Source organism: Bos taurus, chromosome 3 (assembly GCF_002263795.3).
Source record: "Bos taurus isolate L1 Dominette 01449 registration number 42190680 breed Hereford chromosome 3, ARS-UCD2.0, whole genome shotgun sequence".
Taxonomy (NCBI): Eukaryota; Metazoa; Chordata; class Mammalia; order Artiodactyla; family Bovidae; genus Bos; species Bos taurus.
Genome location: NC_037330.1, coordinates 6,953,215 through 7,008,371, shown reverse-complemented (window position 1 = coordinate 7,008,371; position 55,157 = coordinate 6,953,215). Strand labels below are relative to the sequence as shown.

Genomic DNA, 55,157 nt, shown 5'->3' with positions numbered 1-55,157 from the left:
CCTTCCGTATTCCAAGGCCAAATTTGCCTGTTACTTCAGGTGTTTCTTGACTTCCTACTTTTGCATTCCAGTCCCCTATAATGAAAAGGACATCTTTTTTGGGTGTTAGTTCTAAAAGGTCTTGTAGGTCTTCATAGAACCATTCAACTTCAGCTTTTTCACATTACTGGTTGGGGCATAGACTTGGATTACTGTGATATTGAATGGTTTGCCTTGGAAACGAACAGAGATCATTCTGTCATTTTTGAGATTGCATCCAAGTACTGCATTTCAGACTCTTTTGTTGACCATGATGGCCACTCCATTTCTTCTAAGGGATTCCTGCCCACAGTAGTAGATATAATGGTCATCTGAGTCAAATTCACCCATTCCAGTCCATTTGAGTTCGCTGATTCCTAGAATGTTGACATTCACTCTTGCCATCTCTTGTTTGACCGCTTCCAATTTGCCTTGATTCATGGACCTGACATTCCAGGTTCCTATGCAATATTGCTCTATACAGCATCAGACCTTGCTTCTATCACCAGTCGCATCCACAGCTGGGTATTGTTTTTGCTTTGGCTCCATCCCTTCATTCTTTCTGGAGTTATTTCTCCACTGATCTCCAGTAGCATATTGGGCACCTACTGACCTGGGGAGTTCCTCTTTCAGTAGCCTATCATTTTGCCTTTTCATACTGTTCATGGGGTTCTCAAGGCAAGAATACTGAAGTGGTTTGCCATTCCCCTCTCCAGTGGACCACATTCTATCAGACCTGTCCACCATGACCTGGCCATCTTGGGTGGCCCCACAGGGCATAGCTTAGTTTCATTGAGTTAGACAAGGCTGTGGTCCTAGTGTTAGATTGACTAGTTTTCTGTGATTATGGTTTCAGTGTGTTTGCCTCTGATGCCCTCTTGCAACATCTACTGTGTTATTTGGGTTTCTCTTACCTTGGACGTGGGCAATCTTTCCTTGGACGTGGGTATCTCTTACCTTGGATGTGGAAAGAAATTCCCAAAGAAAGGCAATGCCAAAGAATGCTCAAACTACCGCACAGTTGCACTCATCTCACACGCTAGTAAAGTAATGCTGAAAATTCTCCAAGCCAGGCTTCAGCAATACATGAACCATGAACTTCCAGATGTTCAAGCTGGATTTAGAAAAGGCAGAGGAACCAGAGATCAAATTGCTAACATCCGCTGGATCATCGAAAAAGCAAGAGAGTTCCAGAAAAACATCTATTTCTGCTTTATTGACTATGCCAAAGCCTTTGACTGTGTGGATCATGATAAACCGTGGGAAATTCTGAAAGAGATGAGAATACTAGACCACCTGACCTGCCTCTTGAGAAACCTATATGCAGGTCAGGAAGCAACAGTTAGAACTGGACATGGAACAACAGACTGCTTCCAAATAGGAAAAGGAGTATGTCAAGGCTGTATATTATCATCCTGCTTATTTAACTTATATGCAGAGTACATCATGAGAAACGCTGGACTGGAAGAAACACAAGCTGGGATCAAGATTGCTGGGAGAAATATCAATAACCTCAGATATGCAGATGACACCACCCTTATGGCAGAAAGAGAAGAGGAACTCAAAAACCTCTTGATGAAAGTGAAAGTGGAGAGTGAAAAAGTTGGCTTAAAGCTCAACATTCAGAAAACGAAGATCGTGGCATCCGGTCCCATCACTTCATGGGAAATAGATGGGGAAACAGTGGAAACAGTGTCAGACTTTATGTTTTTGGGCTCCAAAATCACTGCAGATGGTGACTGCAGCCATAAAATTAAAAGGTACTTACTCCTTGGAAGAAAAGTTATGACCAACCTAGATAGCATATTGAAAAGCAGAGACATTACTTTGCCAACAAAGGTCCGTCTAGTCAAGGCTATGGTTTTTCCAGTGGTCATGTATGGATGTGAGAGTTGGACTGTGAAGAAAGCTGAGCGCCAAAGAATTGATGTGTTTGAACTGTGGTGTTGGAGAAGACTCTTGAGAGTCCCTTGGACTGCAAGGAGATCCAACCAGTCCATTCTGAAGGAGATCAGCCCTGGGTGTTCTTGGAAGGAATGATGCTAAAGCTGAAACTCCAGTACTTTGGCCACCTCATGCGAAGGGTTGACTCATTGGAAAAGACTCTGATGCTGGGAGGGATTGGGGACAGGAGGAGAAGGGGACGACAGAGGATGAGGTAGCTGGATGGCATCACCAACTCGATGGACATCGAGTTTGAGTGAACTCCGGGAGATGGTGATAGACAGGGAGGCCTGGCATGCTGCGATTCATGGGGTCGCAGAGTCGGACATGACTGAGTGACTGAACTGAACTGAATTGACTTGTTAGGATTGAGATAGTTGTGCAGTGAAGTGAAAGTCACTCAGTCGTGTCCCAACCCAGGGGTCCCAACCCAGGGATTGAACCCAGGACTCCTGCGTTGCAGGCAGATTCTTTACCAGCTGAGCTACAAGGGAAGCCCAAGAATATTAGTTGGTAGCCTATCCCTTCTCCAACAGGTCTTCCTGGCCCAGGAAATCAACAAGGGTCTCCTACATTGCAGGTGGATTCTTTACCAACTGAGCTATCAGGGAAGAGATGGGTGTAGATATTAATAGAATAGAATCTATCTTTTCCCACTAGACACCAATTAGATTTCTTTGCCAATATCTCATCAATGTGTTTCATGTTATAATACGGTTCCAGATTAACCAAGGGGCGGGGGAAGAAATAAAGAAACTTCAAACTGCTAACTCTCACTCTGCATCCATTTCTCTCCCAAAGAATAAATATGATATAAAATTATATTAAAAGATATAACATTAAAATATATAGTACCCATATACAGACATGGTAATTTAGCAAGGATCAGCAGCTTAATATCAGATATGAACCCATGAGATAAAAAGTTTAATGAAATTTGCTCAAACTGTAAGAACCAGGATAATAATTCATAAGTAAAGTCTTAAAATTTTAGAGGAAAACTGTTAGCACTTGAAGCAATAATAATGCAGCTCAGTGGAATTAGTAATTAAGGCAATTTGTAATACTAAGTAAAACAGTGACAAGTGATGGTTTATCTCTCTTTTATGATTTTCATTATTTCAGGATCAAGAATATAAACACAGTACTTTTGAATCTAGAGACAATTCTTAATTATATGTAACTGTTCATGAAATTTCTGGATCATCAAGGCCTTTGATTTTCCTTGGTTTAGCTGATTCTCTTTTCACTGCTTAACACTCCCACCAGAAATCTGCATCACATAAATGTCACTGTCTGCAAAGATGGCTCTTGTAAGAGTTGGAGCTGGGAGAGAAAGGGAGGAAAGGAAGATAGAGAAATGAATGGCCTGAGAGTGTTGAGAGGATACTAGAGGAAGACAAGAGTGGAAGCAGGAAGACCAGTCAGTAGGTTATTTCAATAATCTAGGCAAGAAGTGATGGAAGCTTAGACCAGGCTGGTAATTAGAAGTTGGCTTTTAAAAAAAGTGGTTGAGTATATTTTGAAGGGATTTGCTTGGTAGCTCAGTTGGTAAAGAATTCACCTGCAATGCAGGAGACCCTGGTTCAGTTCCTGGGTTGGGAAGATGCACTGGAGAAGGGATGGGCTACCCACTGCAGTGTCCTTGGGCTTCCCTTGTGGCTCAGCTGGTAAGGAATCCGCCTGCAATGCAGGAGACCTGGGTTCAATCCCTGGGTTGGGAGGATCCCCTGGAGAAGGAAATGGTCACCCACTCCAGGATTCTGGCCTGGAGCATTCCATGGGTATTTTGAAGATGGGAGAAAGATAAAAATCAAAGGATAACTCCAGGGTTTGGGAGCTGACTGGGGAGAAAGATCAGAACTACAGTTTTAAATATATAAAGCTTGAAATATTAGTAAAGTGTTGATTTGGCATTCCCAGGCCAAAATTTTTTTTCAAGACAATTAGTTGCTGGGGCCAGTTGACAAGAATGACATTGAGGCATACCCCCACCTCTTACTTGGCCTTTTCCTCAACAGCGTATATAATGCAGAACTGCCTCCTAAACATTATCTAAAATCCAGTCTCAAACCTAATTTCAAAATACACTCTACCCTCCATATTCACAGTTTCATAGTCAGGATTTTCAGTCTTCTCTGGGTTTGGTTGAATCTAAGAATGGGGAATCTGCAATATGGAGGATCCTCTGGGGTATAGAATTTTATGTAAGGTACTTGAGTATCCATGAATTTGGTATCTACCTGGAGCCAATTCCTCTGCCCTGCTCTGATCACTGCAGGACAACTATGTACCATTGCATTTAAACCTACTTTTGAATCTCGAGAAGTTTAGTGCCACCCTCCTTCTCAGTACATTTCACTGAAATTATTTTCTCTTTCAATTGCCACCTCTTCCCTTCCCTCTTGGGATGATGGTATCACACCACCTTAATGGGAAAGCTGGGGTCATCTGCATTTTTCAGTTTACTATATCACTTTCTCACAATCATTATCTCAACTTTCTCCAGTCTTAAATAATGAGCTTTTTCTTATGCTCTAAGCATAGTTCATCACTCGTGTTTATTTTTCTTTAATCTTATCTGTTTCCTTCACCAAACTCTGAGTTCTTTGCCCAGAAATTGTAGTAGTTCTTTATAAATATTTATTGAAGTCAGGAATAAATGAATGAATGGTTTCAAGCTGCCTGGCTTTTCTGCCTTTCTGGATTTGGGCTCACAGTCCTCTCTCTAGAATATTCTATCTCTCTTGGTCTTAAGACCAAGACTAGATTGATTTTCATTAATGCTTGAGGAATAAGTGTCTCTGTTATTTAGACCCACCTGTATTATTAAGCACCGACTTTTCATACAAATGTTGGTTGGAGACTTACATGATCTTCTATTTGTGACTTCTCCACTTTTGCTGCCTTCATCTCTAAGGGAAAATAATGATAATACCATGTTTTATAGCTTTCAAGCTCTTTTCAAGCATAGTACTGTGTTTTATCCTGACAAGAATGACAGTTGGAAAAGGCATACCTAACCATAGGCATAGCTGAGTTACTCTCTCTCCTTTTATATCCCTTTAGTTTATTCTTTTGGATTTTCGATCCCAAAGTAGTTTGAAGGAAAAACCATGTCTGTTAAGTTTTGCCATGCTTCCTTTGAGAAGATAACTGCAAAGGGTGATATAGGGTTGCAGATAGGAAGCAGTAATTCTGTACAGTTTTGAAGAGCTATTGTTTATCAAAGAGCCCTCATGATGTAACAGCTCATGATAAGTCCTCTATAAAGTTTAGTTTCCATATTTTCTCAAAAAAATCTCTCCTTTTTGATCACAGATTAGTTTTTTTCCCCAAGTCATTCTACCCCTCCTTGAGCTCTGTTGCTGCAGCTCCAGCATCAGTGAACCTGCCTAGCTCTCTGTGCCATTTGGCCAAGGACAGCGCTCCTGGGATCAGACCCAGTGGGTGAATCAGTTGTCCCTCTCAGCCACCTGTTTTACAACCTGGGGGGATAAAACAAAACAAAACAAAACAAAACAAAACAAAAAACTCTGTATCTCTGTTTTACTCTGAGTTTGGGAGACTATTTCTGCAATTTTTGTGACAAAGCTCTAGGGCCTCAGAGGCTGTAATTTCTCCATTGTAACAACAGAGGGCACCAATGCACCCTCTAAATTTAAGTTTCTCCCAGATCATGTGAGTCACCAGTAGCCTCCAGGACATTAAGATTTCAAACTTTTGGAGGTGACGGTATTCCCTGTCATAGCTGGCTCACAACGACTTTCCAAAAAGTATCTGCAGAATGAATCCTGCATCACATTATCCTCCTCCATCTGAGGGGCAGTAACCTTGACAGGAAAAGAAGTGTGATTCAGGTCCTTTAGATACCACAAGGGGACAGAATACATAGAGGAAATATTTAGAGGTAGAGTCAAGAAACAAAGTCATCTGTAGGAACTTTGCAGTCCACTGAGGAGGAGTCATGATGAGAAAGGTTCTAGTGGTCACTCTAAGTCCAAGTGTAGAATTATAAAAATAAGCAAATCTTACTGAGATCCCACCTACTGTGTGTCAACTACTCCATGAGATAATCTACATTTGTTATTTTATTTAATTATAGCAAGGCAGATGGATTTCCCTGCTGGCTCAGATGGTAAAGCAAGGCAGATATTTCATCCTGTCTTCAAATTAGCCAAAGAAACTATGTCTAAGAGAGTTCGGTTAGTTTACTTAGAGTTGCATAGACAGTTAAATGGTAGATTGAAATTAAGTCTGACTCTGAAGCCAGGGTGTGGTCTCCAGACCCACAGGAAAAGCACCAGTCAAAGGCCCTGGCTCAGCCTCCTTCTAGATATGCTTCTGACATTAGAGAGGATGTGGGTATTGAAAAGATGGTAAATGTCACGACAGACCACCAAAATGGTCCACCTACCTTAGGTATAGAACAAGGCAATGAGAACAGTCTCCTGAAATACCGGAAGAAATGGGTTCTATTACAGGAATACTTGGGTGGCCCAAAGTTTATGATAATCACTGTGCCTTAGCTAAAGCTGCTATAACAAATTATCTGAGACTGGGTGGCTTAAATAACAATTTATATTCTCATGATTCTGGGAGCTGGAAGTCTAAGATCAGGATACCAGCATAGTCTGGTTCTTAATGAAACTCTCTTCTTGGTTTACAAACTGCCAACTTCTTGTTGTGCCCTCACACAATGGAGAGCAGAAAGAGAAGGTAAAACCATTTGGTGTCATTTCCAGGGCTCCAAAGAGTTCTGGTAACACAGTCATTTATGTCTCAAGAATTCAGTGAGAGGCAAGGTGAGAGATAAGAAGTGATTTATTAGAACAGGACGCTTGTAAGGCTTAGAAGCAGACAGGCGAGAAATGCTTCGCCCCAAGAACTTACTACACTACAGCTTTATAATGAAAGGAAAAGCAGGGATGGGGAGAACTTCTTGTTCATTCTTGAGTAGATGTCATGCTTCTATCAGCAGCTTCTCCTCCAGGTTCAGCAGGGGGGTTTTCTTGTCCCTACATGGTCAAGTTAGGTCCACAAATTAGTGTTTTTCATGTGTTCAGAGAGCATAGCCTATAGATCATTAACTTACTGAGCTCATTGGGCAGGATGTGGGTCTCATGCCACCATTGTTTTATTGCTTGGGGGCACGTCTCACGCTTCTGTTGCATGGTTTTGTTGCTAAGCAAGCCTGCTTGCTTTGTGACTAAGCAAACCTGTTTTTTTGGATAATCTTTAATTCCGTCTAGTCAAGGCTATGGTTTTTCCTGTGGTCATGTATGGATGTGAGAGTTGGACTGTGAAGAAGGCTGAACACCGAAGAATTGATGTTTTTGAACTGTGGTGTTGGAGAAGACTCTTGAGAGTCCCTTGGCCTGCAAGGAGATCCAACCAGTCCATTCTGAAGGAGATCAGCCCTGGGATTTCTTTGGAGGGAATGATGCTAAAGCTGAAACTCCAGTACTTTGGCCACCTCATGCGAAGAGTTGACTCATTGGAAAAGACTCTGATGCTGGGAGGGATTGGGGACAGGAGGAGAAGGGGACGACAGAGGATGAGATGGCTGGATGGCATCACTGACTCGACGAACATGAGTTTGAGTGAACTCCGGGAGTTGGTGATGGACAGGGAGGCCTGGCGTGCTGCGAATCATGGGGTCGCAAAGAGTCAGTCACGACTGAGCGACTGAACTGAACTGAACCCATATTTTTTTCTACTTACAATCCCCTAGTGAGAGTCACTATTTAATCACCTCCTTTGTCCCTTTACTCTGTCCCTATCAAAAGCAAGCTTTCCTGCATTTCTTCTTAGTGAAAGTGAAGTCGCTCAGTCGTGTCCGACTCTTTGCGACCCCATGGACTGTAGCCTACTAGACTCCTCTGTCCATGGGATTTTCCAGGCAAGAGTACTGGGGTGGTTTGCCATTTTCTTCTCCAAGGGATCTTCCCGACGCAGGGATCGAACTCAGGTCTCCTGCATCCCAGGTAAGCAGATGCTTTACAGTCTGAGCCAGTAGGAAGCCTGCCCCCGCTAGGCCCGCCTCCTTCGGCCGGCAGGATTGGCTCTTCCCCTATTTCCGGCTTCTGGGACCTCCCTCCCCACCCCGCCCCAGGAGACGGTTTCCGGTGTCATGGCGGCGTGAGGTCCCGGCAGTCAGTGAGGCGGCTGCAGGCCCGTCCCTGCGGAGCCGCTGGTCCGGCAGGCGGGGATGTGACCGCAGGCCCTGCCGGCCTGCCCCGGGCGTCGAGTCAGCTCCGTGTCAGCCCCCTCAGTCCGCACCGATGGCGGGATCCGGCTGCGCGTGGGGCGCGGAGCCGCCGCGGTTTCTGGAAGCCTTCGGGCGGCTGTGGCAGGTACAGAGCCGCCTGGGTAGCGGCTCCTCGGCCTCGGTGTATCGGGTGCGCTGCTGCGGCACACCCGGCTCGCCCCCAGGAGCGCTGAAGCAGTTCCTACCGCCAGGAACCACCGGGGCTGCGGCCTCGGCCGCCGAGTATGGTTTCCGCAAAGAGAGGGCGGCGCTGGAGCAGTTGCAGGGTCACAGGAACATCGGTAATTGCCGCTGTCTCCCTTCTTGTTTTGCCCAGGTCCCAGTTTTAGCGTGCTGTCTCTCAGCCTGGCGTTCCGTCTTCCGTCTTTTAGGCTGGAGAAGTGGGTCTTGTCCTGTACTCATCACCGGGTACAAGGCCGTTTCCCATCCCCCTTTCACTCTGCAGTACGGGGAAGATTGTCTGCTTTGCTCGTAGTAGATGCTCAGTAAATTCTGTTTTGCTTCAGTTCTCATTAGAGAATGTTGCACAGAGAATTGTCTTCTCAAGTGAAAGGAGGTGTATCTTTAGTAGATTGTCATCTCTTGTACGGAAATTTTTGAATCTTTGCACACCAGTGAAAAATGGGAAATATTTCTCGTACTTTTGACGTCAATACTAATAACTCGTATAGGTTGTTCTTGATACATATTTGGTATGGGTTTGGGAGAAATGACTCCTAAATTTTACATAGGTGTTCGTATGGAAGTGTGAAAATTATACATGTGAACTTTATACTTTTAGCCAGGTAAGACCATGTTTCATCATTCAGATATTTAGAATGTAAGATATATAATGATTACTGGTGATTGATCTACGAAAACAGTTTTCATTCTTATTATACCAACAGAGAGCTTGTAATTAGTTATGGCTTTATAAATGTCTTACTTCCCGGCAGACATGATCCATATTTAATTTAAAGAGTGACCTCTTTAATACTACCATTTAAAGAAGAATGTCTTAATACTAGTGTTGCTTTTTTTTCCCTTTTCTTTTTCAAGGGTTGCCAAATGGTGTATATAACCTGGCTATTTAGGAGGGAATTTTTTTGGCCTAAGGACTTGATGAATCTCTACAAGATTGTTAAAATGTCATCTTGAATGTCTTAATCTCTCCTTTTAATATTTAGATAATAGAGCGCTATTCTGAATCAGGAAAGGATTTTCAGTTTCGATTTTCCGTGTTGTGACATTTAGGTTAAGAGTACTTAGTATTTGGATTTTTCTTCTGATCAGTTTTGCTTGGCACCCTAAGTGCATATTCACCCATCACTGAGTGCTTGGGAAACAGTTTGAATTATTGTGTCATATTTAATATCTTTTAGTAGTAATTTGCTGCTGAAGGTCATCTCATCTTATTTTGTTAAAATAACTGAGTTGCCCAAAAATCTTACTCACGAGAAAAATAAATCATAGCGGCTTGCTCATTAAAGTTACCCTTCTCTAGACTCCCCCCGATATTTATCTACTTTAATAGTCACTCATTCTGAGTCTGGTTTTTAAACTATTGTAATTAATTTCTTTTCTAGTGACTTTGTATGGAGTCTTCACAATCCACTTCTCTCCAAATGTGCCATCACGCTGTCTGTTGCTTGAACTCCTGGATGTCAGTGTTTCGGAATTGCTTTTATATTCCAGTCACCAGGGTTGTTCCATGTGGATGATACAGCACTGTGCCAGAGATGTTCTAGAGGCCCTTGCTTTTCTTCATCATGAGGGTTATGTCCATGCAGACCTCAAGCCACGTAACATATTGTGGAGTGCCGAGAATGAATGTTTTAAACTCATTGACTTTGGACTTAGCTTCAAAGAAGGCAATCAGGTAAGACATACTTTCTCTCCCGAGCCCCTCAATGGTCTAAAACAAATATTTTTAAATAACAGAGGTGATTTAGTAGAGACTTAACAGATATTTGGGGCTTCCCTGATGGCTCAGATGGTAAAGCACCTGCCTGCAATGCAGAAGACCCAGGTTCAATTCCTGGGTCAGGAAGATCCCCTGGAGAAGGGAATGGCTGCCCACTTCAGTATTCTTGTCTGGAGAATTCCATGCACAGAGGAGGCTGGCAGGCTGCAGTCCATGGGGTTGCAAAGAGGCAGACACGACTGAGTGTCTAATATGCGTGTTTGAGTCAGGTAGGGAGAGCTAATACAAGACGGCTCTGAAATTTTTAAAAGTACTTTACACAGAACACTGTTTTTCTTTGAGCGTTTGGTTAATTGTTGAATTACTGTTACTGATGTCTTCAGTCTTGGGACTCTAATGGAAGAACTCACATGACAGTTCTGGCAAATGGCCCATTCTCCATAGTTTATCTGCTCTTTGCAGAGTGTCCTTATTTTTCAGCAGTGCCTCATAGGCAAGAGAGTATCTAAAGAAACGAGCAGTTGTATGGAAAGTGTGCAGCTTGCCTTTGAGAACTATCCAGTTAATGAACGAAAGAATTATGATCGCCAAGGACTAAAAATTCTGGCATTTAGTGTGACATTGGCTTATCACACATTCTGAGAGGTAAATACACTGTAGAGATGGCTGGAAGGTGGGCAGTTTTTGATTGGTTATAATACTTACTCATTTTCTTTAGGATGTAAAGTATATTCAGACAGACGGGTATCGGGCTCCGGAAGCAGAACTGCAGAATTGCTTGGCCCAGGCTGGCCTGCAGAGTGATACAGAATGTACCTCAGCTGTTGATCTGTGGAGCCTAGGAATCATTTTACTGGAAATGTTCTCAGGAATGAAATTGAAACATACAGTCAGATCTCAGGAATGGAAGGTAAACTGAACCTGTGTTTTGCTTTCAGGTCCTTAATCCCAGTGTAAGAGTACTCAATTTATAATGATTTTCGTTGAGGTCTCTGATTGCTTTATCGCCTCCATATTCCCCTTACTACCTTTAATGCTACTTACTCCTCAGTCCCATAGCTACAGATGCGCTAGGGAGCATTGCATGCCCACCGTTTTTAGCTGAGGCCTGGCATGTTGTAAGTGCTTAATAAAGTGTTTGAATGAATGCCTTTTCCTGAGGAAGCAAAAGTGGTTTGTTTAGTAAAGTAATTGTATTACATTCTAAAATATTACTAATACAGTAGTATTCTGTGAGGATTGTTGGAATGGATATTGGTTATTTACATGTGAAAACCTGGGGGCACGAATATGTAAAACCAGTAGCTCAAGGTCATACAACTGGATGTTCTGCCCCTCGTAGTCAGAAGTTCAGTGTTCTGTCCACAGTTCCACGCTGCTTCCTATTTGTGCTCTATATGTGAACTGTCCTGAGAAAGTGACTGTTGCTTATAACATTGTTTGCTTGGGAACATGGGTTGTAAGTTCCAACTGACATAGGAATTTACTTTGTGCATATTTGTGAGTTAAGAATTTTTTCAAATGTATTGGGGCTTGAATGTTGTGGTGGTATCAGTCTCTTTTAGACTAGGTGTTTGAAAAGCAATACAGTGTTTAGGAATTACTGATTTTGATAAGAAGCAAGTATTTTTTTGAGCATATAATACTTAGTGTGTGGCTGCTACAGAGTTTTATTTCTCTTAAACCCCTAGTCATCTAGGTCTGTTGAAACAGTTCTTGGAAGGAATGCTTTAATAGGCTAGTAGTTGTACCTTACATTTGGCAAAAAAAAAATGCTGCTATTGGAGTAAAACCAGTATCACTCTTTGTCATTAGTACCTGCACACAGTCCAGTGTACTTTGGGGGTACTTTCTCTAGTGCTTATACAGATAAACACATCAATTTCCTGCATTAGGCTTGACTCACTTTGAATTCTTTGGACTTTTTCTGCTTAGGACAGGGCCAGTTAGAATTAGATCACATTCAGTGATCTAGTTAATTATTAACTTAGGCATTTAATTTTTTTTCTTTTTTGGTGAAATTTAGAGGCTGATGTGTATTAAAGCAGTCCCCACTATTTGCCCCCTAGATAAAAATATCATTCTGTATTTTATCACTTTCTGTGGAGGCACAATTACCAAATATGAGCTTAGGCTCTGAAGTTAAATCTCTAGGGTTTATATCTTCCCTTCACCTCTAAGTTACTTATTTAGGTTTACTAAACTGTGGTTTACTTTCAGTAAAATGATGATAAGAGTGTTGAAATGATATCTAATTCTTAGCATCGTGTGTGGCCTGTGGTAAGTATTGATATTTGGTGATGATGATAAATTGAGTGTTTTGACTCATGTACACACTTCCATAGTACTCCTGGAGAAAATGTAATGTTCCACAAGGATTTAAGGTATGAATAATGTGACAAGTGCAATTTTAAAATTCTGCCCTGGTTTCTCCTTGATAGTTGATTTTATTCCATCTGAAAACCAATTGAGGACTCATTATGAGGACACTCTGACTCACCTAGCACACGTTTATTTTCTCAGTTTGCGTTAAATTACGTTTCTGTGTGGTTGCTTGGTATTTGTTTCTTTATTCATTCACCTAGTAAATGTTCACACAGTGTTAGATACTGAGAATAGAGAAAAAATTCCTCTTCTCTAGAAGTTTTATAATAATGTATGCAATCTCCTTCGTAAAGATAATAATCTTTTAGAAGAGAGTGTTTTCTGTTATATTTAACTTACCAAACTGTTCAGTGCTGTGTGCCTAGTACTCAACAAATAAGGACTGAACTGGATAACCAAAGAAGGACTTTTCTGTCTTTTTAGGCAAATAGTTCTGCTATTATTGATCACATATTTGCCAGTAAAGCAGTGGTGAATGCCGCAATTCCAGCCTATCACCTAAGAGACCTTATCAAAAGGTACATTACATGTACTTTAAACTTGCTTTTTTTCCTGAAAGGATTTATATTATTTTCTGGTTTGCTTAGTCATGTACAGGTTTTGCTTCCTTAGAATTAAAAATCTTTAGATATTCTATACAGACTGGTTTCTAGTAAGAAACAAAGTAGTCAAGTCATTGTAGTAAATTTATTTTCAAAAGAGTGTTCTTTTTTTCATGGCTAGTACCAGGTATCAGGCTCTTACGCTGCTCAGTGGAAGATAGATGACGAGTCACTGTATGTTGGGCCTTCTGTAACGCTGCCAGTTCTGAAAATGGAGAATAGGTGTTTAAAGAGTCTTTACTAACTAAAGACCAAGTTTACTTTGGAACGCCAAAATAATGTTTCATGTAAAGTAATTATATATTATACTTTAAATAATTACCATTGAAAACTTTGGGGACAGATAGAGTGTTTCGCTTTCACCCATTCCCCTTAGTGGTAACATCTTAAAAATCTGAGTACAATGTCAAGACTGGGAAATGGATATTACAGTACATGGAACTCAGATCTCACCAGTTTTATGTGTACATATTTGTGTGTCTGTGTGTATGTTTTACAAATTACAGTAGTTTTAAGCAGCTGCTTGTAGCTGATACTAGATATTGCATGTTGCATTTTACATTGAAAAGAGGCAGTGTAAAATTACATTATAGATTCTAGGATAGAAGTCAAATTATATCATGGATTCTAAGATAGACTTAGAAGTCTCAGTTTTAGCATTGACTTTGTCATTTAGCTTGAGAGTTTTTTTTGTTTTTAATGATAACTTTATTCTTTTTCTTTCTGCAACTAATACTAGATTTGGAAGCTATAAAAAATTGTGATGAGTAATTATAAGCTCATTTTCTAGTGTTAGCACTTTGCTCTATTTCTTTTCAGTATTTTCCTTCGTATTTTGTTGTGTATGCATGCAAATCATTCAGACCTTTCTTTTTTTAGACTAAAACATAAATACTGAAAAAAAATGCATAGCTTAGTGAATACTTAGGAATATTTTTATATCTACCATTTAGGTTGAGAAATAGAACTTTACCAGCCACTCTAGAAGTCCTCTGTGTACTCCATCCCAATTGCAAGCCCCTTCTTCCTCCTTAAAGAACCGCTGCCCTGATTTCATGGTTATTACTTCCTTGTTTTTATTATAGTTCTGTTACCTAAGTGTGCATCCCTAAATACTATAGTTTAATGTTGCTCTTCTGTTAAGAACACTTTTAAGTTTCATTTACTTTAAAAGGTCCCTTTCCATCTCCTACCCTCCTTTTCCCTTGTTTATTTGTTGAACAGCCTGGATTGCTGACTCAGTATAGTTGTCCACAGTCTGAATTTTACAGATGGTGTTATTGTAGTATGGTTTAACATATTGCCCTATTTTCTGTAAATTGGTGGTTGTATATATGGTACTGTGTTTTTTTAGGTTAGCACATAAGGTGGCTATCTCCATTTGATGTGTTAACAGCTGTTAATACTCAATGCCTAGATCCATTACTTTGTTAGGAATTGTAGAACAGTGATGTTCTTAGTCTCCTCGTTTAGTTAACTAAAGATGAAATAAACTCTTGATTCTCTTAATTAGCTTGTTTTCATAATGAATTGGTTCCTTATCATCTTTCAAAGTGGATCATTTCCTTTTTGAAAGGTCAAAATATCAGTATTAACTAATGAATCTAAATATATTTGGTATAGTTCAGTCCGTTGCAGTTCTTATCCTAATTGAAACTGAAATTATCTCATCTTTGATGAATGTGAGGCTCTGCAGGTTAGCTTTGGCATACCTTGCTATCTTTAATAGCTTTATCACTATCTGGTATGAGAAGATGTTTCCAGTTCAAAGTATACATTTCCTGCTCCAGACTTAGAAGTAGCCATTTCTCCAAGAAGCCTGGTTTCTTTTAGTAGGAAGTAGTGTTTCCCGCAGTCTGGGATGTGAGGCCATCTGGTTGTGACGTCTGTCACCCTGTTCAGCTAAACTGGCTGACTGGGCAGGTGTCTCCTCCCTCCCGCACAGCTCCATGTACGGCCCTCCCGAAGCTGTGCGCTGGGTCGAAGTGGATGACCATCCCCGATAGAAGAGAACCAGTCTTTGGTCAAGGGTATATGAGTAGCTGTGCTCTCTGCTAGAACCTCCAAGTAAAAGGCACTCAATCGTGTCTGAGTCTTTGCGACCCCATGGACTGTACAGTCCGTGGAATTCTCCAGGCCAGAATATTGGAGTGGGTAGCCATTCCCTTCTCCAGGGGATCGTCCCAACCCAGGGATCGAACTCAGGTCTCCCACATTGCAGGTGGATTCTTTACCAGCTCAGCCACCAGGGAAGCCCAAACAAGCTCTCAAAACCATAGTCTGGGTATTAAGAATACACATTGCTGTTGGGGGGGTGATTGATTCTAGGCCTGTTAAGTGGGTGGAGTTCGCACTGACATTTCTCATTTAAGTTCAGTACCACAGCGTTTTTACTTCTGTTTTATACCTCTTTGCTTTTATGTCAAGAATTCTGGTTCTTAAGGACAAAGAGAATGCCAGATTAGAATATTTCGTTGTTACTCATTTGCTTTATTCCACATTACACTAAAACAGTCTCAATAATAGTGCTATAGTATGATTACTGAAAACAGTTGGTTTTGCATATGCTCTTCCTATTCTCCCATTTGAAAAATAGTTATAACCGTGTTGTCAGATTATACGGCTATTACATGCTATGCACTCTTTATTTTTCAAACACTCTGATTTAGTCTTAGTTCTGTGTGTAACTAGATATTTAATGTTCATCACTGGTCCTTGTATTCTAATCATTTTAGTGTACTTAAGCTTGTTCTTTTGATTGTAGGATTAATATTCTCTGAGTTCGTGCTTGTTAATAATAGTTAAACTGTGTTATTACACTTGAAAGTCTGTTTACTGAAGTCGCTCAGTCGTGTCCGACTCTCTGCGACCCCATGGACTGCAGCCTCCCAGGCTCCTCTGTCCATGGGATTTTCCAGGCAAGAGTACTGGAGTGGGGTGCCATTTCCTTCTCTAGGGGATCTTCCTGACTCAAGAATTGAATTGAACCCGGGTCTCCCGCATTGCAGCGGACACTTTACCCTCTAAGCCTCTGTTTATCTGAGTATAAAAATCCTTGGCAGACATTTTTCTTGAACATTTTAAACATATTACAGTTGATCCTTGAATAGCATGGGTTTGAACTACATGAGTCCATTTATACACAGATTTTGTTACTACATGATGTGCAGTTGGTTGAATCTGCGGTGCAGAACTGTGGATACAGAGAAACTGGATATGGAGGGCCAGCTCTAAGTTAAATGGATTTTCAGCTGGGGAAAGGGTGTACTCCTAACCTGAAGTTGTTCAGGGGTCAACTGTAGTCCATTTTCTTGTAGCAAATAGTGTTGCTGTTGAAAGCAGAGTGCTGATGACACTTTGTTTTTAAGTAATTTGGTCTTTTGGTGTAAATGCTGCGAGGATTTCATGTTTTTGTTAAAAGTCTAGTGATTTTACCAGAATAATAGATTTTGATTGCTTTGGGTCTGAATTCTCAGGAAATATGTAGTTTTAGATCTTTTTGTTTGTTCTATGAAAGTATTCTTAAGTTACAATTCTTAGTGTTTGTTCCATTACTTTGCTTTTTTTTTCCTTCAAACACTCCCATTCTATATGCATTATTAATAGATTTTCTCTGACTATTCAGTATTATCACTCTCTTGAATAGTTTTTTATTTGTTTTGTCATTTCTTTTTGATTTAACAATTTTTTCTCCTTTCTGGACATCATCTTTTGTTTTTATTCATCGTTATGTTACTTCTAGCTTAAGCTTAGTTTATGTAATGATTTTTTTCCTTTTATTCCTAATTCTTTTAGTTACCTGATTTTTGATATTTTCTAATTTTGATTTATGTTACTCTTTAATATCTTGTATCTGTAAAAAATGCCTTGGCCTCATTTTCAGATGGTTGGTTATGGTGTTCCTGTGTGTTGTGGTCATGTCTTTCTTGCATGCATTTGTTGTCTGAGGGCAGGTTATTTTGCAGTCTTCTTTCCTTGTCTAGTAACTTTGTTATAATACTTTGTGGCTCATTTTTATGCGAAATTCATTTTCCTAAATTTAGGAAGGTGTAGCTTTTCTAACTCGGAGAAGGCAATGGCACCCCACTCCAGTACTCTTGCCTGGAAAATCCCATGGATGGAGGAGCCTGGTGGGCTGCAGTCCATGGGGTCGCTAAGGGTCGGACACGACTGAGCGACTTCACTTTCACTTTTCACTTTCATGCATTGGAGAAGGAAATGGCAACCCACTCCAGTGTTCTTACCTGGAAAATCTCAGGGACGGGGGAGCCTGGTGGGCTGCAGTCCATGGAGTCACACGCAGTTGGACACGACTGAAGTGACTTAGCAGCAGCAGCCGTAGCTTTTCTAACTATACATAGCTCCTTCTTCTGTTGTTTTGTGTAGTGGTTTTTTTTTTTTTCCTTGCAGTCCTCTTGGCTCTTCCCTTTCCTTGCTTTTTCCTGATGTCTTTGTCTCTTTCTCTCTCAATTTTCATTTACCCCATCAATATGGGTTCTTGTCCCAAGATTTCTTTTCTCTGCAGGAAGGACTCTGCCTTAGACGGGAGCTTCAGCCGATTGGTTTTGAGAGATTATAATGCATTGGAGAAGGAAATGGCAACCCACTCCAGTATTCTTGCCTAGAGAATCCCAGGGACGGGGGAGCCTGGTGGGCTGCCGTCTATGGGGTCACACAGAGTCGGACATGACTGAAGCAACTTAGCAGCAGCAGCAGCAGCAGTGTCTAGATTACTTCAGCCCCCTCAAATCTTACAGAGGACCCCTTGTATTCATTTGTAATGTGCAACCCCTAGTTGAGTTTAAACTGCTTTTCTCAAATTGGTTTTTTGTGCTTTCTAGTGAATACCTGTTTTGGGGGATTATTTTTTCTCTGGGTCATCAGACTAACTGTTGTTTCTCAGAGAAAGAAACAAACAACGGAAGAAGTTCCGTCTTCATAGATGCCCATATGGTGCAAGTCTTACTGCTGTTGATGGTTTGTCCCTAGCCACTCGGATTTTGTTGTCTAGTGAGGATACTTACTTTTGTTAGAGATGTTGTCCATAGATTGTTTTTATTTTGCTATCAAGTTGCTTTATTATTAGGAGGCTTTAATAAGACAAAAGTCATCTCACCTCTTTTTTTTTTTTTAATTCAATTACCGTAAATCTATGTCTAGCTTTTTTTCAGTTAGTGTTACAGAATGTGGATCATTTTCCTATGTTGTTTATTAATCAAAAACATTTTACATTAAAATATAGTAGTATGTCTTAGGTATGTATAATAATTTACTGAGCTGTTTACTCATAAATGGCATTAATATTTTTTGTAGTTGAATGATTCAGAAAGTCATGCTAATATAATTAATGTTGTGGTGAATATTTAGACGTTTTTATTTTCTTTATTGGTTATATTTTCAAAAGATTTGATGTAAAGATACCTATTTTTGTGTTTTAGCATGCTTCATGATGATCCAAGCAGAAGAATTCCTGCTGAAATGGCATTGTGCAGCCCATTCTTTAGCATTCCTTTTGGTAAGTTGTATACATCTTTATTTTTTCTTGGTTATTTTATAATCAAATAAGATATCAGAACTAATTTATATTCCCAAGCTCCTTTGTCTAATATTCATCAGTTTATTGGGGGAGTTTGCATTTAACCATGTTGTAATGAATTTAACAGCCCCTCATATTGAAGATTTGGTGATGCTTCCTACGCCAGTGCTAAGACTGCTGAATGTGCTGGACGATGATTATCTTGAGAATGAAGAAGAATATGAAGGTCAGGGCTTCCTAAATTTTATTTTAATGTGTCTTTCCTGTGTAGAATAGACATACCGTTTCATAGCATTCTCATATTTTGCTAGTTTATATAGTGAGGATATTGAACTATATGATCTCTAAAGTACACTTACTTTTGACTCCTGCTGTATATTTAATGTGTCCCCCACCAGTTTCCTATGAGAAAGCTCTAAGCCCCAGTGTGATAGAGTTGGAGACTTTAGGAGGTAATAGGGTTAGATTAGGTCATGAAGCTGGGGCCCTTCTAATGGAACTGAGTGAGTGAGTGAAGTTGCTCAGTCGTGTCTGACTCTGTGACCCCTTGGACTGTAGCCGCCCAGGCTCCTCTGTCCATGGGATTCTCCAGGCAAGAATACTGGAGTGGGTTACTAGCAGCCTTTAAAACAGAATAGACAGGAGAGCAGTCTTTCTCTTTCTCCTCTTTCTGTCTTTGCCCATGTGGGTATCCAGCAGGAAGGCAGCTGTCCACACCCAGGCAGCAAATCTGCCTGCACCTTGATGTTTGAATTCCAGCCTTCAGAACTGTGAGAAACAAATGACTGTTGTTGAAGCCACTCAGTGTGTGGCATTTTGTTACAGCAGTCCCAGCAGACTGGAACAGTTCCTAAGGCTCTTTCAACTCTTTTACATCTGATAAACCTTTACTAAATAAAGAAAGAAGATTATCTTTCCCAGCAACTTCTTTCTTTCTGTCTGTGCTAATCTGCGCTACGCTTTCACTTCTTTTTAGCTCTTATTTATTTATTTTGCTTTTAACAATTCATTGACTCAAAACATATTTACTGAGTATGCACTTGCCACTGTGGATTTATTTCCTGTCTTTAGTGTAATAGGGGAGACAGTTCTATAAACAACTACAAGTATGTAAATGATTATTTATATAAATCTGAAGGTTATGGTAAAGTACTGAGCAGAGAGGAGGGCTATTTAACTCAGTCTGAGTGATGCATGAATAGACATCTCTACAGACATATAATATCTGAGTTCTGTTAGTAATTGAAGTTGCTTGACTAAAAGTTGAGGGGTTGAGCTAAAAGTAGCTCAGAGACACAGAGATGAGAGAAAATGTGGCATATTCAGAGAACAGTAAATTGTTTGGAATGGCTGTATCTTAGGATATTTAACAGTCAGTTAAAGCTAAAAAGGTAGCCAGAATACAGGTATCTAATAGACTTGTTTGATACGTTTGAGAATTTGGACTTTAATCCCAGAGATAGTAACACTGGAATGTAAATTACACAAAAGAACTTTGTATCAGGGGTAGAATAGTTACTGGCTTCTGATAAGTATTCAATAAATATTTGTCCATTGTAAAATGCAATAAAGAGCTGTTAAAATTTAAACTAGGAGAGTGTTATAGTCAAACTTGGGTTTAATAAGAGCATTCTGGAAGCAGAGTGGTGAATGGACTAAAAAGCAGGACCAAACTTAGAAATATCAATTGTGCGCATGCTAAGTCGCTTCAGTCTGACTCTTTGCAACTCTGTGGAGTGCAGCCCTCCAGGCTCCTCTGTCCATGGGATTCTCCAGGCAAGAATACTGGAGTGGGTAGCCATCTCCTCTTCCAGGGGATCTTCCCCAAAGATTGAAGCCAGGTCTCCTAGGTCTTCTGTGTCTCCTGCATTGGCGGGTGCATTCTTACCACTTCCCCCACTTGGGAAGTTCAGAAATAGCAGTTGCTTAGCACTGAACATTTTCTTTGTGGAAAATTAAACCATTACTGATGGAGCTAGTTTTACCACACTGTTTCTTGTAAGGGTAAATCATTTTATGTCCCTCAGCTTAATATAGTTACCTAACAAATGAAACAAACCTAATTTCTTTGAATCTGTGACAGTTGTAGGAATCTCCAATCTATACTTTTTAGGATGTCTTTTTATTTGAAATAATATTCTTACCCTCATTATTGTTTTGGAATTCCCAGGTAGCTCAGTTGTAAAGAATCCCCCTGTAATGCAGGAGTGAAGTGAAAGTCACTCAGTCATGTCTGACTCTTTGCAACCCCATGGACTGTATAGTCCATGGAATTCTCCAGGTCGGACTACTGGAGTGGGTGAAGTAAAGTGAAGTCACTCAGTCGTGTCTGACTCTTTGTGACCCTAGGGACTGTAGCCTACCAGGCTCCTCCATCCATGGGATTTTCCAGGCAAGAATACTGGAGTGGGTAGCCTTTCCCTTCTCCAGGGGATCTTCCCACCCCAGGGATCAAGCCCAGGTCTCCCGCATTGCAGGCAGATTCTTTACCAGCTGAGCCACAAGGGAAGCCCAAAAAAGGGTCACCGCGGCTGCATGGGCCAGGAAATGAACCTGGGCCTCCCTCATGACAGGTGAGAATTCTACCGCTGAACCACCCATGCGCAATTTGGGTTCAGTTCCTACGCTGGGAAGATTCCCTGGAGAAGGAAATGGCAACCCACTCCAGTATTCTTGCCTGGGAAGTCCCATGGACAGAGGAGCCTGGCGGGCTACAGTCCATGGGGTTGCAAAAGAGTTGGATACAGCTTAGCAGTTAAACAACAACAGCATTGTTTTAATTAGGTCATTTACAGTAGTTCTAAATAATCTCTTGACATCTATTTCAAATTATTAAGTCTTTTAAGTGTCTACCTACTGTATTTAAGTGTCTCCTGATCATTTTGATTGCTGTAAAATTCAAGTGTGAACTTTCTTGAGTAAACCTTAGGGTAGACTGTATCTGTTCTTTCCTGTGTATCTTGCTGTGTAACACCTTTTTTTGCTACTTCTAAATACATTAAGCATTTAAATGCTGACATGTTAATTTTAACATTTAATGGCATTTAAACATTTAAATGCTTCAGTTCAGTTCAGTCACTCAGTCGTGTCCGACTCTTTGCGACCCCATGAATCGCAGCAGGCCAGGCCTCCCTGTCCATCACCAACTCCCAGAGTTCACTCAGACTCAAGTCCATCGAGTCAGTGATGCCATCCAGCCATCTCATCCTCTGTCGTCCCCTTCTCCTCCTGCCCCCAATCCCTCCCAGCATCAGAGTCTTTGCCAGTGAGTCAACTCTTCGCATGAGGTGGCCAAAGTACTGGAGTTTCAGCTTCAGCATCATTCCTTCCAGAGAAATCCCGGGGCTGATCTCCTTCAGAATGGATTGGTTGGATCTCCTTGCAGTTCATGCTATTAAGTCTTAATATTTAAGAGTCTTACATGAACTAAAGTGCAACAGACTTTTTAGTAGCATTAAATACCTTTGTCAGTTCTGATTAGCAAGGTTAGCTTCAGATTACACTAGTTTTGGGTAAGCTTGCCTTGCTGGAAATCATGTGAGGACAGCTGTTTTGTAATCTTGATGGCAGCGGGGAAGAAGTTAGATTTGAACCTTCCACTGAGACCAAAATGAATTGCAAGTTTTGTATATATTAGAGTATTAAAACAAGGAAGTAGGAAGAGGGTGGGGAGGGAAGGAAAAAGGGCAGGCAGGCAGGAGAGAGTAAAGGAAAAAAAATTAGCTAAAAAATCATAGGAGATTAAAATACACATATTCTTGGAGTGGAGAAGGCACAGTGTGCACTAGTGTGCACAGAATTCAACATACTGATTCAGCAAATTTTACCGTGACGTGAACCGCCGTAGACAAAATATTTACAGTTCTTACCACAGAAAGAACCCCTGTAACGCAAGCCAATAGATAGTGGATAAAGGACACAATTTATATGAAAGAATGTACAATATATCTCACACACATATTTCATTCTCATTTGTTGAAATATTAATACTGTACTCTGATATCTTTGTCACTTGTCACATTGACAGTGAAGATGTGGGTAAGGTATAGGAAAACATATTCTCATATGTCACTGGAACCTATATGAAAAGCCAATTGGTAACTGTAGCAATTACAAATTCATATGAATTTTGACCTAGCAGTTCCATTTCCAAAAAGTTAATTTAGAAGTACACAAGTGAAATGAGATGTATATACAAGTTTATCTGTTACAGTATTGTTTATAATGGCAAGCAGTTTCAGAATAGTTTAATTATTCATCAGTAGGACACATTAGAGAATTTATAGAATGAAATATTAAATCACCATAAAAATAAATGAGAAAATTTTGTGTAATGATATTGAAAGGTCTAAAAATGTAGTTTTAAAAAAGATTGGAACTTTTTATTTAAAGCATATATGATTATGTTTGCTTGTGTAAGCTTATAAAGTTTATGGAAGGTTACAGAAGAAGCTAATAACGCTTATTGTCTTCAGGGAGGGGAACAGAATGACATTTTGGAAAGTTGCAAGAAGACTTTTCTTTTGGATTTCAAATTATTTGAATGTATTAACTAAAACATTTAAAATATTAAAAAATTATTAAATGCATTACATTTATATTATTCTTAACTTAAGCATAATTTTAAAAGTTACAGAAAATGATTTCATTACCTAGTTGTGTATTCTTGAATTTAAAATCTGAAAATAATGAATGCTCGCAAATTACATCAAAGTGATTACTTCTGTATTTGTTAATAACCAGATGTTGTAGAAGATGTAAAAGAAGAATGTCAAAAATATGGACCAGTGGTATCTCTGCTTGTTCCAAAAGAAAATCCTGGCAGAGGACAAGTAAGTGAATATTTTTCATAATTTGAAAATGATTCAGTGGTTATTAAAATCCTGTACAAAATGTTTTAATTTTAAAGAAAGATACATACAAAATGTTGCTAGGAATTAAGAATTTGCATTATCACGGTTTTTACTTTTTTGTACTTCTTTCTTTTTCCAAAAGTTCTATAATATGCATGTACTTTTTATCAGTTAAAAAAATTTTTTTAAGTTGTTAATCTACTTTTTAAGCCATTGTATACAGCCAGCTGAATCATATGCTAATTTAGGTCAGGGTCAGCTACAGAAATATTTGGCCCAGTTTTTTCTAATTAAGTACAGTAGGAGAACCATTTAGGTTAGGTTCTGATTGTAATAGAATTATCAGTGATAATTTAAACAAGGAAAATGTACTGGACTGAGAATCCTGAAAGCTGAGTTCAAGTTTCAACTTGGCTTGTTTTATGAGGAACCTTAGTTTTTTAATCTATAGAATGTATAGGCTAAAAGTATGATCACAGTTTCTGAAGAAAACTCTGTGATCCTAAATTAAGTCTTTCTTTTATCTGTAGGTTCCCGCCCCCCCCCCCCCCCCCCCCGAAAATAGAATATTGTTTGATTCTGTTTCTTAATCTTAACATCACTGACATTTGAGCTCGGTAATTCTTTGTTTGGGGAGCTGTCATGTATGTTACAGGATGTGTAACATCGTCCTTGGCCTCTGCTCACTGGATTAGCCTCTTTCCACACTCCTTCTCAGTTGTGACACCGGAAATGTCTCTAGACAGTGCCAAATGTCCCCTGGTGAAATCACCTCTGGTTGTGGATTTTGTCTTTCATGGTTAAATATTAGGAAAATTCTTGGCAACTGAAAAAAAGTGAAAGAAATTTCACTCTCGTCTTAATGAAAAGTTATTATTGCCAGTCTAGTGATAACAGCATTTACCTCATTCATTGTCAGGAGCATACTAATAACTGCATCCTTGCTGTTTATTTATTCAACCAGTATTTATTGAGCATAACAGGTAGGATACAACAGTGAATGAAGCAGACAAAAGAATGTATAATGATAAGTGCCATGGAGAAAAAGAGATTGGAGTAGAGCTATAAAGAGTGCTGTGGAGGGGTGGATGGCAGTTTTAAATAAGCAGGTGAGGAAGAACATAATGGATTACACTTGAGACAAAATTTGAAGGAGGTAAGGAAGAGAATTCTAGCAAAGAGAACAGCAAATTTCAAGGCCCTGAGTATTCCTGGTAGGTTTGAGAAGGGCAATGTGGCTATGCAAAATGAGAAGAATGGAGTATAATGGGAGATTAGATCAAGGAAGTATGGGAGTATAGGACAGCTCAAGGAACGAGAAGGAAAGGTATTGGAAGATTTTGAATTAAGAATTAACATGATCGGACTCAATCTGAGTGGCAAAATAGAAAAACAGGAAGAGTCTTTTCAGGGCAAAAGTGTCCATCTTGTAGCCTACCAGGCTCCTCAGTCCATGGAATTTTCCAGGCAAGAATATTGGAGTGGGTTGCCATTTCTTTCTCCAGGAGATCTTGCTGACCTAGGGATTGAACCCGGGTGATGAAAAAAATAAGTTTGACTGAAAAGAGTAACAGCAGCGTGGTGCAGCTGAAGCGGCTGGGCCTGTAACCGAAGGTCACTGGGCCAGACCGTCTCTGCCGTCAGTGTAGCTTTGGGCTTCCCTGGAGGCTCAGCTGGTACAGAACCCGCCTGCAGTGCAGGGGACCTGGGTTCCATCCCTCGGTTGGTAAGATCCCCCGGAGAAGGGAATGACTACCCACTCCAGTATTCTGGACCAGAAAATTCACCCCTACACATTCCATGGGATCGCAGAGTCCAGCATGGCTGAGCAACTTTCACTTTTACTTTCATAAGCAAAAAGACACTGGCTTTATCAGTGCTGAAGAATTGATGCTTTTGAACTGTGGTGTTGGAGAAGACTCTTAAGAGTCTCTTGGACTGCAAGGAGATCCAACCAGTCCACCCTAAAGGAAATCAGTCCTGAATATTCCTTGGAAGGACTGGTGCTGAAAGTGATATTCCCAATATTTTGGCCACCTGATGTGAAGAACTGACTCATTGGAAAAGACCCTGATGCTGGGAAAGATTGAAGGCAGGAGGAGAAGGGGGCAACAGAGGGTGAGATGGTTGGACGGCATCATTGACTTGATGGACAGGAGTTTGAGTAAGCTCTGGGAGTTGGTGATCCTGGACAGGGAAGCCTGGCGTGCTGCAGTCAACGGGGTCACAGAGTTCGACACGACTGAGCAACTGAACTGAACTGACACGACTGAGCAGAAAAAATAAGCTTCTTTATCAACAAAAGAAATAAGCTTCTAAGTGGAGAGTGAATGTAACTTTTGATAAATTCTTAAAATCACAGATTTAACTTCTTTCAGTTATTGAAGATGTTGCCTAGTTGGTAAAGTCAGCATGAATTTTTCAGTTCAATCATGTTAATTTTTTAAGGAATATTCAAAAAATACTGGAAAATAGAAAAATTCTTACAATTATAAACAGTAGTCAAGATTAAAATGATAGAACTCTACTGTAATTAATTACAAAATAAGTTATAAAATGTGTTTCCTCTTTATTTAGTTTACAGTGATAGAATGTGTAAAACTGTAGGTTATCTATGAAGCAAGGAGTAAGATAGGAAGCATTGTATTTCTTCTATAAGTGCATGTCTACTCATTTATTGAACTTTGGTCAGTAGATTTTGGAGTAATTACTGATCAGTTTAAAAAATCAGAAAGAGCTTCATATTCTCATTGGACATCATCTAATCTTCCTTTTATATTTAATTAAGTATTTATTGCTAGAAACTATAGCTAAACACATTGGTTTTTGGAAGAAAAGGAGATATAAAATAGCAACTATATCTAAGATGAGTAAAATGAGCATCAGTTTTTAGCACTGGATGGTCTCAAACTTTGTCTTTAAGAGTAATGCATAGAACGGAAGAAGCAGAATCAGTTCTACATGTCCATTTTACAATATTAATGAATTCGGAAAATCCCATCATAAGCCAGAATGTCCTAGGTCTCCTTGTCACACTTCATCCTTAACAGAAATATTTGCGTGACCAGTCATAGGCAAGGCATGAAACTTTGTTTACCAATGCAGGCAGAGTTCATTAAAAAAATAAAAAGTATTGGATTTAAAGTTGTTTCTTTTTATATACTGGAAGTTTTTATGCGATTTGGAAATACTTTGATTTTTCAGCTAGGAAAAGGGCTCCTAAGAGAGGGGAAATGAAAAGGGATAACCTGCCTGAACTTACAGGTAGATCCAATTTTAGGGAAATGTACAAATGAAAGTTAAGAATCTGGAGATTGATGTCTGTCTGTTCTTGCCTCCACTTTGAAAGTCTCTGAGCGTCCTAGGATGCTCGCATCTCAGTTTGAAGAATATTGACGTAACAAAGGAGGCATCCAACTGAGGTGGGAGAGGCAGTTCTTTCCTGGTTCACATACTTGCACCTTAACTGAGCAAGTCATTGTACTTGCTTGTAACTGTTGCTTTAGATTGTCACAATAAATTAAATTAGACTAATAAAGGAAGGTATTTCAGCTACCTCGGAGGAGGTAGTGGCACCCCACTCCAGTACTCTTGCCTGGAAAATCCCATGGACGGAGGAGCCTGGTAGGCTGCAGTCCATGGGGTCGCTAAGAGTCGGACACGACTGAGCGACTTGACTTTCTCTTTTCACTTTCATGCACTGGAGAAGGAAATGGCAACCCACTCCATGTTGGTGGGCTGCCGTCTCTGGGGTCACACAGAGTCAGACACGACTGAAGCGACTTAGCAGCAGCAGCAGGAAAGGAAATTACCTAGTTTTAAATTTCTTCCTTACTATAGTTATGAGACACACAACACACACACACACACAGGAAGTTGGGAGACACACAACACACACACACACACACACAACACACACACACACACACACACACACACACACACCACACACACACACACACACACACACACACACACACGAAGTTGGAGAAGCACTGTTCTGAAACAGTTTTGATGAAAATGAAGTTACTTTGTTTTCTCTATTCTCTTACAGGTCTTTGTTGAGTATGCCAATGCTGGTGATTCCAAAGCTGCTCAGAAATTACTGACTGGAAGGATGTTTGATGGAAAGTTTGTTGTGGCTACATTTTACCCACTGAGTGCCTACAAGAGGGGATATCTGTATCAAACTTTGCTTTAATCAGTAACCTGAGGACTGTTTCCTGTTTCTCCTCTTCCATCTCCTGGGTTATTCTACATCTGAATGCAGGAGTACCCCCCCCTTACCATTTTAAGGGAATACTTTGTATCTTTATTCAATCCTGCTAATGTGCAGCCATTGCTCAAGCAGTGACTGGGTTGCAGACATTAGGCACTGCTTAGGACAAGCCCTTTTAGCTATTCATTGAGGGGTTTTAGAGCATCCATGTGGGCATCTTTTATTTGTGCAGTAGGGCAAGTGCTGCTCTTCAGTATGTAACTTAAAAAGATACTTTTTCATGTGATCATGAAGCAGGGATGAATACTATCCTGTCATAGGAATATTAACAAATTTGTTAGCGTTGGTGACATCACCTACAGATTATTCCTTTATGTTGTTAGGTGGTTCTTCCTTATTGATATCCGTAGTTGGCACTGGATGCTCTCGGTAATTCTGAGTAATTGTCAAGCAGCAGTTCCCTACTGTGTTCTTAACACTGAGTTATGATTTTTTTTAAAGGAGTACTGTAGTACTGAATATTCCTTTAAAGAAACTGCGGTGAGCCTATCTATATATTTTTTTTTAATTAAGGCTTTTAAAATAGAAAGCTGATGCTTGATCTTGCACAATTTTTATGTCTAGTATGTATGCTCGAGTGAGTGTGCAGGTATGAAAGGTTAGAGAATATTTGAGTAGCATTCTTTATAGTGTGAATCTTGTGGGTTAATACAGTCTATGCCCATTTCTTCCCTACCTGTTTAATGTCTATAAGATTTAGGATACAGGTTTTTTGGGAGTTGGTGTGTCTGAAACAATGAAATGAGAAAATAGTCCATTCCTGAGAGGCCCAGAACACACAAGTCTAGACTGGATTACATTGAAACTCTCTTAAAGTGAGAAAACTCTTGTAAGAGTTTTGGTATACATAGATTGCCCCATCTTTCAGGGTCTGATTTCGACCCTGTATTAGCTCATCTGTTTTGTACTGACTCTTCTAGGATCATTGTAAGATTTCTCAAGATAGAGTTCTGCCTACTATGATGGAAAATTTATATTGATTAAAAAGAAAGAATTAGTTGTTCAGTGAAGGGAAAAGAAAAAACAATAGGTGAAGGGTGCATAATCAAGGATTCTTTATTCTTCCTTTTTCTCTCATCTCTGTCCCACACCTTCTTTTCCTCTTCCTCCATTCTTTGTCTATCCTTAGCTGAAGAGAAGTTAGAGGAAAGCATCCTAGCTCGTCAGGTGGTCTGACTTTTGACTGCAAGGAAGTTAAGAAAGGTGTAGCTATAATAAGGTGGAAGTAGAAAGAAAGAAAAACTCATGAAGAATTCTTAAAAAGATTTATAGCAATCTAACGTGACCCCAGGTAGAGGCTACTAGTATTCATGAGTTCATGGGTACAGGTTGATTACATGCTCTTAGGAATTATAATTATGGATTCCTCTCACTTTACAGTAGATTGTCTTCAGAGATTTAAATCTTAGGAAATCTTTATAAAGCACTGATTATACAAAAAAAGTTATATACAGGTTATGAATTTTTTGTTTTCGTAACTAAATGAAAATTTTATTTATTTATTTATTTTCCTAAGGAAAACACTTTTCTATCTTGCCCTGCTGGAAGGCTCCTCATATGGTTTTCCCTGTGGGTGCCATGCAGGTTATTGAGAGCCCAGTTAAGAATTGACGTCTTAGAGGATGAATTATTTTACCCTGTTCACACAGTTACTATTTGATATTTTAGTTAATCATAGTTACCTAATTCTTCAGAACTCTCTTTAATATTTATTATGAAGCCAAATTTGGTATAAGGAGGATAAATAATGACTTGCCAAAAGACCTTGTGGCCTGGTGCCCGAGGGAAAATTGTATAAGTAGCTTCTAATATGTGCCCTGAGCAGGAAGAGCTATTGTTTTTCATTTTGGCCCTTTCAGAGGTTTATTAGCTGGTTTGGTTTCAGGTGAAAATTGGAGAGAGTATTATGGAGACCTGAGCTTTCCTAAAACATAAATGTTTGTGTGGGTGCAGCTTCTGTGGTGATGAAAAGCACCAGGTCCTTCCGTACAGACTGATGAGCACAGTGCAAATGAGCTCTTTTCAGGGCAAGTATTCTGGTTAGCACGTACACCTTTCTCATTTCCCTTCCCCACCGCACCAAAAAGAAAAGTCCTTACAAATAAACTGCAGGTAGGCTTCTAAGCTTAATGATGCAGTGTGCTGCTAACATCTTGATGCTGAATTTCACAGCATTCTTTGATCGTCTTATTGTTGATGTATTCATCATGAGTATATGTAGTGTTTAACACTGTAGAATTCTATTACAGAAGATGCTAACTAGATTTTAAGTGTGCTGAGGAAATAACTGATGAGCCTAAGTAATCATGCATTGAATTAAATGTTTTATATTTGAGCCACAAAATTGAAAAAAGATGCCTCCTTTGATTTAAATTGTTATTTTATAGCTCTTAGCCCATTACTACCAAAGATGACATTTGCAGATTTTTCCTCCCTCTTCTAATATTATAAGAAGTTTAATCTTGCTAACTTTTTAAAACCTGAACCAAATATTAAAAGATGCAGTTTTCATCATCCTTTAGGATGAAATATGTACACAGAGATTTTGATTTCTTGAAGTTTTAAAAAAATTTCTTTTGGAGAGGTAGGGTAAACATAACAAAGGTTCGTGTTCACTTAACCCCTACCAGTTTGGGAAAATTTTATCTCAGGTAATTTTTCTTTGCCTAAATTAATATCTGTACTTCCTTCCTTCCCTCTTGCCTTCAAGTTTCTTCTTTATTGTCCCATGATGTTGTCCTGGTACATTTTTGTCCCAGAAAAGGCATGTAAATTGATTATTCTGTAGGAAATCTTTGGTTCTTTGGAAACATATTTGGAGGAGGTGGCTAGTTGGCCACTTTCGAAACTTTAATGCTGTATTTAGAGAAGAATAAATGGGGTTGGATGCCTCAGTAAAAGATAGCACTAGCCAAAAGAAACTATTTGCTGCATTTTAAAGGCATAATAACAAAATGAGCCTCTTGCAATAAGAGATTGATTGCATTTATTATTACTGGATGTCTTCCTTGTTTTGTGGCCATCAGTATAGCACATCTTTAGGAAAAAAATGTCTCTGCTATGCCTCGAGCCACTGCTATGGCTGCTTTTAGAACAAAACCAGAAATACAGTTTTTCTCATCCTTCTCCCTGTTTTCATTGAAACAGGTATTGCCTTCTTTTTAAAGGTACTCTGGCTGCTAAATAAAAGAGTGCTGAGCTATGTTAAATTAGCCTTTAAAAAAAATCTGAATTATTATTTAACTTCTCTTCTAGAATCATGTTACTTGTACCTGCAAATTTATTATAAGGAATGTTGCCAGAAAGAGTGCTGCCGTGTAAAGGAAGTAGAAGAGAAACTATGGGCTAAAGTTTGTTTCTGTCTTAGTTCACTGGGCTTCATGCTGGTAAGGGAGTCAGTTACCTTTCTGGAATAAATTATAGCCAGAGTTACAATACTCAGATGCTGTGTTATGACTCATTTGAGTTATTTCTCAAATGCAGGTAACTGACATTTTGGCATCATTTTCTTAGGCTTTTATCCTAACCATATAAAATTAGGCCTAGCTTACATAATTTCTGCTATTAGTTATACTTGGCAGCGTGACATTTTATTTTTTATAATTTAATGAAAATCAGCACCATAGTAGCTGATGGTAATTATACTGACATAGTTACTGGGTGGGGGTGGGGGAGACACTCAGTAACCACATGTTTTACCTGGCCTTTCATGCAAGGGTACGTGCTAGGTGGCTTTATACAGGTTAGGGTACAGATGGAATCGCATCATGACTTTTAGTCTGGTGGATGTGTAGACACTCAAAGATTTAAGCAAGTGCCTTGTGTTTCCTGGAAAATATTAAAACTCATTTGGGTGAAACCTTCCCAGATGATAGTAGTTACTGCTCCTTTGCCTTTTCCTTGGAATAGCTTTTAGTTTGAGTCATGTAGTATAAAACTCCAACACATCCTTGGTTTGCCTTTTTTTTTTTTGTATGTGTAAAACTGTTCATATTTGGGTTTTTTCCCCCAGTATTACGTATAATGGAAAGTCACAGTTGTCTAGCAGAATCTAATCCTTCCTTGGATGTAGTTCCATTTTTAATACTACGTTCCTTCTTCAAATCTTACTACTCTAGCTCTCTGATAAAATTAATTTCTTGTTAATTGTGGTCACAATACAGACCAAACTTTGGTCACAGCTCAAAAGAATTTCCATTTCTTAAGGTGCTCAATAAATCACCTTTACTTTTGAAATGTTAGCCTTTTCAGGTTAGGATCCCTTTCTAGCTTTCTCAATGAATAAAAGAATGTTGAATCTCTGTGAAATGGAATTCATCTGAGCCTCTTGTGGTATATTTGGATAAGTTACATTTTCTTAGTGATAGAGGAGTATGGTTTTAGTTTTTGAAGTACCCCAAATTTTAGAGATTTTGTTTTGTTTTAGGTTAGTGTCTTCTGTGACACCACAGGATATATCATGTTTGTTATCCAGTGTTTTTCACTGGATAACACAGTGAAAAATGTTTTAATTCACACAGTGAATGACCAGTAGATTAACACAGTGACATGTGATTGACAAGCACTTACGGACATTTAAGAAGGCATACAGTTTTACCTTTTTGCTGCAATTTTGGGCTTTTATAGGAGAAATGGGCTGTAAAAGAAGTACCTGTAAACCAGAGAGCATTTAGGAAATTGTTTATGGGTGGTCATGAAGGTGATCTTCAGGATATGAGATACATGGTTTACATAACCTTTGTTCTCCTGATGTGAAGTTTGTTTTCATTTTCCTACAACTCAGCACTTTTGTTGTCCATTACTGTTTACTATTTAGAAGGATTAATGTTTTATTTGCTTTATTTGTGCTTTTCAGAGAGTTGTCATAATCATGGCAGTTATGTTTGTGGCACTATCAGTGCCAGAATTCATGGGAAATTTATCAAATGATTGCAAGTTATTCGGCATCCTAAAGGAAACCGAGGGCTTTTTTGAAAGTCATGTATGTTTTATGATTAGCTTTGTGATCAGAGAGAACAGAGCATTCTGTATCGTCTTGCCTTATGTGACTATTGATCCATGTGACTGTTGATCCTTGTTGTGAAGTAAAAGAGCTTATTTTGTTATACTACTTTGTATGATGAACATAAGTCACACTCTGAAGGAAAAAACCCCAAACTGGAGTTGTCAGAATTTTTATTCCTATTTGCAAAACTCTTAGGTAATAACATCAGAGCTATTTCTTATCATAAACTCTTGATTGTCAGCAAGAGAATTATATGTAGTCGGTTCTGTCCCAGTTGGAATTCCCTTCCCTTTCTAAGCTGTCTCCTTAATAGTATTCATGATGTCAGGATAGTGAGTGTGTAAAAGAAAATGTAGTGAGGTGTTCTGTATCACACATCCAAAATCATGCATTTATGGACTCAAAATCTTTTCAGTTTTTTGAATTATCTATAGCTATTTTATTAGCATGGGTTGTCAAAAATCTCCCAGATTTAAGAGTAAAGAAGAGAAAAGTAATATAAACAAAGAGATGAGGGGAAGAAAATGGCTTCCTTTTTAAGGTGTTATTAATTGTTCATATAGTTTATGACCTAAAAATGATATTTATTTTTAAAAATCCAACTTTGGTACCTGTAACATAGAAACATTGCCTTTTCTATACATTCCTCATCATTGTTTGCCCAAAAAATTATTTTAAGAGTGTATGAGACCAGATTAAATATCCATATTCAGTTTGGTCAAATTTTTAAAACTAAATATTTAAATGAGACTCTATCTTTTGTGTATTTGGTATACATCAACACTTATGCAAATCAAGGATCAGAAAGCAACTGGGGACTAGCCATCTCTGTTTCCCTTTGCACATGGGGTACAGTGGGTGGCATTAGTATGCACTAGCTGCAGTGTTGTAGCACCTTATGGAAGTAAGTAGTGTTAAGTACAATAAAGAAAAAGTTAAGATGCATCTCTGTGGAATATTTACTTTGCAGAGTGTAAAGCTGTCATATCTCTTTCCAGCAGAATTTAACTCCTTCATTCTTTTTTTTTTTTTTTTGAAAAAAAATCTTAAATAATTTAACATTCCTTTATATCCTCCAAACAGTGTCAAATCTGGGGTAGAACAGATTTTTCCCCCCAAAGGACTCCATCTTTGTTCTTTTGTTCACTCTTTGAAATCCAGTTACAATCAATAGATTTTGAGAATTTATGGCTTCCTGTATCGGCACTGGAGTGGTTGGTTGTGAATATTAAAACCTACTACTGTTTTCCCTCAATAACATGTAATAGCTGTGTTCTTGCTTAGAAGGTATGGTTAGAAAAATGTGAACGATCACTTAAACCAAAGCCAGTTATAAGGAGTATTCTCTCCTGTTGGTTTACCTTCACCTCAGAACTACAAGAATATTACAGTACACAACAGCTGTCTGTAACATTTCTACCAGTTGTTTCAGTGGTATTTCTTGGCATTTCTTGGCACTATGGTTCTCTGTTCTCGGTGATGTCTTATTTTTTTGTGATTAAAAAAAAAAAATAACTGAGTGGGACTATAAATGTAGATGTGTATCAGTACCAAGAAATTCTTTTCTCAAATCTCTATATTTCTGATTTCTATTCAAGTCTTTTAAACATGTTTTTTCTTGCTGAGTAGCAAAGAACTTTTATTTTCCACTTTCCTATATGCTAAAAATGTATGGACACAGCATTTCAATTAACTGAATTGCATATAGTTTTTTTGCTGAAAACTTTATCTGTAAACACGATTGCCTTGTTCAGTTTTGTTGTAAACTGACTTACCATAAGATGCACTGTTGATATGCTTTTTGATGTGTGTTTGTTTGATAAGGGTGATAAAATAAAGCTTAAAAACAAATGAATTGCTTTTTATATTTCAACTATTTCTGTGTTTAGTATAAATATTCAAGTTTAGATAACAGGTAAGTATACTTATTTTATGATTTAATTTTTACTGAGAGCTACCATTGAAAACTTTTCATGTAGCTTCTTTCATTCATTTCTAAAGAATATAATTTTTCACTTTTGAAAATAGTGCATAAACTGACAATACCAAAATGTAATTTTTTATTTTGGAATAAATGTTTTTGATTATGTAGAAACAGGCTTATCTCATGAAAAGAACCAGAATTCATAATTGAGAAACTTGTGTTCTAATCTTGAATCTTTTATCAAGTTGGATGGCTTTAATCAAGTGATTTAATTTCTGACAACAGAGTGAGATCGTAGGTTCAACCATCAGTGTGGAGCATCTCCTAGATGATGGTACTGTTTTAGATTATGTCATGTTTAACGTTCCCTTTTACGTTTATGAAAACTAAAGCCCAAATAGGATAAATAAACTTGCCCAACATTTACTGTGACTTACAGATGGTAATCATATCCTGGTGTGGCATGTTTTTTAGGAAAAAAACCTGGCTGTTCTGTGTGATGAATTCAAGGGAAAGAGACTGCCGAGAAGGATACCCTAAGAGACTGTTTTAAGAGCTCAGACTAGAGAAAAGGAGTATTTAAATGAGTAATTCTCACACTCCGTGTATAACAGAGTCACCAGGGAGGGCTTGTTAAAATGTAGAGTGCTGGACCCTAAGCTCTAGAGTTTATAACTGTAGTTTTCGCTGGGTTCGAGAATTTGCATTTCTACCAAGTTGTTGGGTTATACGGCTGCTGGTACTCTGGAGACCATACTTTGAGAAGCACTGGTCTGAACAAAGGGTGTGGGCTGTATGATTGAAAAGCCAGACCAAATTCTAGCTAATTGGGAATCATTGTCAATCCCTCCTTCTCCCTGTTTACTGCAGTAATAATATTAACTAACAGAACTTCTTTTGTGCCTGGCACTGTGCTGACACTTTTTTGTACATTATCATTTTTTACCCCACATTTAATCCTTAATCACAAGCCGGTGAAGAAGATAACTGGTATTCACTTCTTTGTTGGGGGGGGGGGGTGTGGAATGCTCATTTAGATGATTTACTGCTGATGGTTATACAGTAGGTAAATGAATGCCTGGCTCTAAAATAGTGCTCTTAACACCACTATGCTGGATTGCCTTCTAGGCAGCTCAACAATTCCTCTCTGGTCCATCTTCCCTTTTCCATTTTCTCTGATGCTACTTATTTTAGTCCTTGATCTCCTTACTTTATCTTCTAACAAGATCCTCATCTTCAGTCTCATGCTCTCCAGCCTCTACTTTGCAATGTTGACAGTTTTAATTCTTAGAAATAAACCTGATCATGCTACTCTGTACTTCAAAAATTCTTCACATTATTTCCTATCTCTTTTTCTGCCTATTTGCCTTCAAAATAATATCTAATTCCCTTGGATTGGCACATAAGATTTTTCACAATCTGGCTTCTACAAATCGTGCTGCATTTCCTCCCTCTCTCTGTTTATGCTTTGTCTATACTAAACTACCCATCTTTTTACACATTCCATGCTTTTTCCTATATTTGGGGACAGGTACCGTGCATACAAGTGCAGATCTATTGGTGGAGAACTGCTAAGGTTGGCACAGGGACGACTGTCGTCATGCATCTGGACCTGCAGTGGAAGCTAAGTCTGCCCAACCTTTCGACAACCATGAAAGCTTTATCACACACTTGGAATTTAGCATTGATACAGCAATATTCAATACACAGTCTATATTCAGTTTGTCTCAACTGTCTCAGTATCTTTTATAACCTTTTTTTTTCTCCTCCCTAAGACCCAATCACGGAGAAGGCAATGGCACCCCACTCCAGTACTCTTGGCTGGAAAATCCCATGGATGGAGGAGCCTGGCGGGCTGCAGTCCATGGGGTCGCTAAGAGTTGGACACGACTGAGCGACCTCACTTTCACTTTTCACTTCATGACTGGAGAAGGAAATGGCAACCCACTCCAGTGTTCTTTCCTGGAGAATCCCAGGGACAGAGGAGCCTGTTGGACTGCCGTCTATGGGTTCGCACAGAGTCGGACACGACTGACGCGACTTAGCAGCAGCAAGACCCAATCAAAATTCTTCTATGTTTAAAAATGCCTGTTGAGAATTTGTGGGATGTTAGTGTCCTGCAGAATAGTTTGCAAAACACTAGCTTAGATTTATATTTCAATCTGTCCCTTTTCTTGTAATAAATGCTAACGCTTCATTTAAAATGTGTTTTCCAGCAATTCCTTGGTGGTCCGGTGGTTAGGACTCACTGCTTTCACTGCCATGGTATGGGTTAAGTCCCTAGTCAGGAAATCAAGATCCCATAAGGTATGTAGCATGGCCAAAAAATTAAAAAATTTAAAAATGTATGTTTTTAGGGGAAACTGTATTGCCTGTACTGTATATTTTATCTTGTGGATTTCTCAGTCCACAGGGGAAGTAGAACTATAGTAAGACTATGTCTGACAAAAGAGTAAATATCCTACAGAAAATTAACTATTTTCAAGACTATGCCTTTTAATTTTTGAAAAATTTTATTCATTTGTTTTTGGCTGTGCTAGGATTTTATTGTTCTGTGGGCTTTTCTCTGGTTACAGTGAGCAGGGGCTGCTCTCTAGCTGTGGTATGCAGGCTTCTCATTGCAGTGGCTTCTCGTTGTGGAGCACAGACTGTAGGGCATGCAGACTTCCGTAGCTGTGGCACATAGATTCTTTAATTGGTGCTCCCTGGCTCTGGAGCACAGGCTCAGTAGTTGTGGCACATGGGCTTATTAGTTGTTCTGTGGCCTGTGGGATCTTCCCAGAAAGTGAAAGTTGCTCAATCCTGTCTGACTCTTTGTCAGCCATTGGCTATATAGTCTATGGAATTTTCCAGGCCAGAATACTGGAGTGGGTAGACAGTCCCTTCTCCAGGGGATCTTCCCAACCCAAGGATCGAACCCAGGTCTCCTGCATTGTGGGCAGATTCTTTACCAGCTGAGCCACTTGGGAAGCCCAAGAATACTTGAGTGGGTAGCTTATCCCTTCTCCAGTAGATCTTCCTGACCCGGGAATCAAACGGGTTTCCTGCATTGCAGGTGGATTCTTTACCAGCTGAGCTACTAGGGAATTCCGGGATCTTCCCAGAACAGGGATCAACTCTGTGTCTCCTGCATTGGCAGGCAGATTCTTTACCACTGAGCCACAAGGGAAGCCCTCCACCTCTTAAATTTAATATACAAGCAAGTAGATTTTTTTACATTCTATTTCTAATGACATAAATTCCATGGTCAAAGAAAACCTGGAAGAATTAAAATATGTTTCTTTCTTGTCATTTTTGGGGCAGAAGAATTGGCATGCTGAAAATGGCATATGCTTCAGGGACTAAACTTTAAAAAAATATTTTAATGGAATATATGACTTTAAAAGGAAAAGGAGGGAACAAGTAAGATCCAAGGAACCATCTTAATTGACAGATGTCTTAGTGATATTTAATAAAAAAGATAAACTTTTATTGCACAAAGTTCCATGACAAATAATGCTTAACACATGTTTGGGAATCATACCAGACAATATCCCAGAGGCCCTGCTAATTTACTAGGTGTGGTAAAGTTTTGACTCCATGAGGCATTCTGGTCATCATTTGTAGCTAATTGGAGAAATCCTTCCCAAACTCTTTAGTGAAATCAGTTGTACTGCATCCTGACTTTCTGTATTCTGTGAATTAGGTGACGGGATCAAAGTTGTCCACTAGTAGCTGGGTTTTCCTGAAAGAAGATGGAAAATAGCATGAACATTCTTGCTCGTCTGAAATAAATGCTACTATGTCAATTTTGCATGTAGAAGTTTCTTTCTAACACTGTATGCCATTACTCATCATTTACAATATTATTAGATTAATTATGTTTCTAGACTTTAATCATACTTAATAATTTGAAAAGTTAGGGAAGATTCTGTTTTTAACCACAGAAACCAAAGGATGTTTTTCACGCCCTCAGAAATCGCAGGTCTTTGACTTTCCTCCAGAATCAGTGTCCTGTGTTCAGTTCCTGTTGTTCAGTCGCTCAGTCATGTCCAGCTCTTTGTGACCCCATGGACTGCAGCACGCCAGGCTTCCCTGTCCTTCACTTGTCTCCCGGAGTTTGCTCAGACTCCTGTCCGTTGAGTTGGTGATACCATCCACCATCTCATCCTCTGTTGCCGCTTTCACCTCTCGCCCTCAATCTTTTCCAGCATCAGGGTCTTTTCCAATGAGTTGGGTCTTGCATCAGGTGGCCAAAGTATTGGAGCTTCAGCTTCAGCATCAGTCCTTCCAGTGAATATTCAGGGTTGATTTCCTTTAGGATTGACTGATTTGATCTCCTTGCTGTCCAAGAGACTCTCAAGAGTCTTCTCCAGCACCACAGTTCAAAAGCATCAATTTCTTTGGTGCTCAGCCTTTATGGTCCAACTCTCACATCCATACATGACTACTGGAAAAAACATAGCTTTGACAATACAGAACTTTGTCAGCAAAGTGATGTCTCTCTTTTTCAATATACTGTCTAGGTATGTCATAGCTTTTCTTTAGAAAGCAAGAGTTTTTAATTTTCTGGCTGTAGTCAACATCCACAGAAAATAAAATCTGTCACTATTTCCACTTTTTCCCCATCTGTTTACCATGAAGTGATGTGACTGGATGCCATGATCTTCGTTTTTTGAAGATCATGGATGCCATGATCTATGTTTTTTGAATGTTGGATTTTAAGCCAACTTTTTCACTCTCTTTCATCAAGAGGCTCTTTAGTTTCTCTTCACTTTCTGCCATTAGAGTGGTATCATCTGCATACCTGAGGTTGATAGTTCTCCTGGCAACCTTGATTCCAGCTTGTGAATCTTCCCACCCAGCATTTCGCATCATGATAAGTTACAAGCAGGGTGACAGTATACAGCCTTGACATACTCCTTTCCCATTTTTGAACCAGTCTGTTGTTCCATGTTTAGTTCTAACTGTTGCTTCTTGATCTGCATACAGGTTTCTCAGGAGACAGGTAAGGTAGTCTGGCGTTCCCATCTCTCTCTCTTTTTTTTTTTAATTTTTCTAGTCAATTTATTCAACCTGTTTAAAGAAGATTTCTCTGCCCATCTCTTTTAAGAATTTTCCAATTTGTTGTGATCTACACAGTCAAAGGCTTTAGCATAGTCAATGAAGCAGATGTTTCTTTGGAATTCCCTTGCTTTTTCTGTGATCCAGTGGATGTTGGCAATTTGATCTCTGATTCCTCTGCCTTTTCTAAATCCAGTTCATACATCTGAAAGTTCTTGATTCATGTACTGTTGCAGCCTGCTGCTGCTGCTGCTAAGTCGCTTCAGTCGTGTCCGACTCTGTGCGACCCCAGAGACGGCAGCCCACCGGGCTTCCCCGTCTCTGGGATTCTCCAGGCAAGAACACTGGAGTGGGTTGCCATTTCCTTCTCCAATGCATGAAAGTGAAAAGTGAAAGTGAAGTTGCTCAGTCGTGTCCGACTCTAGCGACGCCATGGACTGCAGCCCACCAGGCTCCTCCATCTAGCTTGAAGGATTTTGAGCATTACCTTGCTAGTGTGTTAAATGAGCACTATTGTCTGGTAGTTTGAATATTCTTTGGCATTGCCTTTCGTTGGGATAAAAACTGACCTTTTCCAGTCTTGTGGCCACTGCTGAGTTTTCCAAATTTTCTGGCATATTGAGTGCAGCACTTTAATAGCGCTTTAATCCTCTTTTAAGATGATTATATTTAGCTCCTTTCCTATGATCTAAGTGACCATAGCCATTCTCACTCAACCTCAACCTATATGCCAAACACGTATTTATTAAATACGTATTTCATCCCAGCCATTTCCCTCCTTTATTGCACACCAGACTAATACATCAAATATCCTACAGATGTTTGCACTTGGATACTTCAGATTTTGTATGTCCAAAACCCAGTATGTGATCTTTATCCCTACATGATGCATAAAATAGAGCTGAATTGAATAGAGAAGAGACAAAAAATGTAAGGACACAGCTGAGGTTATGAAATACATGGGTAGCAATATAGCCAGGTCTTAGACACAAGGACCAAAAATGGGACGCTGCCAGTACTCTCTCAGGTTATTTCCTTACTCTCTGCTAGTTTGGGGGTGTGCCTGCCTTGGTCGTGTCTCTCTTCCTCTCCTTCCTGCTACTACTACTGCTGTTTTCTCTCTGGATATGGTTGCCCACAGCACAATTAAAATTCCAGCCACGATTTGAAAACTTTGTCCTTCTATAGATCTGATCCCAAGCCATCAGAAAGATGATCTATTTGGCACAGTATTTTTAAGTGTCCATTGTAGACCAACAAGATACGACCAGATGGCTGGCCTCCACTGTGCAGACTGTTGTGACTCTTCCTTTGGCAGGGAGCAGCCTTTGTAAAAGGGACAGTTGCTCATTAGCCGAGGAGGTATCTCAAAACTTAACTTGGAAAAAAATCAAAAACGGACTTCCCTGGTAGTCCCGTGGTTGGGACTCCATGCAGGGGGCGTGGGTCTGATCCCTGGTCAGGGAACTAAAATCCTGCATGCTGTGTGTGGGGGGAAAAAAAAAACCTGCCTTGATTGTCCTCTTTCCTGGTAATAGCCTATCCACCCAGTTACCTATGTCGGGAACAGGAGCCACCCAGTTTCTCCCTCATTGTCAATATGCAGTCAGTTAAGTCCTGCCCATCCTACACCTTAAGTGTCATTTAAAATTCATTCCTTGACCTTTATGCAGTTCAGGTGCATGACTATAACAAGTTTCTAATATCATATGATTGAATTAGACTTAGCATCCAGGGACAGCCTCTCCCAGAAAGTGCAGAGGATTTGCTACTAAGCTTACCAAATGGCTGACATTTGCAGAAAACCTGTGCTTTGTGCAAAGCCAAAGGAAAGATGAGTTATGAATGCCCCCCTTCCTATTCCCAAATTTACCCTTTGGTTCACTCATGGTCCTGTAGAAATGAGCAGGTAAGAACATGGAATGATGGCAAGGGTGAAACTGTAAATGTGTTCCTTCTACATGGAACAGCTGCAGTGGGGCCAGCACTTTGATTCAGAGATGGTTCCCAGCTTATCGTCTCTTCTTGTCATTGCTGCATAGTCATCAAGGACCTCAGCATCTGACGTTTAGATTGTAGCCAAGAGAACTTGGAGGTTGGTGCTCTGATGATAGGTAACATGGAGCTGTAGCCTCTGACCTAGGCTGCTTCAAAGTAGTGAGTTGGTGTCGTTTTCAAGGTTTGGGCAGATTGGAATTCTGTCACTCAAAATGGCTTCCATAAACTTATTCATATACCTATTTATGCACATAATCATTTTTTTTTCTTCCAATCCAAAGGAAAATCAACTAATTGGCTAACCTTTAGGAATAGGGAAGATCTATCTGGCAAGGCCTATTGATGGTGCAACACTGGTTGGTATTAGCAGTTGGACATAATGGCCAAGGGTTAAAGGAACAGAAGGTTCTTTTTCTTTTTAGTATCTGCTCTTTTCAATGCTATATTTTCCCCAGTATCTTTTTGGATAGAACATCAGGGCTACTTGTCTGCTTACAAAGGCCAAATTACTACAATAAAAGACAGAGATAATCTGATGCCATACATGTGAGTGTATGAGAGAGAGACAGAGAGAAAGACACACAGAGATGGAATTAGACATTTAAAGACCAGACAAAGGAAGTGTCTTGGAAATGAAGACAGACTGGTAAGTTTCAGTGATAAGGGACTGTATGATTCACCATCACAGTTTTAGACTTGGAGAGACCATCACACATTAATACTATGACTTAAGCAGCTGCTTAGGGCTTCCCTGGTAGCTCAGATGGTAAAGAATCTGCCTGCAATGCAGAAGACCCAAGTTGGATCCCTGGGTCAGGAAGATCCCCTGGAAAAGAAGTGGCAACCCACTCCAGTGTCCTTGCCTGGAGAAACCCATGACAGAGGAGCCTGGGAGGCTACAGTCCATAGAGTCCCAAAGAGTCAGACATGCACACAAGCAGGTCCTTAAACTCTCCAAGCCTTGGTTAACTCATTATAACAGATAATGGTTGTAATTACATCATAAAATTGTTATGATGACTAAATGAACTAATTCACATGCAATGCCCTAGTAAGAGTTTCTTCTTTCCTTTTGCTTTGTTTTCATCATCATCCTAATTACTCAAATCGTATCAGGCAACATGTTGAACTTCTCACAGCTTTCTCCTTTCAGTATTATCTCCATTTTTCCAACCCTGTTGGTTTAGTACACAGTTAATCCTGACCACATTTGATGTAAGAAACATCCCAAATAGAAGGTTTGTTTTTTTTTTTTTTGCAAATCCATCCTTTTTTATTTCTAACAAGTTTGGAGTTGGAAAACTTATTTCTACTTGAAACTGTTGGAAAATGTGTCAACTATGATGGATCCAGAGTATAATTATTAAGGCCTTTTCATTCTTCCCTGTTATCACTGTTGTTAATATTGTAAGTTCTTAAGCCTTCCTAGGAAACAAGTAAGTATAAACTATATATTCTTTACTCTTTGATGTTGTGGGCAAAAAATAAATACTGCAACCATCAAATTTTTATTTCATATAAAATTATTATCAAGTTAACCTCATTAATACAGTCTTGCTGTCAGGCAGGTCAAAATGAAGATTGGAGCAAGATTTTTGTTTTGGATTTTAGTATTCTCTTTTCCTTCCAAAGATCTTGAGCATTTCACTTTGCTTATGGCTGTGTGATTAGCTGAAAGAGGATTATTATTTCAGGATGAAAAACGTAGTAGGTTGCCTGATAATTTACAAAAGATATTTTTCTGTTAATGTAGGTGCAACCCTGCATGGGCTAATTTTTTTCTTAAGCTGTTGGTTTAATGTGTCAAGAGTAAAGTTTTGTGACCTAATTCAGTCTATCCCCAGTGTAGCCAGAATTTCCAGCCTTAAGTCCCTCCTTAGTTATGCTTTTCACAGTTGGCTGAACAGTTTTGTAGCTATGCTCCACATCCCTACACTCTGTGTAGGCAGACTACAATGCTTGGATAAAATCCATACTTTATTCATTGCTTATGATATTTCTTTGAGAAACATGATCTGGGACACTAATTTTTTAGTTTTTTGAGAGAAAACAAAAATCACACACACTAGTAATGAGTGACCTCAGAGAATGTAAATGGACTCTGACCACAACATGTCTCAGCCTTCTGGTTGCCCGACTTCACAGGCCTTTCATTATTCTTGCACCACACTGCCGTTCAGCCCTTCTAAAGTTCCTCAGCAACATAGAGACTTGAAACTTGTTTATGGAAAAACAAAGTTCTTAATCAAGGTAAGTATGATAACTGATCTTTGTTAAAACAGCCCAGCAAATGCTCATAGCCCATCTACAGAAGAGGGCAGGTCTGCCTGACCATGCTGAGTTAGCAGCCAAGCCTGCAGGATAACAGAACCGTTCTATGATATATGAAGTTGCATTTCTCCCACCCAAAGATATTATTTGTAATAAAACAGTTACCATGTTAAAAAAAAAATTAGATGGAATAATTAAGATACTATATATAAGCTCTGAACAAGAAACCAGGGAATCCCTGATCATTTTAACAGAGTTTTGAGGTGACCATCACAGATTGCAAAACTATTATGATTTTACAAGTTGCAATTCATAGCTCCAGGGAGAATTCAGCTTTTCTTTGGGGGAGCAACTTATGGGCATTTGGGCTGCGTAAAGGTAGTACTCACAGACTAGTGTGTGGAAATAAGGAGCCAAACTGCTTTGAATAGCCAGGACTGGGCTCCTTAGCTACAGAGAAAGTTGAGTGGTCACCTGATTTTCTGCCAGTGGGGAAGCCAAACACAAGAAATTGGGATTATTTTGTTTGGATATCAAAAATACGTTGCTCTCAGGAAGCTAAAAACCTACAGTACAGGTGCTGTACATATTGGGTCCACTGAGATAGTTAGGAACTCTGGTGCAGTGACAACGTGTATCTTAGACTAACAGCTTCCTTAGAACTGAGTCAAGAGCAGATCCTCATCATGGCTACCAAATGGGTTTTCAGAATGCCCACTGACTGATCAGTCTTCTTCCACACCCCTTCTTCCCTCAGTTCTCTGTTCTCTCTCATCCTCTGCCATCAAACTCCCTCAATTGAATCACCCCACAGCTACTATTCTCTTGGGGAATTCTAGTCCCACCTACTGAAGAAGTGTCAGGAAGCATTTAACAGGAGGCTTCTTGTGTCCTGTTTTGGATCTGTCATGAATCCTCTGTCCCTTATTAATTCCTGAATATTCAGGAATTAAGAGGAGTTGGCAAACTGCTCCCGGGGCTAAGGAATGCATGCATTTCCTTCGTTAGTTTTTCCATACGGTGATAAGTAACTATTTACGACCCTCTTCCTTTTTATGAACCATACGGTAAAAGTGGTTATTTACAAACATCTCTCTTTGATATGGATTGCCTTATGATAATTTGTAAGTCTGGACTTTTGATTTTTATCTTTGCTGAAAATAGCTACCTTGTAAGACAGTATATATACCCACACTATGTTGAATAAAACACCTTTCCTCCATCAGAGCGTAGGTCCCCGTGTCTGTCTTTCTTTCTCTTTCTCTCTCTTTCTCTCTCTGTCTCTCTCCGCACCCCCCCCCCCCACCCCCGGGCTAATTCTTTGGAGCGCAGAAGCCCACTGAGCTTTCTTGCCCAGGCTTCTAAGACCTTCTCGAGAAGGCGCACTGTGCCTTCACCCCCTTGAGAGGGCGCCCAGTGCCTACATGAAGCAGTGCAAGCTCTGTGCCAAGAGCTTTATTGGTTTTCTGTGTAAACCAAGGAATATCATCAGCCTGTTTCTCCCTCTCTTTTACTTTCTTATCCTTGACTTCAGACCACCAGGTTCTGGTCCATTAAAGGACCTCAACAAAGAAGGAACTTTTTCTTCTCTGACTCTTCCTCAGCATTTCAGGGAAATGCTCCCAGCTTTGGTTAAATGGTGATGATGACTCCTTCCCACTCAGACTGTGTCAGCTCCTGGGATAAGAGGAACCAGCTGTTCTTTCTGGACTGAGCGTGAAGAGGACGCTCCAGTTCCAATTGTTTCCCTATCAATGAGAGTAACCAATGATTTCCTATTGACTTCACCTAAAGACTAGATGGATGCAAGCTTGAGTGAACTCAGGAGTTGCTGATGGACAGGGAGGCCTTGCGTGCTGCGATTCATGGGGTCGCAAAGAGTCAGACACTACTGAGCGACTGAACTGAACTGAACTGAATGAATGAGTAAGGCTCAAACTAACCAAGAGCATTTATTTTTTCCCTTTAAGAAACATGATAAAACATTAAAGATGACTTGGCTGCTCCTTTCAACCAACATCCCCTTAGTTATTGAAGATTTGCTTTTTCCTAGGCCTGGCTATCGGAGAAGGCAATGGCACCCCACTCCAGTACTCTTGCCTGGAAAATCCCATGGATGGAGGAGCCTGGTGGGCTGTAGTCCATGGGGTCACTAAGAGTCGGACACGACTGAGCGACTTCACTTTCACTTTTCACTTTCATGCACTGGAGAAGGAAATGGCAACCCACTCCAGTGTTCTTACCTGGAGAATCTCAGGGATGTGGGAGCCTGGTGGGCTGCCGTCTATGGGGTCACAGAGAGTTGGACACGACTGAAGCGACTTAGCAGGCCTGGCTATAAATACTTTTTGTTTCCTATAAAAAGGGAGGGTGGCGCTGACTCAAGATTCTTTTCTTTGCTAGTCCAAGTTTTCTCGTGATGGTCGTCCATCCTACTGTCAATGATAGCTTTTGAGAGCAAATCGGTGTCAGTCCATGTTATATTTTAAAAATTCTTAAAGGATGAAATATGCACCCACAAGGAAGAAAAGTTTTGCATATCAAGAGCAACATAGGTTTTTTTTTTTTTTTTTTTGAGCTAAACATCTGTTTTCTCCTTAAAGAACAGAATCTTTGTTGATCTTTGTATAACCAAAATGTATGTCTTAGGCACTCTTCAGATTCAGAGGGCTATAGCTTTCTCTTCTACCCCAGTAGCTGGTATGAGAAAAAAGACTTTTTACAAATCTTAGAACCTTGGAAGAGGGCTATGATCTTCAGAGCAATAGGAGATTTATTTCCACCTCCTGAAGCTAATGTTAATACAGACACACAAACACACACAGAGATTGAAAGGAGAGAAGGGGAGAGGGGATGATATTAAATATGTCTTTCTCTAGTTGGTATCATTACAAAATATTTCTGGGGAGAGGACTCTTTTCTGTTCAATTTTTCAAAAGCAAGGGTATGTTACATTTACAATTACAAAAAGCCCACAATCATTATTTTGAAAAGAACTAGAGCATTAGAGAATGTATCATGCCATTGGCTTGGTATATATGCTCAGTGAATGTAAGTCTCTTTGATGAAAAGGAACTAACTGTACTTCCAGCAGAAAAAAGTTATAATGTGATATTCTAAAGCAATAAATTTCTATGATAGTACAGAAAATCACCTCTACTACCCTGAGCAGCCCAAATTATAAAGTATTCTTAAGTCAATGGCTGTTCTATGAGTTAATTCTATGAGAATATCTAATCTATATAGAACCAGAGAGCAGTATTTCTAGCAGAAAATGTTCTTAAGAAACAAGTGTAAAACTAGACAAAATTTTCAAAAAATAATCGTTTCAGGAGTCTGGGAAAAGACCAAAGACAACAAATCAGGAAGTATTTACTTGTGAGGAACTGCTGAACTTCTGAACAAGCAGTGGGAGTCTGTGGTAATCTTGCCTCGGAATGTTTCCTCTTCCCCAAGCCCAAGCTTGATAGTATTACCAAGGTGGGGCTGGCTGTAAAAACCAGCAGCTTCACTGCAAGAAGGGGCTGGAAAGTGAGAAATCCATATTCACTGGCATTGTCAGTAAAAACAGCAGATTTTATGAGAAAGAAATGAGTGAATCTCATGTTCTAGAAAACTATCCTTCAAAATGAGGGCAAAGGAAAATGAAGGCAAATTACAAATATTCCCAGATTTTAAAAAATGTTAGGAAATTTATTCCTAGTAGGCTTGCCTCTAAGAAATGCTAAAAGATATACTACAGGCTGAAAGGACATTGTGATGCCAGAAGGCAATTTGAATACATGCAAAGAAATGAAGAGTATCAGAAATGGTAAATATGTGTGTAAATATGACTTAAAAATAGACTTTAATATTTTCTTCTCTTAACTTTTGTATTAAAGACTAAGATGGTGACTGCAGCCATGAAATTAAAAGACGCTTACTCCTTGAGAGAAAAGTTATGACCAACCTAGATAGCATATTGAAAAGCAGAGACTTTACTTTGCCAACAAAGGTCCGTCTAGTCAAGGCTATGGTTTTTCCTGTGGTCATGTATGGATGTGAGAGTTGGACTGTGAAGAAGGCTGAGCACCGAGGAATTGATGCTTTTGAACTGTGGTGTTGGAGAAGACTCTTGAGAGTCCCTTGGACTGCAAGGAGATCCAACCAGTCCATTCTGAAGGAGATCAACCCTGGGATTTCTTTGGAAGGAATGATGCTAAAGCTGAAAGTCCAGTACTTTGGCCACCTCATGCGAAGAGTTGACTCATTGGAAAAGACTCTGATGCTGGGAGGGATTGGGGGCAGGAGGAGAAGGGGATGACCGAGGATGAGATGGCTGGATGGCATCACCGACTCTATGGACATGAGTTTGAGTGAACTCCGGAAGTCGGTGATGGACAGGGAGGCCTGGTGTACTGCAATTCATGGGGTCGCAAAGAGTCGGACACGACTGAGCGAGCGACTGAACTGAATTGAACTGATGGGACCAGATGCCGTGATCTTTGTTTTATGAATGTTGAGTTTTAAGAGCTTTTTCACTCTCCTCTCTCACCTTCATCAAGAGCTCTTTAGTTCACTTTGTCATTAAAGTGGTATCATCTGCATATCTGAGGTTATTGATATTTCTTCCAGCAATTTTAATTCAAGCTTGTGCTTCATCCAGGTGGCATTTCGCATGATGTTCAGTTCAGTTCAGTTCTGTCGCTCAGTTGTGTCCAACTCTTTGCGACCCCGTGGACTACAGCACTCCCGGCCTCCCTGTCCATCACCAATTCCCGGAGTGTGCTCAGACTCATGTCCATCGAGTTGGTGATGCCATCCAACCATGTCATCCTCTGTTGTCCCCTTCTCCTCCTGCCTTCGATCTTTCCCAGCATCAGGGTCTTTTCAAATGAGTCAGTTCTTTGCATCAGGTAGCCAAAGTATTGGAGCTTCAGCTTTAGCATCAGTCGTTCCAATGAATATTCAGGACTGATTTCCTTTAGGATTGACTGGTTGGATCTCCTTGCAGTCCAAGGGACTCTCAAGAGTCTTCTCCAACACCACAGTTCAAAAGCATGAATTCTTTGGTGCTCAGCTTTCTTTATAGTCCAACTTTCAGATCCATACATGACTACTGGAAAAACCATAGCCTTGACTAGATGGACCTTTGTTGGCAAAGTAATGTCTCTGCTTTTTTAATGTTGTCTAGGTTTGTCGTTGGAGAAGGCAATGGCACCCCACTCCAGTACTCTTGCCTGGAAAATCCCATGGATGGAGGAGCCCGGAAGGCTGCAGTCCATGGGGTTGCTGAGGGTCGGACACGACTGAGTGACTTCACTTTCACTTTTCAGTTTCACGCATTGGAGAAGGAAATGGCAACCCACTCCAGTGCTCTTGCCTGGTGAATCCCAGGGACAGAGGAGCCTGGTGGGCTGCCGTCTATGGGGTCGCACAGAGTCGGACACGACTGAAGTGGCTTAGCAGCATGTTTGTCATAGCTTTTCTTCCAAGGACCAAGCATCTTTTAACTTCATGGCTGCAGTCACCATCTGCAGTGATTTGGAGCCCAAGAAAATAAAGTCTCACTGTTTACATTGTCACTGGATGGATGGATCGTTTCCACTGATCCATGCATCACATGATGTACTCTGCATGTAAGTTAAATAAGCAGGGTGACAATATACAGTCTTGATGTACTCCTTTCCCAAATTTGAACCAGTCTGTCACTCCATGTCCAATTCTATTTACTGCTTCTGGATCTGTATACAGGTTTCTCAGGAGACAGGTAAGGTGTTCTGGTATTCCCATCTCTTTAAGAATTTTCCACAGTTTGTTGTGATCCACATAGTCAAAGGGTTTAGCGTAGTCAATGAAGCAGAAGTAGATGATTTTTGGAAGTCTCTTGCATTTTCTGTGATCCAGCAGATGTTGCCAATTTGACCTCTGGTTTCTCTGCCTTTTCTAAATCCGGCTTTTACATCTGAAAGTTCTTGGTTCACATACTGTTGCAGACTAGCTTGAAAGATTTAAAGCATTACCTTGCTAGCATGTAAAATGAGCTTGATTGTGTGGTAGTTTGAACTTTTTTTTTTTGCATTGCCCTTCTTTGGGATTGAAATGAAAACTAACCTTTTCCAGTCCTGTGGCCACTGCTGAGTTTTCCAAATTTGCTGACATATTGAGTGCAGCAGTTTAACAGCATCATTTTTTAGAATTTGAAATATCTCAGCTGGAATTCCATCACCTCCACTAACTTTGTTCATAGTAACATTTTCCTAAGGCCCACTTGACTTCACAGTCCAGGATGTCTGGTTCTAGGTGGGTGATCACACGAGTGTGGTTACCCCAGTCATTAAGATCTCTTTTGTACAGTTCTTCTCTATATTCTTGCCATCTCTCCTTAATATTGTCTGGTTCTGTTAGGTCCATACCATTTCTGTCCTTTATTGTGCCCATCTTTGCATGAAATGTTCCTTTGGTATCTCTAATTTTCTTGAAGAGATCTCTAGTCTTTCCCATTCTATTGTTTTCCTCTATTTCTTTGCATTGTTCACTTAAGTAGGCTTTCTTATCTCTCCTTGCTATTTCTTGGAACTCTGACTTCAGATGGATATATCTTTCCTTTTCTTCCTTGCCTTTTACTTCTTTTCTCAGCTATTTGTAAGGCCTCCTCAGACAACCATTTTGCCTTGTTGTGTTTCTTTTTCTTGGGGGTGGTTTTTGTCACCATCTCCTGTACAAAAGAATAATTTTAACACTTTTGGATTTATAACATATCAATATGTAATATATATGAGAAAATGAGGCTATATTGGAGCAAAGTTGCTACACTTTGCCAGGATTGTTACTATTAACCAAAAGTAGATTGTGAAAACTTAGAAAGCATACTGTATTTCTTAAAGTAACCATAGGAATATAACAGCAAACAATTATAGTCAAACCAGCAGAGAAATTAAAATGCTGCACAAAAAGTATTTAACATAGGGAGAGCAAGAAAGGAAGAGCAGCAGTCAAAAAAGACATGAGACATAAAGAAAACAAATAGCAAAATGCCAAGTATAAATCCAACCATATTAATAATTCCATTAAATGTAAATGGGCTAAACACTGATTAAGTGGCAGAGGTTGTCAGACTGGACAAAGGTCAAGATACAATTATATGTTGTCTATGAGATAAATTTCAGAATTAATGATACAGCTGGCTGAAAATAAAAAGATAAAAATAAAAATAATATACCAACTCAGTTCTTAAAAAATACACCAAAGACCTTATCACCTCACCAAAGAAGATATATACATGGTTGGTGAATAAACATGAAAAATGCTCCCCATTATATGTCATCAGAGAAATGCAAATTAAAACCATAAGACATCACTACACTACTGATTAGAGGTATACAGATACTTAATTAATCACCATTGTCTTTTTTAGACATTACCATGCAATATTTGGGCTTCCCTGGTGGCTCAGCTGGTAAAGAATCCACCTACAATGTGGGAGACCTGAGTTTGATCCCTGGGTTGGGAAGATCCCCAGAGAAGGGAAAGGCTACCCACTCCAGTATTCTGGCCTGGAGAATTCCATGGACTGTATAGACCATGGGTTCACAAAGAGTTGGACACAACTGAACGACTTTCACTTCACTTCACTTCATGCAACATTTATCTAAATGGATGGTGAATAGTGAGAACATTATTTACTATTTTGGAAATTAAAAGGTTGGAGATATATGGATTTATTGAAATAGTGATTAAGAACATGAAATTTTTAGTCAGACACATATGTGTTCAAATTAAAAATCTCCCACTGGTATGAAATCTTGCAAAAACCACTTAACATTTCTAGTAAAGTGAAAGTCCCTCAGTCGTGTCCAACTCTGCATAGTTCATGGATATGGACTTTTATTGGATCAATTATGAAGAGAATAGGCAATTAAAAAATGACCAAAATAATTATTAGAAAATGTTCTTAAATTTTTGTACATATTTGGAAAGATTTCATATTGTTTGTTAGTTAAGTGTGTACTTTCCTTATTCTAAAAATAATCCAAGCTGACTATATAATCAGATGCTATAATCAATGAGTCACCAACTGCCATTTGGAAAGTTTCATTTACATTTTTAAACTTCTAAATTACTTTTTATAAAATTACTATTTCTGTGTACTAAATTGTGACCTAAAGCTGCATCTTTTATGGCTAACAATAAATATCAATCTTTAAACAGTCATTTAAACAAAAATGATGATCTTTGAACAAAATATAAGTTTTTATTATATAGTTACAATAGAACCTAATAAAACCTAATACTAGTAGTATAGTATGAAAAAAATGAAAGTCAGTCAGTTGTGCCTGACTCTTTGTGACCCTATGGACCCTGCCAGGCTCCCCTGTCCATGGGGTTCTCCAGGCAAGAATACTGGAGTGGGTTGCCATGTCCTCCTCCAGGGGATCTTCCTGACCCGTGGGTTGAACTCTCGACTCTTATGTCTCCTGTATTTGTAGGCAGGTTCTTTAAGACGAGTGCCACCTGGGAAGCCCATAGGATGGTATAGTACATATAGGATAGTATAGCCCGTGTAGGATAGTCCAGTGACAAATAAAAGGAAAAAAATCAACTTTCAAAAAACAGAGATCAGTAGAATTCTACCCTGATGTAATTTAATAGTATTTTGGTGAGAAGATGAGAGTTTGTATGTTCATTTCAGTCAAGGGTATTCTGTTCTTGGGTGGCCCGTTTATATTTTAATCACTCATTCATTATAACTGCTGAAAATATAGTACTACTAAATTTATCTTTTTTTTGTCAAGAGAAAAAAACCCAGAATCTTTTTTAAAACCGGGCTTATGGCCAAGACAAAACCTAGTCAGGAGTTACTGGAGTGAAATGTCACAAAGGTCATGGACTCTATTTTTTTCCTTAAAAAATTAATTAATTTATTCTAATTGTAGGCTAATTACTTTACAATAGTGTGATGGCTTTGCCATACATTGACATGAATCAGCCATGGGTGCACATGTGTCCCCCATCCTGAACCCCCCTCCTGCCTCCCTCCCCATCCCATCCCTCTGGGTTGTCTCTGTTTCTTTGCATCAAACTTGGACTGATCATGTTTCACATATGGTAATATACATGTTTCTGTGCTGTTCTCTCAAGTCATCCTACCCTTGCCTTCTCTCCTACAGAGTCCAAAAATCCGTTCTTTATATCTGTGTCTCTTTTACTGTCTTGCATATAGGGTCATCGTTACTATCTTTCTAAATTTCATATATATGCATTAATATACTGTACTGGTGTTTTTTTTCCCTGATTTACTTCACTCTGGACAATAGACTCCGGTCTCATCCACTTCTTTAGAACTGATTTAGATGTGTCCTTTTCAATAGCTGAGTAATATTCTATTGTGTATATGTACCACAGCTTTCTTATCCGTTTGTCTGCCAATGGACATCTAGGGTGCTTCCATGTCCTAGCTATTGTAAACAGTGCTGTGATGAACATTGGGGTACACGTGTCTCTTTCAATTCTGGTTTCCTTGGCGTGTATGCCCAGCAGTTGGATTGCTGGGTCGTATGGCAGTTCTATTTCCAGTTTTTTAAGGAATCTCCACACTGTTCTCCATAGTGACTGTACTAGTTTGCATTCCTACCAACAGTGTAAGAGGGTTCCCTTTTCTCCACACCCTTTCCAGCATTTATTGTTTGTAGACTTTTTGATAACAGCCATTCTGACTAGCGTGAGATGGTACCTCATTGTGGTTTTGATTTGCATTTCTCTGATAATGAGTGATGTTGGGCATCTTTTTATGTGTTTGTTAGCCATCTGTATGTCTTTGGAGAAATGTCTGTTTAGTTCTTTAGCCCATTTTTCTATTGGGTCATTTATTTTTCTGGTATTTAGCTGCATGAGCTGCTTTTATATTTTTGAGATTAATTATTTGTCCATTGCTTCATTTGCTATTATTTTCTCCCATTATGAAGGCTGTCTTTTCACCTGGCTTATAATTTCCTTCATTGTGCAAAAGCTTTTAAGTTTAATTAGGTCCCATTTGTTTATTTTTGCTTTTATTTCCATTACTCTAGGAGGTGGGTCATAAAAGTTCTTGCTGTGATTTATGTCAGAGAGTGTTCTGCCTGTTTTCCTCTAGGAGTTTTATAGTTTCTGGTCTTACATTTATATCTTTAATCCATTTTGAGTTTATTTTTGTGTATGGTGTTAGAAAGTGTTTTACTTTCATTGTTTTACAGGTGATTGACCAGTTATCCCAGCACTACTTGTTAAAGAGATTGTCTTTTCTCCATTGTATATTCTTGCCTCCTTTGTCAAAGATAAGGTGTCCATAGGTGCGTAGATTTATCTCTGGGCTTTCTGTTTTGTTCCATTGATCTATATTTCTGTCTTTGTGCCAGTACCATACTGTCTTGAAGACAGTAGCTTTGTAGTATAGTCTGAAGTCAGGTAGGTTGATTCCTCCAGTTCCATTCTTCTTTCTCAAGATTGCTTTGGCTATTTGAGGTTTTTTGTATTTCCATACAAACTGTGAAATTATTTGTTCTAGTTCTCTGAAAAATACCTTGGTAGCTTGATAGGGATTGCATGGAATCTATAGATTGCTTTGGATAGTATATTCATTTTCACTATGATGATTTTTCCGATCCATGAACATGGTATTTTTCTCCATCTATTTGTGTCCTCTTTGATTTCTTTCATCAGTGTTTTATAGTTTTCTATATATAGGTCTTTTGTTTCTTTAGGTAGAGTTATTCTTAAGTATTTTATCCTTTTCATCACAATGGTGAATGGGATTGTTTCTTTAATTTCTTTCTGTTTTGTCATTGTTAGTGTATAGGAATGCAAGGAATTTCTGTATTTCTGTATTAATTTTATATCCTGCAACTTTACTATATTCATTGATTAGCTCTAGTAATTTTCTAGTGGTGTCTTTAAGGTTTTCTATGTAGAGGATCATGTCATCTGCAAATAGTGAGAGTTTTACTTCTTTTCCAGTCTGTATTCCTTTTATTTCTTTTTTTCCTCTGATTGCTGTGGCTGAAACTTCCAAAACTATGTTGAATAGTAGTGGTGAGAGTGGGCACCCTTGTCTTGTTCCTGACTTTAGAGGAAATGCTTTCAATTTTTCACCTTTGAGGATAATGTTTGC

At 39.4% G+C, this 55,157-nt stretch overlaps 1 protein-coding gene and 2 non-coding genes across 3 annotated transcripts; 2 read left to right on the top strand and 1 right to left on the bottom strand.

The window, feature by feature from the left end:
- The first annotated feature begins 8,246 nt into the window (after nt 1-8,246).
- UHMK1 (U2AF homology motif kinase 1) lies at nt 8,247-27,733 on the top strand. Its single transcript, NM_001205585.1, has 8 exons — nt 8,247-8,514; nt 9,799-10,091; nt 10,855-11,046; nt 12,945-13,039; nt 18,562-18,638; nt 18,787-18,885; nt 23,403-23,491; nt 27,567-27,733. Exons 1-8 carry the CDS (start codon nt 8,247-8,249, stop codon nt 27,711-27,713), a joined length of 1,260 nt encoding a protein of 419 aa, NP_001192514.1. The 3' UTR covers nt 27,714-27,733.
- On the top strand, nt 10,191-10,263 carry TRNAC-GCA (transfer RNA cysteine (anticodon GCA)). Its single transcript has one exon. It is a non-coding gene; the product is annotated as a tRNA-Cys (tRNA).
- Nucleotides 21,192-21,262, bottom strand: TRNAD-GUC (transfer RNA aspartic acid (anticodon GUC)). The gene has a single exon. It is a non-coding gene; the product is annotated as a tRNA-Asp (tRNA).
- Nucleotides 27,734-55,157: the final 27,424 nt, after the last annotated feature.

Bases quoted from the DNA above. Each gene is read 5' to 3' on its own strand.
- UHMK1 (NM_001205585.1), top strand. From the start codon at position 8,247: ATGGCGGGATCCGGCTGCGCGTGGGGCGCGGAGCCGCCGCGGTTTCTG. The intron at 18,639-18,786 runs GTAAGTTGTATA...TGAATTTAACAG, and splicing joins ATTCTTTAGCATTCCTTTTG to CCCCTCATATTGAAGATTTG. The intron at 23,492-27,566 runs GTAAGTGAATAT...ATTCTCTTACAG, and splicing joins AAAATCCTGGCAGAGGACAA to GTCTTTGTTGAGTATGCCAA.